Raw genomic sequence first — 71,235 nt, forward strand, 5'->3', positions numbered from 1 at the left:
ACGCTTGGGTTACGAACATGATCCGTGCAGGCGGCACATTCGCAACCCACAGTGATCGCAACCCGCAGCGCACACCTGCACACGCACGGGTTGCGATTTGGCACTTCTGCACATGCACAAAGCGCGATTCAGCGCTTCTGTGCATGTGGGATCGCCAAAACCCGGAAGTAACCCGTTCCCGTACTTCCCGTTTTCGGCACGTTCGTAACCCGAAGAAATGCAACCTGAAGTGTTTGTAACCCGAGGTATGACTGTAAAAGGGCACATTCTAGTCATGTAAAAACACCCTGATTCCTGGACCATCCACAGGCCGGATTGAGAAGGCGATTGGGCCAGATCCGGCCCCTGGGCCTTAGTTTGCCTACCCATGTTCCAAGTTAACATTTTCTCTTACTACGTGCTCGGTCCGGTGTTTACCCTGTCATTGGCAAACCTCCTTGTGCTCAGCAGTGTACACAATTTATTGTGCCCAACAGGAAACATTCATTCGAGATGACGTTTTGAGGTCCCCTCCCAGACTTTTAATGCACCTGTGCACTTCTAACCTGTCCAGGTAGCTTTGTGTCTCTAACATAAAGGAACAGTACGTTAAGCACCAAGGATCATAGAACCAAAGAATTGTAGAGTCAGAAGAGGCCCCCAGATGCCATCTAGTCCAGCCCCCTGAAATAAAAGAAATGTGTGCATTTCTTAACGTACAAGAATGGGTGCACTTCTTAATGTACAAGGATAAGTTTGGCTTGGAATGAGGTTCTGTGTCTATAGTATCCATGCTTATTTCAATGTTTGTGTGTGCACACACTTTTTAAAAAGAGATTTTCCACTGTGAGCAAATTCACATGCTTGTAACATCTGTTGCTCAAAAATGCTGGAGAAGCATCAATGACTAGAAACTACAGTGGTACCTCGGGTTAAGTACTTAATTCGTTCCGGAGGTCCGTACTTAACCTGAAACTGTTCTTAACCTGAAGCACCACTTTAGCTAATGGGGCCTCCTGCTGCTGCCGCACCGCCAGAGCACGATTTCTGTTCTCATCTTGAAGCAAAGTTCTTAACCCGAGGTACTATTTCTGGGTTAGCGGAGTCTGTAACCTGAAGCATCTGTAACCTGAAGCATATGTAACCCGAGGTACCACTGTACAGGGAAACAGATTACTGGTAAATTAGAAAGAAAAACCTTCCCAATGGTAACACTGCTCTTGTTTAACTTATTTTCTATATCAGCAATCATAAGTAAAAAATATCAAAAAAGATAGTATATAAATAGAATTTTGATTGTTTTTAAAAGCTCACAGAGAGTCTTGGTGTTTGGATGAAGCTTTTGTTCTGAGCAGGCTGCGCTCAGCCGAATGAATGTTTTTATTCTTAAAATGAGTCAAGTGAGGAGGAAAAATGTCACCCCGAAGTTACAGGAGGAGCCAGTGTTGCAATGCCTCATTTCAATCATTCCTCCTTTTGCTGTGCTCTGTCCTTTCTAGTTTTAAAGCACACAAATATTTCTGTGCTGTGTAATTTAGGTGTGTGACTTTCTGTTCAGTTTCAATGAAGGTCAGTCTCGACTCAAGCAGAAAGGGGCAAAAGTTCCTTTTTGCTGTCTGCTGATAAGGAAATGCCTTTGCTGAGAAAAAACGGTGATGATTCTACGTCGTGCGTCCCCAATCTGACGCCTTCCAGATATTTTGAACCACAAACCCGTACCCTTCAACATTTGTCCCATGGGTAGGCAAACTAAGGCCCGGGGGGTCGGATCCGGCCCAATCGCCTTCTCAATCCGGCCCGCGGACGGTCTGGGAATCAGCGTGTTTTTACATGAGTAGAATGTGTCCTTTTATTTAAAATGCATCTCTGGGTTATTAGTGGGGCATAGGAATTCATTCTTCTTCTTCTTTTCAAAATACAGTCATACCTCGGGTTACAGATGCTTCAGCTTGCATTTTTTCGGGTTACGGATCCGCCGAAACCCGGAAGTACCAGAATGGGTTACTTCCGGGTTTCAGCAGTTGCACATGCACAGAAGTGCTAAATCATGCTTTGCGCATGTGCAGAAATGCCAAATCGCAGCCCGTGTGTGCACTGACACGCCGATGCGGGTTGCGAACGTGCATCCCGCACGGATCACGTTTGCGACCCGAGGGTCCACTGTATTGTCCAGCCCCCCACAAGGTCTGAGAGACAGTGGACCGGCCCCCTGCTGAAAAAGTTTGCTGGCCCCTGATTTATCCGATTAAACCCCTCTTACCTTTTCAGCTTCTGAACCTCCTCCTCCCTGTCTTCTGCCTCTTCTCCCTCTGACCATTCATTGTCATCCCACCACCAGTCCCCGGGCTCTGAGCCTTCTTCCTTTGGGGGTTCCCCAGCTGCTGCCCCCCACCATTCCTCTGCAACCAGTCCGTGACAGTTACATCCAGTGCTTTTTTATTTTTGGTCTGTACACATCAGTACGGCGTACTGCTACCTCTTCTCCCCACTGCCACCATCTCACTGACACCACTTGCCTGCCCCCCCCCCACTCGCTTGCCCCTTCCCACCTTTGCCGCTTCCTCTTCCTCCATCGCTGCTGCTTCCCATGGAAGGCACAGTCTCCCAGAGATGGACCCCTTACAATTGGCAAAGCGCCTTTTGGGAAGGTGGCAGTGGGGGCATGGTGCGTACTGGCACCTATTTTCCTTCTAAAAATACACCACTGGTTAGGTACATTTATAACATTCTGGACAAATGACCCAATACTTCAGATCCAAGGGGGACCGTGGCTGAAGCAAAAAGGCTGAGGTAAAGGACCACTGGACAGTTAAGTCCAGTCAATGGCGACTATGGGGTTGCGGCACGCACTGAGGGAGCCGGTGTTTGTCCACAGACAGCTTTCCAGGTCATGTGGCCAGCAGGACTAAACCGCTTCTGGCGCAACAGGACACTGTGACGGAAGCCAGAGCACACAGAAACAGTCTTGAAAGATCTACATTGGCTCCCAGTACGTTTCCGGGGGCAATTCAAAGTGTTGGTGCTGACCTTTCAAGCCCTAAACGGCCTCGGTCCAGTATACCTGAAGGAGCATCTCCACCCCCATCGTTCTGCCCGGACACTGAGGTCCAGCGCCAAGGGCCTTCTGGCAGTTCCCTCACTGTGAGAAGCCAAGTTACAGGGGCCAGGCAGAGGGCCTTCTCGGTAGTGGCGCCCTCCCACCAGAAGTCAAAGAGAAGAACAACTACCAGACTTTTAGAACAGTGTTTCCCAACCTTTTTTGGGCAAAGGCACACTTGTTTCATGAAAAAAATCTCGAGGCACACCACCATTACAGCGCCGTGACGTCAGCGTGCAGCGTCACGCCGGGAGGCCTTGCCTTCCTTCTGTGCCAACCGCCAAAAAGCCAAGAATCGCGGGACCGCCGGCGGAGGGGGGGAGGGCGAGCGGAGGCAGCGGCGAGCCCCGTTCCTCCCCATCTGCCCCATTCCGTGCAAGGAGCGCGAACAGGTGTGAGAAGGGGGTCAAACCTGCGGGTCGGTGCCGGGGAACCTCCAAGCTTTGGGGGTGGGGGGGAGGAGGCAGCAAAGCGAGGCAGGAAGGAGAGCGCGGCTTGGCGAAGTACTCGGCGGCGAAGGCCAGCAGGTCCGGCGGCCGGTGCCACAGCACCTCCACCGTGTAGCCCTGCAGCAGCTCAGTCAGACCCGGCGGGATCTCGATGCTCATCTTGTAGCCGAGGCGCGCGGGAGACTCAATGGACGGGCCCGGGGGAGAGAGAGAGAGAGAGACACGACGGAGAGAGAGCGGGAGTCCCTGCTCGCCGTCGCCACCGCTACAACTACTGTGGCGGTTGGTCGTGGTCGTCGTCGCCGCCGCCGCCGCCCACCTCTATCTATCTCTCCCCCTCAGCTTTCTACGCGGGCCTCGAGCCGGAGGTGGGGGGTGGCCGCCGCCGCTTTCTCCGCCTCCACGTCCTGCCTCCTCCTCCTCGAGCCCTCCGTCAGCCCTGAGGGAACCGCCGCGCTCGCGCCGCCACTCTCTGACACGCGAGAAAGAGAAAGGAACGGAGCGGCGGGGTAGTCGGGGGAAGGAGGGGCCGGAATGGAAGCGCGAGGTGAGCTGCGCATGCCCAGCAGGAAGCGGCGGAGAACGCCACAGAGAGAGAGAGAGAGAAGCAAGGGAGGGCGGGGAGTGGGCGGGAACACGCTTCATGCGTCACAATAACGGACAAGAGGCGCTCGAGGGATAGATTAGGACCTAATTTGACTTTTGCAAAAAAATAATAATCTTTCGAATTTTCCCCACGGCACACCAGGCAACATCTCGCGGCACACTAGTGTGCCGCGGAACAGTGGTTGGGAAACACTGTTTTAGAAGACATCTGAAGGCAGCCCTTTTAGGGAAGCTTTTAATGTTTAACAGACCACTGTATTTTAATATTTTGTTGGAAGCCGCCCAAAGTGGCTAGGGAAACCCAGCCAGATGGGTGGGGTATAAGTATATTATTATTATTATTATTATTATTATTATTATTATTATTATTATTATTATATGTACCTTCCCACCACAGCAGTACCTATTTATCTACTTGCACTGGCGTGCTTTCAAACTGCTAGGTTGGCAGGAGCAGGGACCGAGCAATGGGAGCTCACTCCGTCACAGGGATTCAAACCATCGACCTTCTGATCGGCAAGCCCAAGAGGCTCAGTGGTTTAGACCACAGCACCACTTGCGTCCCTTTTTCATGTGTCGCAGGGAGCCTGAGGCTGCTATGTGAGGTTATAGCTGAGGTTAGAGTCAAACTGCCCAGCTAATGTACTACATGAATGGCCCTCTCATTTTAGAAATTGAGCGCCGTCTCTGAGATAACAAAATGTTATTGTGTCCTTCCTCCTCCCCAAACCAGTGAAAGCCAAATTCACTATGAATGGAAAATCTGTTCAGGCCATCTTTATACTTTTATTTTCCAAAAGAAACTGTTCTACAGGTAAACTTCTTCCATTATCTTCCCATCCTGGCCTTACCTCTTGGCAGCTGATGGCCACTGATGGATTGAATCGTATCAAAGCATTCTTCCCCGTCCATTTGGGCCGAATCACAAAGAGGCCGTGTTCCTTTTCCCGAGCTGCAAAAATGCAGCGGCACAAGTTACAAAATTATTTCCCTGACACTGAATGTGTTGTTTGGTCAACAAAAGCTGGGAATGGATAGCTTCGTACGCTACGTTTGAAAATAAAATTCCTCTGTTTACCTGAGCTAACCTTGGTTGGAACATCTCATCAGGCTGATCGAAATGTGAACACAGCTATAAAAAAAAGTGTTTAGCCATGGAGGTGCTTCACCTGGGCAGCACCTATCAGCTGTGCAAATGCAGGTATTTGCTCTTGTAGGAAGAAAGAAAGGGTGTATTGAGTATTAGGGGATGGGTTGTTCCTTTGGTGGGGGACACGTCGTGCTCCTTCTCAGGCAGTTTTGTCCACTTTTGGTCCCCACCCTGCACTCACATTTCACCTGTGGATCCTAGACGCGGCCACACCCGGGGAACGATTTAGACTGGCTGGTTAAACCAGGTGAGGGAAGCTGATGGGTCTCAAAACAGTGAGTTAGGGACTTCTGTCCAGCTTGTGAAGACAGGCTCTGGCGGCTTGAGTGGATGAGAACAATTGTAGCTCCAATGGTCAAGAAGGTAGTTTCTGCACATGCTGTAGAGGGAAATGAGGGGCAAATAGGGCCCATCAACCTGAGAAGGGAGCCCAACCAGGAGAAAGAAAATTCTGATCTTAAACCTCCACTGCCTTACCGGATAACTCCGGGAGAAGAAAAGGCTCAGGAGTAAACACAAATCTGGAAGAAGAGGAGTTTGGATTTAATATCCCGCTTTATCACTACCCTAAGGTGTCTCAAAGCGGCTCACAATCTCCTTTCCCTTCCTCCCCTACAACAAACACTCTGTGAGGTGAGTGAGGCTGAGAGACTTCAGAGAAGTGTGACTGGCCCAAGGTCACCCAGCAGCTGCATGTGGAGGAGCGGGGAATCAAACCTGGTTCACCAGATTACAAGTCCACTGCTCTTAACCACTACACCACACTGGCTCTCTGGAGAGGAGACCCCAATAAAACCCCCTTTTTTATGAGGAATGTTGGGGCTGAGGAACAAGGGCTGTTTAGGCTCAGTGCCCTTGGCCTGTTGTTTATGGCACCAGCCTAGGAGAAGGAAGCATCTGGGTGTTTTGGATGCACACTGGGAGCCCAGTATCTCCAGAGGAGCTATTTAATCATTGTGGGATATAATTAAATCACTAATTCTATAAACTGGAAGAGCACACAGGAAAGCCTGTGCTTCACAGGCATCGGGCTTGGCAAAAAGGAGATTACAAGGTCATATAGAAAGCTTCATTAGGAGGAAATGGTTTTGAGTGGGCTTTGAATTCCGGCTCAAGTACTGCTTGAAAATTGGCCCCATCAATACACCTTACTGCACAGCCGCTCATTAATCCTCATTAGCATTTCCTATTGTCTAACTAAGCTTTGTCAATGAGGTTTAGTTTTTCATTTTTTGCTTCAGCTGTGTTTATCCAGAGAGTCAGGGCTAGGGCAAGAACTGGTCCTCCTGTCATATGGGTTGCCAAACAGTCGCTGTCACCAAGTCTCTAGTAGCAAATTGAAGTGCAAATGTTAGCAAGTGGCAATATTTATCTCCATGCTATCAGCAGCTCATTATTCCAACCCACACTAGCTCCTGATAAAGCCAGGATTAGAGGTCTATGAACAAGAGATGTGCTTGTTTTCCTCTTTCCTCCCCATACCTCTTTCCTTTTGTGCCTTGTCTCTTTAGGTTGCGTGAGCATAGATTGTGTTACTTTTATTGATATGTATAAGCTGCTCTAGGAGCCGTCCTGCTTGAAAAGTGGGATACAGTATTGTCAGGAGCCAGGGTCAGGAGTAGGTCAGCAATAAAAACACCAGTGTCAGTTATGTTAACTTTTTATTCAGAGAAACCAAAACAGGGCAGGCCTAGTGGTCACAGCAGCTCTTCCTTGTAGGTCTTGCCCCAGTGAGGGAGCTGTGAGGACTGAAGGTCCCCGCCTTCCCACCACGCTGTAAGGCTCCTCTCCTGGTTCCTTCCCCAGCAGCCCTGTAGCTATCTCATTGCTCTGGTCTCCTCATTCCTCTAAGTCAGCCATGGCCAAACTCAGCCCTCCAGATGTTTTGGGACTACGGTTCCCATCATCCCTGACCACTGGTCCTGTTAGCTACGGGTGATGGGAGTTGTAGTCCCAAAACAGCTGGAGGGCCAAGTTTGGCCATGCCTGCTCTAAGTGTTTGGAGAGACCAGGAGGGGAGAAGAGTTGGTTGCAGCAGGAGGGGGAGACTCCCTGGAATCTTCAACTGCCTGCCTCATCTCTGTCTCCTGGCCTTCTTCCTCTCCTGCCTCTCAATCTGGACTGCTCTCTGCCACAGCCTCTCCCTGCTCACTAAACCCCATTGCCTCTTCAGCTTCCAACATCTCCTCTTCCCAGTCTTCTCCCTCTGACCACACATTGCCATCCCACCACCAATCCCTGGGCTCAAAGCCTCCTTCCCTTGCTGGTTCCCCAGCTGGTTCCTCCCACCAGTGAATCCAACCAGTCCAAGGCAAATGTAACCATACTTGACCACCCAAGTTGAGTCTTTGGAATTCTGAATATTTTTGCTATTCGGTTAGATGATTCTATATATACTTGTACTTGAAATCTCTGGTATAAATGTTGGTTGCCTGTCCCGCTGAAAGACCAGTGTTAATCGTCAGGTGTCCGGGTAAGAGAAGGTAAAATCCTGGATTAATACGAGCGAGTGGGAGGGTAGGCTGCTTACCTTATGTGTCCTGAGAACAACAACCTATGGAGCTTAAACCTTGTGACAATCAGAAAGCAACCTTCTCCAGGAGTATTTATTGCAGCAATGCAAAGAACCAATAATCTTAGGTAGCTGCCAAATTATCCCTTTTACCACTGCCCATGACCTTGTTTTCCCCACTGCTTCAAAAATCCTTGCCCCGCAAACAATGCATATTTTGTGGCATTAACGCATGCCATTCTGGAGATCTACCTTAAGATTCCAAAAATCACAATGGACACTGGCTTAAAAGAGAAGCCACGAAGTTGTGGTCCAGTAGCATCTGAACTGAGGACAGCAGTGAGATAATATGAACCGATGGTCTTATACATGGGTAGGCAAACTAAGGCCTAATCGCCTTCTAAATCCGACCCGCAGACAGTCTGGGAATCAGTAGAATGTGTACTTTTATTTAAAGTGCATCTCTGGGTTATTTGTGGGGCATAGGAATTCGTTCATATTTTTTTCCAAAATATAGTCCGCCCCCCCACAAGGTCTGAGGGACAGTGGACCGGCCCCCTGCTGAAAATGTTTGCTGACCCTTGGTCTTATACAGTGGTACCTCGGGTTACATAAGCTTCAGGTTACATACGCTTCAGGTTACAGACTCCGCTAACCAAGAAATAGTGCTTTAGGTTAAGAACTTTGCTTCAGGATGAGAACAGAAATCGTGTTCCAGCGGTGCGGCGGCAGCAGGAGGCCCCATTAGCTAAAGTGGTGCTTCAGGTTAAGAACAGTTTCAGCTTAAGTACGGACCTCTGGAACGAATTAAGTACTTAACCCGAGGTACCACTGTATTGTGAGTGCTGTAATGACAGTCAAAGCAGGACCCTGGAGTTCAGACAAAAGCCCTGAGGAGTGGCTATCTAACAAAGCTAATAAACTCCATCCCTTTAAGAGGTTCCACCATTTCTGCCTGTTTCTTTTTGCAAGGCTGTTTCCCTCCCAAGACTATTGGCTCATTCTGACCACCCAAATGACGGGGGCCCCCGTTTCAATTTATCACGACCTGCTTTTTGAAAAGTGTTATGTCAGAAGCAGACTGTAGCTTAATGGCAGTGGGGAATTGGCAACCTTTCTCTGGGTGGGCTTTGCTATGTTGCCACACCTAACTTTTTATTCTCCAGAGACAGACCAAGCCCCCTCCAACCTAATGCCTTCCAGATGTTCTGGACTACAAATCCCATCACACACACCCCGGGACTGACGGGAGAGCTTCATTAGCTTGCAACCCCAAAATTTTGGATCCCTTCCAAACTGATGCCAAATTCCTGTGCTGCGATCCCCAAGCTGAGTAATACAACTTCAAAAACACCGTTGTCTTACTTACTCCAAATCAACGTCAAAGTTCTACATAACTTTTAATTTTTTTAAAGCAGGAGTTCTCTCTACTTTTTGCATCGGGCTGCCTTAAGTCCAAAAACATCTGGAGCAGGTTGGGGAAAGCTGTTCCAGGTGGAGCGGGGCATCATCAAGGAGATGGTTTAGTCCTGGTGGGGAATCTGAAGTCCCGTGTCCAAGAATTGCTTCCCCCTCCAGGTCCCTAGAAGTGAAGGGGAAGCACAGCAGACAATTCACGAAGTGTCTGAGGCAGAGCCACGCCAGCTGTTAGGGCAGGAGCTTCCGAATTTGGGAGGGGTTCCCCTGGCGACTTGGAAAAAACAGGAGAGCCTAAGAGACGCTGTACGTGTTCCAGGGAGGGATGGAAATTCTACAGAAGCGAGTGAGCTGCTGCTCTGTCTCCCATTTTCCTCAAACAGAAGGAAGTTTCCTTCTAAGGAGAGAGAGAGTGTGTGTGTTGTGGAGATTCACAGTGCCCCTTTATTTGCAAAGGGCAGTTTCCAAAACGTGCAGGTATCAGAGCCAGTTTTAGAGCATTACCTTGCCCCCCCCCCCGGTCTCCATCGGGACCGCCTCACCTGGTATGTCCCACGGAGTACAGGATCAGGTTTAAGGTGCTGGCTTTAACCTTTAAAGCCCTATATGGCCTAGGACCCTCATACCTACAGGACCACCTCTCCTGGTATATCCCATGGAGGATCTTACAGTCTTCAAACAAAAACATCTTGGAGGTCCCGGGCCACAGGGAGGTTAGGCTGGCCTCAACCAGAGCCAGGGCTTTTTGGGCTGTGGCCCTGATCTGGTGGAAGGCTCTGTCACAAGAGACTAGGGCCCTGAGGGACTTGATATCTTTCCGCAGGGCCTGCAAGACAGAGCTCTTCCGCCTGGCCTTTGGCCAAGGCACAGTCTGACCCCCCTCCTTTGGTAATCCTCATGGAACTCTGGCCCAATGGTTGCCATTAATTTGATTTTGAATTTATTTTAGAATGCTGTGTTACTTTTAATGTTGTTAGCCGCTCTGAGCTCAGCTTCAGCTGGGGAGGTAAAGGTAAAGGTACCCCTGCCCGTACGGGCCTGTCTTGACAGACTCTAGGGTTGTGCGCCCATCTCACTCTATAGGCCAGGGGCCAGTGCTGTCCGCAGACACTTCCGGGTCACGTGGCCAGCGTGACATCGCTGCTCTGGCGAGCCAGAGCCGCACACGGAAACGCCGTTTACCTTCCCGCTAGTAAGCGGTCCCTATTTATCTACTTGCACCTGGGGGTACTTTCGAACTGCTAGGTTGGCAGGCGCTGGGACCGAACAACGGGAGCGCACCCCGCCGCGGGGATTCGAACCGCTGACCTTTCGATCGGCAAGCCCTAGGCACTGAGGCTTTTACCCACAGCGCCACCCGCGTCCCTGGGGAGGGTGGGATATAAATCAGCTGGGGAGGGTGGGATAAAAATTATTATTATTATTATTAAGACCATCTTTGTCAGTGAAGCCTGCTCCAAGCCTGTTCAGGGCTGTCTTAAGCATATGCGGCGTCGGGGTGCAAAGATCTGCCCCACCCCCAGGTTGCCCAGTCCCAGATGTGCAGGAGGGCAGAGCCGGCCAGCCAGCCGCCTCAGCGTCTCGCTGGCTTGGTTGCCCCCGAACTTGCAATGCACAGCCGCCCGCAGCAGAAGAGCCCTCCATGGCACTCCAACCAACAGACGGGCTCTTCCTAGGACTCAACTCTCGGGCCCCGTACTCTCGGCCTGGCACCCCTGAGAGCCCGGCGCCCTGGTGCCCCACACCCCTAGCGCCTATGGGTAAGACGGCCCTGGGGTTGTTGGCAACTGTCTGTCTCAAGAGACAATGGAGTGTGCCTCCGAAGGTGAAGTCAAGCTGCTGCATTAGCAGCATCAAAGTTACCTCCCCGGGGTGCAAGCCTGGGCAAAGTGTGTGGCATGTGTGTCACTGTTTTACTGGGAAAGGCTTTCCTCTTACACTAAAAGGCTTTCCTCTTACACTGACCCTGATAAAGGGCTGATTACCGGGTTTTTTCGCTCCATAAAACGCACCTGACCATAAGACACACCCAGTTTATAGAGGAGGAAAACAAGAAAAAAAAATATTCTGAATGAAACAGTGGATGGATGGTTTTTGTGGCTCATGCTGTGGCCACAGACATGTGATTTGATGGTGAGTTTGGGGTAGCCCAATGCAAAAATCCTGAGAATCCATGTGGATTTGTGCTTTGTAACCACGTTTTTGCACCATTGTGGCCCACGAAACAGTGGATGTGTGTGTTTTTTTGGTGCAGGCTGTAGCCATGGACATGCTATGTGATCCTATGGTGGATTTGGGGTGACCCAATGTAAAAATCCTGAGGATCCATGGGCCTTTACCTCCCCCCTCCCAGGCAGCCTCAGCTAGGGTCCCTTATCTCACTGATAAGGGATCCCACCGATCAGCTATTTCCTTTCAACACTCCCTTCCCTCTTGTTTGCCTTAATGTCTTTTCCTTAGCTGGAGCAGTTTTTTGCTCCTCCTTTTCTTCTAATTTCTCTCCTTGTTGCTTTAGTCTTCCTGTTTCCCCCCTTTGCAAGTTTGCAGTCTTTACCACCCCCTCCCAGGCAGCCTCCTTTATCTCTAGCATCCCTTATCTCTCTCCCCAATCTGCAAATGATCAGCGGCTTTGTTTCAACACCCACTTCCCTCTTTCAAAAAAAAAGCATGATCTGCTTTTTGCCCCTGGGCAATTCGGCTCCAGGGACCACACATTCACTCCATAAGACGCACAGACATTTCCCCTTACTTTTTAAGAAGAAAAAAGTGCATCTTATGGAGTGAAAAATACGCTAGGTGCGTATTAGCCCCTAGATTTGTGGCACCCATAGAAAAATCTATTATCTCTGTATATTCAACCTACATGCAATGTAGGCGTGTCCCATAATTAACCCTGTTTGTATGTGCAGTCAGTATCAATTACAGCAGGGGTGGGGAATCTCTAGCCTACAGGCCGGTCTTGAACTACCGGGGGCTCGTTTGGCTCACAAGACTCTTTTCCGCCCCTCTCCCCCAAAGCCCCATACCCACCTGTCAATCAACTGACATCAGTTGTGATGTCTGTGGGAGGGTGGGGTTTAATTCTGGCCTGGCCACATGACCTGTACCCAGCCAAATGGATGCCACCACATGGGAACCCAGTGCAAGGGATTTTGGCAGGTGCTGAGGACAAGCCACCTGCCAATTCTTCGATGCCATAGCAATGCCCTGTGATTGGCAAGTGGGTTGCCCCGCCCATCTGTCGAAGTTGACCTGCAGGGTGGGTCCAGGTGAGCACCTGTCCTCCTGAACCAAAAGTGACTGAGATAGCTCAGTTGGATAGAGCGTGGTGCTGATAACGCCAAGGTTGCAGGTTCGATCCCTGCATTGCAAGGGGTTGGGTTAGATGATCCTCAGGGTCCCTTCCAATTCTATGATCTCTGTTTTGTCCGCTCCCTGATATTCTGGGTTCAGTTTATGGCAAAGTGCTGCATATACTGGCTGCTAACTGAAGGTTGTGAACTGGTGCATGAAAGCTAAGCTGCGCAGCTCAGCTCCAAACATCATTTCCCTATTTCTGTATTCCTACAACTAAGAAACTGTGACAGGACGCGGGTGGCGCTGTGGGTTAAACCACTGAGCCTAGGACTTGCCGATCAGAAGGTCGGCAGTTTGAATCCCCGCGACGGGGTGAGCTCCCATTGCTTGGTCCCCACTCCTGCCAACCTAGCAGTTCGAAATCACATCAAAGTGCAAGTAGATAAATAGGTACCTCTCTGGCGGGAAGGTAAATGGTATTTCCGTGCACTGCTCTGGTTCGCCAGAAGCGGCTTAGTCATGCTGGCCACATGACCTGGAAGCTGTACGCCGGCTCCCTTGGTCAATAAAGCGAGATGAGCGCCGCAACCCCAGAGTCGGCCACAACCGGACCTAAAGGTCAGGGGTCCCTTTACCTTTACCTTTTTACAACTAAGAAATGGTTCTGTGTCACCCAAGAGTCTGCACAGTTCACATTTTACAGACTAGCTGATCCACTCAAGATTCATGGTGCTTGCCAGAAGCATCATAGCCAGACACTGGAGAGACCTGTCAGGAGTAAGCATGGACCAATGGTACCAAATAGTATGGGAAACAGCCCTACTAGAAAAATTAACCAATAAATGGAAACTGACTCGGGGACAAATAGAAGAAGACGCTTTTATCCCGGTATGGCTCCCCTTTATCACATACACAACCCAACAAGACATTGACAAAAATCCACCAACAGCATACAAATCAATATGGCTAACCTGATCCAAAACACCCACCCACCCCACTCACACATGAAAACAAAGACCACCACAGCCAACCACAAATGAATAACCACACCCTAGGCCAACCCCAACCTCTCTCACCACCAAAGGAACACAAGTGAACAACAAAGACCCTGCACAAGCAATGCTGACACCAAACTCTACATATAGTAAGTAAAATAGAAACATCGCCACCCCATCCCACCCCCCACTCATCTTCACCCGCCTCCACCTCTTTCCCCCTTTTCTTCCTAATGTCTCAACAAATGAAACTGATTTGTAAAAATGTTACATGGGGGGGGGGGGGGAAATACGAGAGAGAGAGATATTGCACACACTTTTGTAAATCAAGGAAAGCTTTAATAATAATAATAAAAAGATTCATGGTGCTTGCTGTGTGTCTTTAGGATAGAATGGAAGGTTGTAAGCCGTTAGTCCTAACCCAAGCAATCATTCAGAAGAACCAAAGCAAGCACATGGCCTTGTTTAGAACATCAGATTCTTTAAAAGGGCGAGAGAGAACGGGTTATATCCCTAACTCCCTTGGTTGCTATTACAGTACCAGCGGATCTGGCACCAGAGCTATAAAAGCATCGGTGGCAAAGGTTGTTTATGATGCTAAATTGTTTAGAACACTGAAAATATCTTCCCTCTCTCCAGGTTTTCTCCCAGGACTCTGAAGGAGGAAGGAGGGAGTTTCAGGTGCTGCCGCTAAACACAGACAGATATGCTCTGCAGGCTCTTCCGTGAAGAGATAAACAAATCAAAGTTTGGGGCTGACGTGACCCATAATTCTGTGTCTGCAAAACATGTCTGCACGTTGTCTGCTTTTATTTCAAAGGAAAACAGCATGTACAGTGGTACATCAGGTTAAGAACTTAATTTGTTCTGGAGGTCCGTTCTTAACCCAAAACGGTTCTTAACCTGAGGTACCACTTTAGCTAATGGGGCCTCCCGCTGCCGCCGCGCCGCCGGAGCACGATTTCTGTTCTCACCCTGAAGCAAAGTTCTTAACCTGAGGTACTATTTCTGGGTTAGCGGAGTCTGTAACCTGAAGTGTCTGAAACCTGAAGCGTCTGTAACCCGAGGTACCACTGTATTTGAATATGCATCCATTTGACCCATGGGGTGGGACACATCAGTCACTAAACCCCCAATACTTAAATCAAAGAAGAAGAAGAAGAAGAAGAAGAAGAAGAAGAAGAAGAAGAAGAAGAAGAAGAAGAAGAAGAAGAAGAAGAAGAAGAAACAATAACAACTAGCAGGGGAAAGGTCTCTCCTGGCTCTTTCCTCTTGAGTCCCCAGATGTCCCCCTGTTTTGGACAACAGATATGGGCACCATTCTGACCTTAGGCCAGTCCTGACTAGGAAATTGGTGGCACATGAATGTATCCTTGCTGATGTCCACCCCATGCCCTTATTTTTCCATGTTCTCCTTTATTTCTGGTCTTCGGAGTTCTGCAGGAAGGAAAAGAGGTTTCAGAAAATTAATTGCAAGGGGCATTTAAATGGAAGAGTAAATTTGTTTGGGGCAGCGGAGAGTGAAAGCACCCATCTCCCAGTCCTCTCCTCACAAGCCCGTCTGAAATTTGCTGCTCTTTGCTTGATCTGTAGGAAGCTCAAGGTTTTCCACAATACCTCAGTTCCCTGTTCTGCCAACAGCAATGATGGATTTGAAGGCCGCAGCCAAGGAATGTGTTTTGCGGTTTCCACCTGGGCGACTTCAGCTCCAAAGCATCCCGAGTTCATCTGGGAGCACTGGAGGGAGTGTTTTTTCGCTTCCCGGCCAAGTTATCTCAGCCGGGAAAGAGTTTGGTCGCTAGGGTGAGCCAGGCATGATGTTTGTAGGCCTAATCCACAATGTACCTCTGCTTGAAGAGGAGATGGACGTCACACAGCTGCCCTGTTTCCTTCCTCAAAAAAGCAACCGACAAAAATGAGACAGGGACAAGGGACCATCTGGGCCACATTCACACCATGTTTACAAAGTGGTACCTTGTTGCTTTAAAAACACTGGCTCCCCCCAAAACAATTCTGAGAGCTGTAGTTTGCTGTGGGTGCTCAGCGTTGATGGGAGACCCCTATTCTCCTCACAGAGCTCCAGTTCTCAGACCTCCTTGGAAAGAGGGATTGTTAAACTGTTAAGTTGTGCTTCAGCTCAGCTCAGAGGGTGGCCGCATCTGGCTGTGCTCTGATGTCCATCGATCCCATCCTCGTCGCTAGTGTTAAGTTGTGGGTGAACATCAGACACAGCGATTCTTCAAACAGCTCTTCTTTATTCACAGGCCAGAACAGAACTCAACTGAAGGGTTCAGCCAGCCTGCTTATATAGAGCTCCAGTACAACCTTACTGTAACAACTTTCTGTAACTATCCAATCCCTGAACGTCACTTTCGATCCCTTATTTGCATACGTGGACCTGAACTATCTACAGTATCCCCCTGCTGGCCCAGGGTGAGAACTTCAGTACATAACATAAACCACTCTGGGAACCGCTCTGTCTTTGCTTAAGAAGCAGCAGCAGCAGCACCCCATAAACCAGGGGTCACTAACCTGCAGCCCACGGAGGTCGTTTGACCGGCCCCCAAGCCACCCCTGAACCGAGCTGCCTGCTTGTGCACAGCGCTAACTCACTTCCGTGATGCTGGAAATCGCGTCCGCGTATGTGCAGACACCGAAAATCGCGGGGATCCAGCCCACGGAGGGATCTCCAGGGGACCAATCCAGCCCAGGCAAGATAAACCGTGCTGACCCCTGCTAATAAACCCTCCTGTGCTGTTCTGCCTGGCCTTTGGTTTGGACTCAGTGTGACCCTTATGTTTCCCTCCCCTTATGGTTTTGACCTATGGGCTACTTTTAAAATGAGGCTGCATTTTAAATTGCATTTTAACCTGTATTTTAAATTGGTTTTTTCCCCCCTATTATGTTTTTACTGTAATTTTATTGGTGTTAGCCGACCTGAGCCCGGCTCTGGCCGGGGAGGGCAGGATATAAATAAAATTTTTATTTTTATTATGGCTTGAGATAAGCTTTCTGCTTGGGGGCTTCAAACCACAGAATCTGCCCAGACTCACCTTCATTCTTCTTTTCTCCTTGCTCAGTTAGACGAAAAGAACTGGCAGTGATCTACCCATTGTTGGGCAGGTTTTTAAAGGGAGTTTTAGGGGTTTAATACAGTGGTGCCTCACAAGACGAAAATAATCCGTTCTGCGATTCTCTTCGTCTAGCGGTTTTTTCGTCTTGCGAAGCAACCCTATTAGCGGATTAGCGCTATTAGCGGCTTAGCGGCTATTAAAGGCTTAGCGGCTAAAAGGCTATTAGCGGCTTAGCGGTGTAGAAAAAGGGGGGGGAGCGAAAAAAATCGCAAGACTTGCAAGACGTTTTCGTCTTGCAAAGCAAGCCCATAGGGAAAATCGTCTTGCGAAGCGCATCGAAAAATGGAAAACCCTTTCGTCTAGCGGGTTTTTCGTCTTGCGAGGCATTCGTCTTGCGGGGCACCACTGTACTCTGAAGAAATAAAGGAGGGGAGACCATTTCAGTTCCAGAACGTTTCTAGAATGTTTCAGTCCTCCGCACCTTCGTTCCACTTTCAAAAGCACATCGTTACAAGCCATAAAAGCATATATACCTATAAAAAGATAGCAAGCTGAATTTGGCAAGCTGCCACCATATTTCCTTCGCTCCCATGCAACAACAGCACAGACAGAGCCCTACTTAAAAATTAGGACAAAGTCTTAAGACGAGAGGCCCACGTTTATTTCAACTGACAGATGTAACAGCATTGTGGGTCATCAGTGGGGAAGTGTGAAAATTGGCATATAAATAGCTTTAGCACTCTGGAAGGATCCCTTCATGTATATAAAACCAAGTTTACGCCATTTTTAAAGAGGTAAGCAGATTAAATGCTATTCTTAACAACAAAAAATTATGAGACACGTTTAACAACCGTGAGAGATTTAAGTTCCTTCTCAACAGCTTTCATGTATAAGATCGACCTGCAATGGTTTAAGCAATGCATCTAATAGAAAACATATGATAATTCACAATTGCAACGTTTTCCATGCACAATATAGATGCCCTTATAACTACATACATAAGAAAGACATCCTCCCTTATATTCAGGCTGTTTAGAACATGAACCTGCTTCTATTGCACTTAAATCCTGCACAAATGAGCTATTGGGCCTATCTACATGGTCAACATGTAGATATGATCTACATGGGACGCGGGTGGCGCTGTGGGTTAAACCACAGAGCCTAAGGCTTGCCAATCCGAAGGTCGGCGGTTCGAATCCCCGCGACGGGGTGAGCTCCCGTTGCTCGGTCCCTGCTCCTGCCAACCTAGCAGTTCGAAAGCACGTCAAAGTGCAAGTAGATAAATAGGTACCGCTCCGGCGGGAAGGTAAACGGCGTTTCCGTGCGCTGCTCTGGTTCGCCAGAAGCGGCTTAGTCATGCTGGCCACATGACCCGGAAGCTGTACGCTGGCTCCCTTGGCCAATAAAGCGAGATGAGCACCGCAACCCCAGAGTCGGTCATGACTGGACCTAATGGTCAGGGGTCCCTTTACCTTTTTACATGGTCAACCCTATGCCAGTTTCATAGCAGAGTAACTGTCATGGCTTCCCCTCTCAAAGGATCCTGAGAAATGGCAGTCAGGAGTAGAGGTGAATGTTCTGTTAATAAGTCCCTTCCCCTCCCAACCTTGTATAAAACCTCAGCTCTCAGGAGAACATGTTAAACCAGTCTAAGTACACAGCAGAAATATAGCCCTGAGTAGAAAAAGCGGCTGAAATTTGTCGAGAGAAAATGCAAACCTAATCACAGATGGGGCTAATTTCTAGTATTCCAAGAACACCGAAGTTGCTTATCTTTCAGGTTCCAAATTGGTTTATAATTACCTACAGAATGATTTAAATCAAGGAAGGGGAAATTATTTTTTAGGGAAACGCTAGCTTATGCTATATACTTATTTCAGCCTATGATTTCTAAAAAGAGTAATTGCCAGGATAAGCACACAGCTGCAGGTTTCGTTTTGGTGGTTTTTTTCACAAGAAAATCTGTGCCTAGTTCTAAGCAGCCTTAGAATCATAGAATCATAGAGTTGGAAGAGACCACAAGGGCCATCAAGTCCAACCCCCTGCCAAGCAGGAAACACCATCAGAGCACTCCTGACATATGGTTGTCAAGCCTCTGCTTAAAGACCTCCAATGAAGGAGACTCCACCACACTCCTTGGCAGCAAATTCCACTGTCGAACAGCTCTTACTGTCAGGAAGTTCTTCCTAATGTTTAGGTGGAATCTTCTTTCTTGTAGTTTGGATCCATTGCTCCGTGTCCGCTTCTCTGGAGCAGCAGAAAACAACCTTTCTCCCTCCTCTATATGACATCCTTTTATATATTTGAACATGGCTATCATATCACCCCTTAACCTCCTCTTCTCCAGGCTAAACATGCCCAGCTCCATTAGCCGTTCCTCATAGGGCATCGTTTCCAGGCCTTTGACCATTTTGGTTGCCCTCCTCTGGACACGCTCCAGTTTGTCAGTGTCCTTCTTGAACTGTGGTGCCCAGAACTGGACACAGTACTCCAGGTGAGGTCTGACCAGAGCAGAATACAGTGGCACTATTACTTCCCTTGATCTAGATGCTATACTCCTATTGATGCAGCCCAGAATTGCATTGGCTTTTTTAGCTGCCACGTCACACTGTTGGCTCATGTCAAGTTTGTGGTCAACCAAGACTCCTAGATAATCAGTAGCCTTAGTGATGAGGAAACTGCAACTTTTCCCAGGTGCTGTTGAACTCCAACTCCCATCATCTCTTGCTTGTGCTGGCAGGGGCTGATGGGAGTTGGAGTCCAGCAATGTCCAGAGTGCCACAGGTCCCGGTCCCGTCCCCCTCATCCATCTCTGTCTTCAGTTGCAATAGACGATTATTTTGCATATGCTCACCAGGAGCGATGCAAGATACAGAAGACTCACATCAGGAGGCCAATGAAAATATATATATGTATATGACACGTGGCAGGCACAGGAAAAAAATAACTTCCCTAATGGCTCATCTAGCCCATGACTGAGGGATCTTTTTGTATGTGGCATTTGAGTTCATGGCCAATGTAGCAGTGAAGTCCCAACTACTGGTGATAGTGGTAGTACATAGGAAGCTCCCTTATACTGTATCAAACCACTGGTATTGTCTACACTGACTGGCAGCCGCTCTCCAGGGTTTAAGGCAGGAAGTCTTCCCAGCCCTACCTGGAGATGCGAGGGATCGAACCTGCAAGGCAGGTGCTCTATCATATAGCTGCCCTTCCCACAAGAGTAGCAGGCTTTGCAAAGACCTAAGCCAGAGAACCTGGTGAGATGCTAGAACGGCTGGCATAGGACCACTCCATATGTCATGTTCCCCAGGTATCATACAAAAACCCGCCTAATATTCTCAACAACAGGTGTTCTGTAGAGCAGTTGGTTTTAATGCTTTCAAGTGCAGTAACGTACCATAAGGCTCCCCTGCAGTTTGAAGTTAATCTGTTCCTGCGGTTCCTGCTGATCCAGACAAATTTAATCATGCCAAACGACAGTCTGTTTCTGGTCAAATTCATGAAGGGGACTATTGCGGGACAAGGCTAAGATGCTGTCCCCAGCAACAGAAGCAGGGTGTGGCCTGCACAGCGCAGCAAACCTAGAGCTGCAATTGTTGTTCTGACGCAACAGTAGCTTTGATACTGGCCCATTCCGAATTAGCATCAATCAGCAAACAGAATAGGTGGGTCAACAATGTTTCAGTTTACACCTTCCTGCAAGGAAGGTACTTTTTTTACCTAAAGCATCCAAAAGTGCTAGCTACATCATCCAGTTTTCGGGAAGCATATACTTCTTCCGCTGCAAGGTGACATCCTACTTACAATACCAGTTTTTCCATACTAAGGTGAGGAGACGTCCTGCGAATTTCAAAGCTCCAAGGGCCTTCTGGCAGTTCCCTCACTGAGAGAAGCAAAGCTACAGGGAACTAGGCAGAGGGCCTTCTCGGTGGTGGCGCCTGCCCTGTGGAACGCCCTCCCATCAGATGTCAAAGAAATAAACAACTACCTGACTTTTAGAAGACATCTGAATACAGCCCTCTTAGGGAATCAGATGGGCAGGGTATTAATCATAATCATAATTAAAGGCATAGGCTGAACTGCAATCTTGCCCCCTTTGGCCAGGCAGGATATGAAGCAGCTGGGCTGGATTGGAGTCCCTTATAAACTCTCTCTCTCTCTCTCTTCACCCTCAATATATCCTCTGCAGCAGAAGCAACGCTGCTCTGCCAGGAACCCTGTGTTGCTTCTAGAGCAAGACTTGCCAGGCTTCTGACTTCTCTAATAATAATAATTTATTATTTATCTGCCACCCATCTGACCTGCCACCCCAGCCTGCAGAATATTACTAGAACCTCCATTATCCACCAACCAAAGCCTGGTGCAGAACTGGAGAATTCCGAGCCCAGAAATTCCTTCCGAGTTCCAGAACTCAGCTTCATGCAACAACCCATTTAACAAAAACTTGCATTTACTGACAATGCAAAATTCCTTGCCAACCTTCCCAGCTTACTCAGGTTTTTCTTCAATATAATATAGGGCAGGATAGTTGAGCGGGCGAGAAGACGTTTTGTTGCTGCTCTCTGGGCATTGGAAATCTTTGTCAGTCTGTTGCAAATCCCCTATATTGTCTCCAGAAATACAAGGTTTCCCCAGACCAGTGTTTCCCAAACTTGGGTCTCCAGCTGTTTTTGGACTACAATTCACATCATCCCTGACCACTGGTCTTGCAGGCTGGGGATGATGGGAGTTGTAGTCCAAAAACAGCCAGAGACCCAAGTTTAGGAAACCCTGCCCCAGACAAATCAAAATGGAAAAGGGGTGAATTACTGCCAAAAATTACTTAGGGATTATTATGCATGATTTAAACTCCTGACAATTAGTCTACAGACAAATACATGCATGTGAGAGAAAAAGAAAGAAAGAAAGAAAGAAAGAAAGCGTGACAGAGAGAAATGTGACAATCAGAAATAGCAGCTTTATTGTATATTTGACCTCTCCAGTACATTACATTATAAATATATATCCATCCCTATATAGTAATTCAACAGATACATTCCCCCCCCCCTTATTTTTGGCTTCATTAACGTAGGAGTCCAAGGAAAACCCATTGCACTCGTGACATACTTGACAGCTACTCACATACACACACACAAATACTGCACCATTAAAACTTCATTTAGTACGACGCCCCTTTTTTTTGCATCTAGGTCTCCTGTTAATAAAATGCCTTTTTAAAATCCCGCAGAAGACCTCAGAAAGCCATATGACTGGGCACTGTTAAGGAAGCCCATGACAAGGAAAAGTCCCGTTCTGATATATTTAATCTCTCCTTAGACTGCAGGGGCAAGAGAACAGTCCATTTGATCTCTTCAGAAACCGAGTCCGCCGGGGGCGCGATGCCCCCACCATCGTAGAAACCGTCCTTCAACTAGTCTTTGAGAAGCCCAAGTTTCCGCAGCGCCTCTCTCCTAGCCTCTTCCGTAGACCCGCGGCCAGAGAACTGTACAGTTACGCCTTGCGGTCTCAAACCGGACGGTCTGGGCAGCGACCCAGACCTCCTCCTCATTTCCAGGCTGAGGTCCGGCAGCCGGTGGTCGCAAAAGCTCTTGGCGGCGTTTTGCCGAGCGGGCTTGCCATCGGGGAGATCAGCATCCGGTTTGACTGTCACCGTTTTGCTCACACTGGGGAAGTGGCTGGTTTCCCTTCTCAAGACGTCGTGGATGTTTCGGTAGCCGTTCGACAAGGGCTGCTCTGGCCTTTTGTCTGTCGGCGCGGGAGGATCTGATGACTGGTCCAGCAAGGCTGGTCCAAGATTTCTGTCCACCAAGCTAAGCCTGCTCAGGGCCTCGTGTCTCGCTTGCTCCGACGGCAAATCCCGTAAGGATGAGCTTCTGCTCTGTCCTGACAGGTCGTGTTTCTGAAGTCTCTCTTCCAGCTCGCTTATGAAGTAGGGCGAGCCGTTGACGTTGGCCAACACCCTGGCTTTGCGCTCTTGCACATTGACGGCAGCCCGGGAGATAGTTTTGCTGAACTCTCTCTCGCCAACGTTGGTGATGCTGATGTTGCTGGGGAACCTTTGGGGCTTGGGGGCGGTTGGGGGCGGCAGAGCTTGCTTGAAGGCGGAGAAACGCTCTCTGTTGCGCAGCGGGGAAGATGAGGGTGTGGTCTTCCCTTCCTTTGGAGAGGCGGGAGAGAAGGGGGTTCCCTCAGCCTGCTTCTCGGATATTTTCTGAGCGATGACGAGCGGGGTTGGGATACAGCGGACGAGTTTTGGGTGCTGAACTGCGGGTGCGGCAGGAAACACGTCGTAGATGGGCAGTGGTGGAGCCGACGGCAACACAGGGAGAGGGATGGCAGCCTCAGCGCAGGTGTCCTCAACGTTATATTTTGGCTTCAGTGTATCCAGTTTCCCAGCCTCCTCTGGGGCTAGAAAAGAAAGGAGAAGGTAGCAGATTATTAGAACCATTCCCCAGATATCTGGAACCATAGAAGTGACAGCGTTTGTCGGATAATTTGTACCCTGTCAGAAGCTTCCATAGAGGGTGGCTAGCAATATTGATCAGTGGTTCCCAAACCTTTTTCGGCCACCGTCCCCTTGGTTCCCTGAACTCACCCACAGCGCCCCCTACCCAATAAAAAGCATTACAGTGGTACCTTGGTTCTCAAACGCCTTGGTACTCAAAGGCCAAAAACCCGGAAGTAAGCATTACAGTTTTCGAAAGTTTTTTGGAAGCCAAACGTCCGATGTGGCTGTCGGCTATTGTTTCCTGGGCGCCTGCACCAATCAGAAGCCGTGTCTTGGTTTTTGAACATTTCAGAAGTCAAATGGACTTCCGGAACGGATTAGGTTTGGTGCTTTTGTTTTTGCTATTGTGTTTTTGTTTTTGAAGCTTTTTCGTTTAATTTGCTTTTGTGACCATGACAAACCCAGTTCAGCTACTGATTGATTGACTGTGTGACTGTGGAAATGGATAAAAGCCCCCCATCCAAACAATGACTATCATCAGTGCAGGTAAGAAAAGAATTTAATTTTTATTTTTATCATCTACAATACTGTCTTATTTATTTTATAGTACAGTACATTGATTATTGCTTTCATTTTATGGATCAATGGTCTCGTTAGATAGTAAAATTCATGTTAAATTGCTGATTTAGGTGTTGTTTTTTAAAAGTCTGGAACGGATTAATCCATCTTGCATTACTTTCTATGGGAAAGTGCACCTCGGTTTTGGAATGCTTTGGTTTTGGAACGGACTTCTAGAACGGATTAAGTTTGAGAACCAAGGTGCCACTGTATTCAGAATAGTGGTTTGCACAGCCCTCTAAGAAAGATAACAACACAATAAAATTCAAAACCGTAACAATTAATTTCACATTTATTCAAAATCCAGTTACTCATAGAAATGTAGAGTTGGAAAGGACCTCAAGGGTCATCTAGTGCAATGCCTTGCAATGCAGGAATCTCAACTAAAGCATCCATGACAGATGGCCATCCAACCTCTGCCTTACATAAAGGTAAAGGGACCCCTGACCATTAGGTCCAGTCGTGGACAACTCTGGGGTTGCGGAGCTCTTCTCGTTCTATAGGCCGAGGGAGCTGGCGTTTGTCCGCAGACAGCTTCCAGGTCATGTGGCCAGCATGACTAAGCCGCTTCTGGTGAACCAGAGCAGCGCACAGAAACGCTGTTTACCTTCCCGCCAGAGCGGTACCTATTTATCTACTTGCACTTTGACGTGCTTTCGAACTGCTAGGTTGGCAGGAGCTGGGACCGAAGGCCCAAGGTTGGGAAACACTGACCTAGACCTTACTTTGCTTCACAAGAAGGTCACCTCTAGAAGGAGGAATGCAGAAGCCTCTCTTTCTCCATCTCCAAGAGAAGGTCCACTTTGCTCACTGAGAGCAGACTCACATGACTATCAACACACTAAACCAGGCCCTGCGCCCATCCAGTTTTTACCTGGTTCCATGTCTCCGCTAGGATCACAGTCCTGAATGCTGCTTTCCAGCACTGATTGGACCAGATCTATGATGTCTTCGGACTCCGACTGGCTGGACATGTTTTCTTCCATTGACCTCGGAGAGTGGCAGTGGATGCCGCTGTCATGGAGAGCTTGTTCCTCCAAGTCATCTTCCAAGGCATCGATGGTTTCTTCAAAGAAGAGGAGGACGTCTTTTTCCTCGTGAGTGAGGTATTTCAGGGTCTCATCGTCGTCCTGAGGGTCAACAACAGAGAGCGAGGGTTTGTGTATATATATATCTATATGTTAAGACACATGTTTCCAGCCAGTCTTCAAACTCGAATCCTGAGCGATTCTTGAAGTAACCAAGAATCAGACACAACTCTGCTTCCTTGAAAAGGCAACATCTCACCTTCTTCCAACCAAGATAATACTCATCTGATTATGGAACCAATGCAATTGATAGTCTCTGGTCTCAGGCTCCAGTTGCAACCATGTAGAGATTTTTGGATGTCATACATGGTTCACACCCTCCTCAGTTAATCCATACAACAACCCTATGAGGTAGGTTAAGAAGCTGTATCTGGCTCAAGGTCACGCAGTAAGCTTCACGACTGAATGGGGATTTGAACCCCTGATCTCTCAGGCTCTAGTCCAGCCCTCTAACCACTACACTACCCTGGCTTCCCAGAGTCCTTCTGCGATGGGGCAGCTTTATAAATTAAGTAGGTATGGGGAAAGCAAAATGTCACTTAGAGAAGGATCTGAAATATTTTCCTTGAAGCTTGAATTTGTTTTATTCTGGGTTGTTTCATTTGACGTTTTAACGTATTTTCAACGGCTTTGAGATTTGTTCTTTAAAATATAGAGCGGTATAGAAATGAAAGGAAATACTGACAATAACAGTGAATTTCATAGTGGGGTATGGCGACATTTGGCGATTGGCGCATGTATCTGAGTTTCTAACACTGCCTGGTCCAACCCTTCTCCAAGAAGCTGGACACAAAAGGCAACATTACAAAAGGCAACATTACACATTAAATACTGGTGTGCTAAGCCCTGAATTTTATTCATTCCTTTCAAAATTTACATCCAGTTATAAGAGATAAAGAACTACAGTTGTATTAATAACTAACTGAAGTTAAATATATGAAATATAATGAAGTTTATTATCAAAGGGTTGCTGAAAAATCTTGAAACAAGAATGCAGAAAAGGGGTGGTATGGGGAAGTCGATTTTCTGTTTGTTTATGTTTATGTTTTTGCTTTGTTTTTTCTTTACTTATGGAAAACTAATAAAAATTTATTATAAAAAAACAAAAACAAAATTTACATCCAGCAACTGGAGAAATACCAACCAAAGAACAATGGCAAGAGAAGCTGATGAACTATGCTTAGCTGGCAAAAATGACAGACAGACTAAGAAAAATACAAGAGTGACTTTGAAAGAGAATGGGAACCATTTATATTATACTTGCAGAAACAAATAAAGTCGATAGACTTGAAGGCAGGATTTAAATAAACATTCACACTATTAGTATTAGAAAATGTTTACAAGATAGAGAAATATTATGATGAATTTACTTTTATGTTTTTAGGTTTGATGTTATGTTATTAATAACTCTTTCTGTTAGGAGGTAGCAAAGTGGGTGAAAGGAGAAACAAACAAGAAGCGGAAGTTGGGGAAGCCTAGGAGGGGAGGGAGGGAGGAATATATAGTAAATGTTAAGAATTTGAGATGTATGTAATGAATGAAAAAGAAAAATGAATAATTTTTTAAATAATAAATAAATAAATTTACATCCAGACTTTCTTCCCAAGAAAGCCCCAAGCACAGAATAAGATTGAAAAAATATTAACAACAATTCTAACACAGACTTTTGCCAGCTGCATTAAACACAGAGGTTTCTACCCTTCTTCACCACATCTTGCAACCAGGCAAACCAGAGCTATTATTATGGTCAAGGACACATGTAAGTCAGGCAAAAGCACCCAATGGTAGTACTGGGTGGGGCTGGTGAGGGGTGTGGCCAGGGGAGGGTGTGTGGCCCAGATAGAGAGGTCTAGAGGCCATAGGAGGGTCAGTGTGGTGTAGTGGTTAGAGTGTTGTACTAGGACCTGGGAGACCAGGGTTCAAATCGCCACTTGGCCCTTGGTCCAGTCACTCGCTCTCAGCCCAACCAACCTCACAGGAAAGTTGCCCAAATATAAAGTTAACTTATTAAATCTCACAATAATTCCATAATTATCTGTGCATTTTTAATAGTACAGTGGTACCTCGGGTTAAGTACTTAATTCGTTCTGGAGATCCGTTCTTAACCTGAAACTGTTAACCTGAAGCACCACTTTAGCTAATGAGGCCTCCTGCTGTCGCCGTGCTGCCAGAGCACAATTTCTGTTCTCATCCTGAAGCAAAGTTCTTAACCTGAAGCACTATTTCTGGGTTAGCGGAGCCTGTAACCTGAAGCGTATGTAACCTGAAGCGTATGTAACCTGAGGTACCACTGTATAACCAAATCAGTAATTTTTTATATTACTGTAAAAACTACTCTGAAAATTTATTATTCCAAAAATGGAACCTTCATCTGGTTGTAAATATTAACCTTATACCAGCAAGAATGAGTCTTTCTCTTTAAAAAATGGTTCAAATCGAGTCTTACTGACTAGTGATTTAAATCGATTTGATTTAAATCAAATCCACCCTGCTTCCAGCGCTACAATTCTACAATCTCAACCACACTGCTTGACTGTAGCTTACTCTGGCAGCAATTCACTTGTCCCAGGATGCAAGAAGGATAAACACACACAATGGAAATGCAAATAGTATGGACTAAGGCAGAGCCTTTTAAACTGCGGTCACCAACCTGCGCCCAGAAATCTCCACGCAGTTGCAATTGGACCCACGCCATTAGCAAAACGCTCCTGGCGCCTGGCTAATTTCTAACACTGGTAGGGATGTAAGAAGATCCCTGATGGATCCTGCCCATGGCCCCTCTGGGCCAGCAACCCATTCTCACCGTGAGCAACCAGACGTTTATACAGATTGCCAGGAGTTCTCCAGGATTTTAGGCACACGGCATTCCCAGAAAGAGGCTACACCTGAAGCTCTCTGTCATTCATGTGGTTGGATAACATGTGGTTGGATAACAATATCTTTCTATCTATCTATCCTTGACTTAGACAGAACAAAGGGAAACCCCAAGGTTGCTCTCCTTGGAATATATCCTGAAGACGTTGGGGGGGGGGGGAGAGACTATTATTAGCAGGAGGACCTGCTGTTATCTGGAGTTGTAAAACAATCTTCGCTGCCATTAAGTCTCAAACACCAGCAGGTTCTGAAGAAACCTCCTTCTGAGTCACCACTCGCTTTCCAAAACTGCTTTAGGCCCGAAACCCGTGCACAGCAGATCCGTCTCGAATTTTTAGGACAAAAAAATTAATAAATGTCTGCTTGGAACAGAAACAAACAAACAAACAAACAAACAAACAAACAGGGGTTGGACTATATGGTCCTTGGGGGTCCCCGCATCTCTACAATTCCATGATTCTATGAAAATATCTCTGTTTACCCAGGCATTTCATTGCTGAAGGATACAGTTCCTGGCCATCCTGAAATTATCAGCTGTAAGAGCAGGCGATTGTTTTTAGAAGGTTTTAAAAAAAGACATTTCAACTGTGTTGTTCTGTTACTGACATGTTTGCCACCCTGTGTTCCCTTCAAAGGGAAACAAATAAATACTCTTTTTACATTGTGAGTTGAGTGCTGGGACCATATTAGAACCAATCTTTGTAAGCCACTCTTGTTGGCTAGAGAGCAGTTTATTTATGCTCTAAACTATTTTTTAAATAAATAATAATAATAATAATAATGTGTGTGTGTGTATTATTATATGTATATAATAGCCCTGGCGTGCTGTGGTCCATGGGGTCACGAAGAGTCGGACAAGACTAAACGACTAAACAACAATACACACACACACACACACACACACACACACACACACACACACACATCTCCTTACTAAGAAGTATAGTCTCATTTCAAGAGAAGGCAACTTGCCCCATGCATTTCAGACAGAATTCTGCTGAAACAATTTGCCACCGGAAATCTCTTAATTCCAGGTGAGACTTTAAAACCACTACCATCCATCACTGCAGCACAATTAAGTTGTTCCCACCCACATAAACACTACCTCAAAAAAAAAAAAAGCATGGCTTACCAAAAAAACAAAACACAAAATCTGGGGCTGCAGCCTAATTAAAGGATTAGAAAAAACGGGAAGAGCAACCTTCCTCACCTCAGCCAAAGACAGCTTTTCCTTACGCATCAGGTGTTTAAGACAAATCACTCAGAAACGGCCAACAATTGTCCCAGGTACAACTCAATTGTGGTTTTAAGTTGCACATTCAGACTTTTAATAGCTGCTCTTAAAGGTATTTTACAAAAGGCAAGGCAGCTGGGTGGAAACTTGCCCTGAGGTAAGTTCAGCTGTGGAATCCTGGCTCACAAATCCCTGTGGATTTGCGTCTTTCGAAGGCGCTGCCCAGCATCTGCCTTATGGCCCACGCATTTATTTAGCTGCATGTCTCAACCCTGCTGAAAAAAGATTTTGCGTTTACACACTAGACATTTTCTTTGGAACAGGGCTGGGTATCTATGCCGTCAATTATTTTTTAAAGCCTATGTTTCGTTAAAGGCAGAAGAGGCATATTGAACAACAAACCCGATGTGATAATGACAAAACACAAATCAAATTTAAGTGGTATCGAGAAACAATGGCATTTACCGTATTTTCCGGCATATAAGACGACTGGGCATATAAGACGACCCCCCAACTTTTCCAGTTAAAATATAGAGTTTGGGATATACTCGCCGTATAAGACTACCCCTCTTCCAACGCACACCAAATAAAAATTAAAAAAAAAGGCTCCAGTCCGGCTCAGAAATCCGCTCCACTTCCCAGTGGCCGGGGGCTTCTGGGGCCAATTTTCAAGCGTATTCCTGCTTCATCTAGAGAGCTTGGTGTCCTCTGATTTAATTTGCTGTCGTTTTATCCTTTGGTGGGGAGTTGCTGCAGGAGTTGCTGCTGTAGCTGGCGTATAAGACGTCCCCCAACTTTTGAGAAGATTTTCCTGGGTTAAAAAGTAGTCTTATACGCCAGAAAATACAGTATTTTTCAAGTGTGCTGTGACCACAACTGTAATGGTCTCCAGCCCACAGCAGCCTTCCTCAGCTCTGCTCACAGAGTTACGTTTGTGCAGGTGAGGTATTTGAAAAAAGCCACGTAGCCAGTAAATAAATGAACTAAGTCTTTAAAGCAGCACCGTGGCACTTTAAACAGTCATGGCTTCCCCCAAAGAATCCTGGGAAGAACCCTAGTCTCAACCTAACCTACCTCACAGGGTTGTTGTTTTCCTTGGAGGAAAAGTTGGGATAGAAGTGCCATCAATGGATAAGAGAGGCAACAACCAGGATGGAAACCAGGCTACCTACCAGTGTCGAACATCTTCTCCTTGGGCGACTCTTTCCGCTCTCCAGGTGATGCTTTTTTCCAAAGCTACCGAACTGGCACTGGGGAGGGATCTCGCAGACCATTCCCGAGTAATCCGACATCACGCTCCTCGGCATCCCACCCAAAAAGGGGGACAGCGCGCTCCTTGAAATTGGGGGGGGGGGTGTTTCTCTCGTCAAGCGGCGTGGAGAGATGAGAAACCGCTCACACAAGAAGACTCTTGGGCATCTCTGCACAGGATCGAGAAGGAAGAAAGAGGTGGCTGGTTACGAAAGCCGGACGTCTGGTGGCTCCAATGCTGAAATGAGATTACAAATGATTTCAGTCGGTGACTCTGGGAGTTTCTGCTAGGCTTCTGCCCAGCTGATGTTCCTGTGAACCCTCCCACCCCGAAGATCACACAGAAGAGGCATCCCTCTAGCCATTGCTTCTCATCAATTTCCCCTAACAACTCTGTACCCTACAGAGGTTCCCCACCCCTCATACAAAACCCACAGACCACCCCAGCATCGGTTTAATGTTGCCAGCCCCCCTGGGCAGTGGTATATTCAAAGGCAGGGTAGGAACGCTTCGGATAAATTGTTGGGTTGGCCTCGATCTCAAGAGACAATGGAGTGAGCCTCCAGGGGTCAGTCAGTCAGTTTTATGGCACATTGCCAAAGGCTGCCGCAGTGTACACAGAATCATTCAACGATTAAAAGAAAATATACTGGACTGATACAAAAAACTTTAAAAAAATATATTATCAAGACATTACCTACTCTAAACAGAGCTATAAAAGTACCTTAATATACAAATTAAGACATTCAACAATAAAGTTTATGAGCTAAAATTATCACATGGCCACCAATATAGTAAAAAATATAGGGGGCCGCCCCGGGGCACAAGGCCAGGCCGTGTGTATGGAGGTCCTGGGTAAGGTAAAGGACCCCTGAATGGTTAAGTCCAGTCAAAGGCAACTATGGGGTGCAGCGCTCATGTCCGCTTTCAGGCCGAGGGAGCCGGCGTTTGTCCACAGACAGCTTTCCGGGTCATGTGGCCAGCATGACTAAACTGCTTCTGGCGCAACGGGACACCGTGACGGAAACCAGAGTGCACGGAAACGCCATTTACCTGGGATGCCCAGATGACAAGAACCCCTCGCAGCCTCACTGATGTGGAAGGCAGAGCAAAATGTTTGGCACCAGCTTGGCTGTAGAAGTTGCCGGAAGGAGGCATACAAGGCCCCACCCAACCGTCTTAGAGACTCCACTTTGGTTTTTGCATAGAGTTTATTCCTTAGCCTTTTCTTCTCCCGAAGATAGACTCCTTTCTCACAACATCTAATCTTTGGTACTTGGGCTCGCTTGCTTTCCTCTCCCCTCCTCATCCCTTTTTTCCTTTTGTGTCGTATCTTTTGGGATTGTTTTAAGCCCAAGGGCAGGGACTACACTGTTTTTTTTATTGATTTGTAAGCTGCTCTGACAATGACAAACCTAGACAGCATCTTAAAAAGCAGAGACACCACCTTGCCAACAAAGTCCTGTATAGTTAAAGCTATGGTTTTCCCAGTAGTGATGCGTGGAAGTGAGAGCTGGACTACAAAGAAGGCTGATCGCTGAAGAATTGATGCTTTTGAATTATGGTGCTGGAGGAGACTCTTGAGGGTCCCATGGACTGCAAGAAGATCAAATCTATCCATTCTGAAGGAAATCAGCCCTGAGTGCTCACTGGAAGGACAGATCCTGAAGCTGAGGCTCCAAGACTTTGGCCACCTCAAGAGAAGAGAAGACTCCCTGGAAAAGACCCTGATGTTGGGAAAGATGGAGGGCACAAGGAGAAGGGGACGACAGAGGACAAGATGGTTGGACAGTGTTCTCGAAGCTACCAGCATGAGTTTGACCAAACTGTGGGAGGCAGTGGAAGACAGGAGTGCCTGGCGTGCTCTGGTCCAGGGGGTCACGAAGATTCGGACACAACTAAATGACTAAACAACAACAACAACAAAGCTGCTCTGGGAGCCTTCCTGGCTGAGAGCAGGGTGCAGAGCTTTTAACAAAATAAACCAACACACACCCAGTTGCCTCCCCAAGCCTTTCAACGCAGCTCCCCAGCAGATGGGGCAACACGCCCCCTCCAACGGCTCACCCAGGGAGTGCCATTCCCACAGGTCTCGAGACCTAGGTCTGAACATTCCCACATTACGGCAATGTGCGATTCCACCCGTTCCCTGCATTTGCTCTTTAAAAGTGTCGAAGCAGGGAAGATTTCGCAGGGGAAGGAACCCACAACTCCTCCTACAATCTATTTCCCCCACGGGATGCCAAGACGATTGCCTAGGTAACCAGCCGGGGCTCATATTAAAGAGCATCCCTCCGAGATGGAACAGCAGGCTTGCAGGAAAGCTCTCTTCTCGACCTTCAGTCGCATTAAAAATTAAAGTTATTCGCAACAGGGCTTAAGCAGTGGGTCGCCGCTGAACTATTATGGAGGTATTAGAAGTGTCTGCGTACAAGGACCAGGATGGGGGAAGACAGGGGCCCTGCTGTGAGGTTTGTGGGGCAGGGGAAGTGGGTCACTTTGCCCCACACTAACCCAGCACTTGAAGCAACAGGCTTTGCTTCGGCACTCCAACCACCCACCCTGTAAAGGTAAAGGGACCCCTGACCATTAGGTCCAGTCGTGGCCGACTCTGGGGTTGCGCGCTCATCTCGCTCTATAGGCCGAGGGACCTGGCGTTTGTCCGCAGACAGCTTCCAGGTCATGTGGCCAGCATGACTAAGCTGCTTCTGGTGAACCAGAGCAGCGCATGGAAACGCCGTTTACCTTCCCGCCAGAGTGGTACCTATTTATCTACTTGCACTTTGACGTGCTTTCGAACTGCTAGGTTGGCAGGAGCCGGGACCGAGCAACGGGAGCTCACACCGTCGCGGGGATTCGAACCGCCGACCTTCTGATAGGCAAGTCCTAGGCTCTGTGGTTTAACCCACAGCGCCACCCGCATCCATCCACCCTGTAGCTACTCACAAGTCAGCCATGCTCACTCCACCGTGCCATTCACGGCTAAGAGGGTTCGGGATCTTAAGCCCATTTACAGCCACATTCAAGGGCCATACCCAAGGGATGGCTCAGTCAGTAGAGCACGAGGCTCTTCATGTCAAGGCTGTGGGTTCGAGCCCCACGTTGGGCTAAAGATGCCTACGTGGCTCCCTACCAGAGAAGAATGGCAGATTAAACTGATTGGACTATGATGAAATGGCAAAAAATGACCGGAAGAATTAGGAATTAGGAAGACCAAAAGTTTTAAGAAGGAATGGGGAAGATATGTAATTTCCCTTAAAAATCATTGCAAGCAATTAAAATTATTAGTAGGATTGGAATGGTACTTGTAGTTGAATGTTGGACTATGGTTGTAATGGTGATTTAATAGAACTGGATTAATAGAGTAGATGCAAGAGGAAAAAAGTTAACATAAGGACCCACAAAGGGGAGGAGGGAAGTCAATGGGAGTTTATGGAATTCTCTTTTTGTTTTGATTGTTTGACGATTGTAAATTTCAAAATCTGAAAATTATTTTTTTTTTAAAAAAGACACCTGCATGCCAAGGGGTTGGACTAGAAGACCTTTGTGGGTCCCTTCCTCCAACTCTACGATTCTAAGATTCAAGGCCATCTTTTCTCTCGCACAGACACAAAATTAATTCCTGGCTAGGAGAATGCATTACCTGTGAAACGATACAATTTTGTAAAAAGTACAAGAAGCTACATGAAGCAGAAATCACCTAAGCCGGTAGAGCACAAGACTCTTTAATCTCAAGGGTCCTGGGTTCGAGTTCAGCCATGAAACTCAACTGGTGGCCTCGGGCCAATCACTCACTCTCAGCCTCGCCTACCTCTCCCAGGGGTGTTGTGAGGTTAAAATGGAGAGGGGAAGAGAAGAAGGTACACCCGGCTCTTGAGCTCCTTGCAGGTAAGGCAAAGTGTGGATGTATTAAATAAATGAAAGATTACTGTTCAGCTCCTTTTAACCTTCCATTTACGTATTTCACATCCCGCTCTTCCCCATGGGCTCAGGACAGCCAAGAGGATTTCCCACACCCCCTAGATGTTGATTGTTCTGTCCCCAAAGGGCCTGCCATCCAAGGCAAGCAAATCTAGCAATAAATGACATTTTGCTCCGGCCAAGATGCAATCTCTCATAAAACAGCTTGTTGCGCCTTCCAGGAAACTGGGATTAAGAGCTTTGCTGAATCAGCAAGTTACTCCCTAGCCTATTTTAAGATGATGCAAGGCAACACTGAATGTTGAAGCTGGAAAAAAGGCAAAATCGGAAGGTGGTCAGCTGAGCATTGTGCTTATTGAAAGGACATGGACTCCCCACCCACCCACCCCCTTTTTCCTTTTTTTTTTGGAGGGGGACCCTTTTGATTCAAGCACTGGCTTTAACAGCAGCGAGATCGGTTCTTCCAAACGGGAACTCATCCAAAGATTTAAGATAAGCAACATGGGCTTCAGTGTAACAAATATCGCTGAGTACATTTAAAAATAGATTCTAGTTTGGTGGGAAATGTTTTTGGGTGTGTTTTTGTTTTTAAGAAAGAAAGAAATCGATCAACATTACAAGGACAGGACTATTCCAGAATGACAGCGGTACACACAGAAAGATGTCAGCAAAAATGAACGTTTTATAACTGTGGGAAGCAGGATTCTAGACTAGAAAGACCTTTTGGTCTAATCCTGCACGTTATGTCACTTGGAACAGGGAACAGGGCCACCATCTTGTCTTTCATTGTGGCCCAATATTCATTATTGGGGCCTCATCTGCCCCAACAATTGTTGTTGTGGCTTATCCCAAAAAAATGTTGGGAATTATAGCTTGGGGAATGCACCAAGGATAAGGGATCCAAAGCACGCCTCATGGAACTACAGTTTCTCTCTCTAGTGAGAGAGAATAATTGTTAAACCAGGCAGGTCCTTAAGGTGTGGTGGCTACACCTTAAGATGTGGGGAGGCATCTTAACCCAAGACCCTCCAGATGTTAGGTGAAGGTAAAGGGACCCCTGACCATTAGGTCCAGGCGTGACCGACTCTGGGGTTGCGGCGCTCATCTCGCTTTACTGGCCGAGGGAGCCGGCATACAGCTTCCGGGTCATGTGGCCAGCAGGACTAAGCCGCTTTTGGCGAACCAGTGCAGTGCACGGAAACGGCGTTTACCCTCCCACTGGAGTGGTACATATTTATCTACTTGCACTTTGACGTGCTTTCAAACTGCTAGGTTGGCAGGAGCTGGGACCGAGCCACGGAAGCTCACCCCGTTGCGGGGATTCGAACCGCCAACCTTCTGATCAGCAAGTCCTAGGCTCTGTGGTTTAACCCACAGCACCACCCGCGTCCCCTCCAGATGTTGCTGGACTCCAACTCCCATCAGCCCCAGCCAGGATGACCAATGGTCAGGGACGATGGGAGTTGAAGTTCAGCAATATCTGGGTGGCTGCAGACTCATCTTTAAAGCTATAGGGGAAAAACAATGTACAGGTGTCCACAATTGATGTGCAACAGCAACAGATTGCATCGCAGCGACCTGGCAGTGGCCGGAAAGGGGGGCAGGTGCGTAATGGGTTTATGCGCACTCTGCCATTGCATGCAATTATCCATGGTTTCATGTATCTTTTCAGCATCATGCTGCCGTGCAGACCATACGACCTATTTTCTCTCCAGCCTAAGATCTGACTCAGTTCCACGAGTGCGATTATTGACAGGCAAGGCCTATCGAGTTATTTGGGGTTTACTCCCCAAGTGTGCCATGGGATGCGGGTGGCGCTGTAGTCTAAACCACTGAGCCTCTGGGCTTGCCGATCGGAAGGTCGGTGGTTCGAATCCCCGCAACGGAGTGAGCTCCCGTTGCTCAGTCCCTGCTCCTGCCAACCTAGAAGTTCGAAAGCATGTCAAAGTGCAAGTAGATCAATAGGTACCGCTCCAGCGGGAAGGTAAACGGCATTTCCGTGTGCTGCTCTGGTTCACCACAAGTGGCTTAGTCATGCTGGCCACATGACCCGGAAAAACTGTCTGCGGACAAACGCCGGCTCTCTCGGCCAGTAAAGCGAGATGAGTGCTGCAACCGCAGAGTCGTTCGTGATTGGATTTAACTGTTAGGGGTCCTTTATCTTTACCCCCAATTGTGCCAGTCCAGGAAATCAGACAGCAGTCTGGAAAATGCTCACAACACTAGTTATGATGACCAAATTCAATTTGCTCTGGTTTCTGGTCTTTCTGGATTTCCAGGCATAGCTTAGTGTTGAGAGAAGCACTCTTGAGTAAGCAAGCTGTACACAGGCCTGTAGCTAGCTACACATTGCTACACAATGTCATACTGCTTTTATTTTGTAGGATCATAGAACGATAGAGTTGGAAGGAACCCCAAAGGCCATCTAGTCCAGAAATGCAGGGGTCACAGCTAAAGCTTTCCGGCCTTCGTGTGACCAGTGATGGAAATTCCCCAGGTGCATTTCCCGCCTGGCGTGGTCCAACTGCGACCACGTGGCGATCTCTGGATGCCAGGATAGTGACTTGGGAAAGCAAAAGGTCACTTAGAGAAGGATCTGAAATATTTTCCTTGAAGCCTAAATTTGTTTTTATTCTGGATTGGTTTATTTGATGTTTTAATCAAACATTATCACATATCAGACATATACACCCCTGCTATAGCATAAGAGTGTCCATCAGAACAGCAATAATATGGCAGCATTATTATTATTATTATTATTATTATTATTATTATTATTATTATTAGAACAGCTAATAATGCAGAATCATGTGTAGATAGCCCATTTTGGATCCACCACTGAAACTATTATTGGGTCAGTTACAGGATGCAGAATATACCTGTCAAAAACAAACCATCCATCTGAAGGAACACTTAATTCTTAAAGGGAATCGCAGTTGTCCTTTGGTCGTCTCTGCCAGTCATAATATGCAGTAGAGCTGCCATATGTCCGGGAATCGGGCAGCAGAATGACGTTGGGGCGGATTTTTGCTAAATTGGCAAAATGTCCGGGGGAAACACGTGCACATGGCACTGGATTTTCACTTTGGGGAATATGGCAACCCTAGGTAACTGAGAGCCAGCAGCAAGGCCCCATCTTTAAAAATAAATAAATCATATTTTCCACGTGTGCTCTGAGAGCTAACACACCGTCTTGTGTATTTGGGGCTAATTGTTCTAAACATACACAAACACACAGTCGCAGGACAACATCTCTAGCTTAACATCCACCAGGCTCATACCTGTGGCATGCATAGTATGTTAATTACAGGTGAGCTGCCAACTCACTCAGGCCTTCAGGCTGTGGACCAGCTGCCAATGTAGCCTTCGGTGTGAAACTGGGGGGTTCACCCCTCCCCGAGTCAGTCAAAGGTCAAAGCTTGGCACAGGCTGCAATTTTGCACCTTGTTAGTTCATCTTGTTTATCCTCTCGACAGGTGTTTTACCTGGCAGAAATTATTTCAGGAACTAAGCTCAACTCCTTCACCTTAGGTGGGACAGAGATCTCTGAGCGATGTTTCTCAATACGGTAAATTTCCTACAACTAACTGGAGTTGTAGTTCCTCAGAAAGGCACAAAGTGGCTTTCCTGTAATGTCTTGCTCTAACATGTATACAGTGGTACCTCAGGTTAAGTACTTAATTCATTCTGGAGGTCCGTTCTTAACCTGAAACTGTTAATTAACTGTTCTTAACCTGAAGCACCACTTTAGCTGATGGGGCCTCCTGCTGCTGCCACGCCGCAGGAGCACGATTTCTGTTCTCATCCTGAAGTTCTTAACCTGAAGCACTATTTCTGGGTTAGCGGAGTCTGTAACCTGAAGCGTATGTAACCTGAAGCGTATGTAACCCGAGGTACCACTGTATTGGCTTCCTTTTGGGATACCAATATCTTTGGGAGAAGAAAAGGCTAAGGAGTATAAACCCTACACAAATCTGGAGCGGAGTTCCTAAGACGGTTGGATGGTGCCTTGCACGCCTCCTTCCATCAACTCCTGCGCCAATCTGGTGCCAAATATCAGAGGCATCTTTCAGAGGCATGGCTCAGTCAGGACGGCAGCACTTAGTTAGGATGGATCTACACACAGGGGTAAAAAACCCACTATGAATAAATCAGAAATTAAGTTGTTATAACAAAATAAAAAAAAACGCTATGGAAAACCACTTAGATTTTTTTTTGCTCCCCAGCGCCATCTGGTGTTGCATTTGTATAAAACACACTTTCTTGACTAATGTAGCTGAGTCCCCTGTGTACGGTCCAAAGATGCAAGCAGTTCAAGAGAGCAGCCCATGGGGAAAACAAATCGAGGAAGAGGTAAATTCTGAGGTGCTGAGAAGCAGAATGACCCAGGCAGGCACAGGCAAACAGTCAGCAGGAGGCTGGCAGGTAAGAACCGGACAGCAGAGAGTGTCACAGATACTACAGAAATCCTGGAATCTTAAGGAGACTGGCAATAGGCTTGGAGAAGCAAATCTTGTCCAACGAGCTCGCGAAACACATTTTCCAGAGGCAAGTCCAGTGTATTTACAGGGACAAGGACCAATGGAATGGCTGCCCGTAGCTGCCCAATTCCAGGCCCCGCAATCTCTGGGTTGGGAAGGAGTTTTTAAAAATCCTGGAGGAATTACTGCCCTGTGACTGAGGGTCACTTTGCCAGCTAAGGACTCCGACAAACACATCCACTTGGGAGCATCGCAAATGGTACGCTTTAAGCCCGTTCTCCCTCCTTCCTAAAAATATTCCATTCCATGACACCATTTCTTCTTGCTGAATTTAATATTCACTCTGAAGGTTCCAAAAAAAAGTTTGGTGGCAATTAAAGGCAGGCTTTTCAAGAACTTAGTTAGGCACCAGGAAACTCGGCTAAACACCGCTGTACGCTCCTGACTCCTTTGCTCGTTAAGGTAATGTGTTTTGATTGCTCAGATCTATGGTCTGGGAAGCAGACAGGACCTATGCTTCCTTCACTGAGGTCTTCCGGACCTGGCAGCTATGCCCCATTTGTGCTGAACAAATCCCCTATTTAATTGTTTATACATTATCTAGCCTTTTAATTTTCATTCTCATCCCACTGCCAGCTAATTAAACCAGATTCTGCATGGCCTGTCATCTTAGGATTTTAACGGCGATCAGATAATTCCATTTGATTCGAAAATATCTCCATTTACATTGATTTTCAGCTGGACACAGACCAAGGAAGGTTACAGTGTAATCGCCTTGAAAACCTCCACGGTTGAGAGGCAATGCTTTCTAACAGCATCAGAAATTCAGACATATAAACTAACTGCCTTAAAACTGGTACAGTGGTGCCTCGCAAGACGAAATTAATCCATTCCGCGAGTCTCTTCATCTTGCGGTTTTTTCGTCTTGCGAAGCACGGCTATTAGCGGCTTAGTGGCTTAGCGGCTATTAGCGGCTTAGCGGCTATTAACGGCTTAGCAGCTTAAAGAAAAAGGAAACAAACTCGCAAGACGTTTCGTCTTGCGAAGCAAGCCAATAGGGAAATTCGTCTTGCAATATAAAAAATTAGAAATTACTTGAAAGAAACAAATAGGCCTAGGGTTAAATTAAGTTATAATCAAATAAATGGGATTTAGAATGTGAAGAAAAGTGAATAAAATGGACTATGATTGGAAATTGTTTTAGTTTAATAATGATATTGGAAAGCTGTTCCTTTTAATTACAAGGAAACTCAGAAGGGAGGGATTTGAGGAAGTCAGCCAAGATGTTTAAAAGGTTGGATTTGTGAAGAATTAAGTTTGTTGTTATTGTTTATCTGTTTATTGTCCCCCCCCTTCCCCCTTCCTTTCTTCCTTTTTCTGTTTTTGTGTATCATTTTGCTTTGTGGTTTGTGTTATCACTGTGGAAAATCTAATAAAAAAATTATTTTAAAAAAAGGAACGAAACATGCCATTATCCACCCTACTTTTCAGAACACGGTTAACAATTGCATTGCCTGCTTTAACCTTCGCAGGGGGGAAATCTTAGCTGAACAAGTGCCAGCTTTTGATAGAATATGGATACAAGGCATTCTAGGAAGCTGGCAGTCTTAAGGCAGCTTAGCGGTACCAAGAAGCCAAAGGAGGCCTGAGCGACCTCAAACCACCTGCCTGTTTCGTTCAAGAGAGGAGCAGCCGTTTTGCAAATGCTTTCATACTGCCACTCCAGGAGCTGGGTTCCCCAGGCGAGGAACAACCGCAAACAGATCAAAACTTACAGAGCCGATAAAACAAGCAACACAAAAATCCCCAGAAACAGGAACAACCTTATCGGAGCAGCAGTGCACACAAGTTCGGCCGCAGTCGTGCAATTAGAGTGTGCCACAAAAAGTGTCTTCGTGGAGATACAAACCACATCCTAGAAATCACAGCAAAATGCAGTGAAGAAGAACGCCAAGAGAAATTATTTTGTTTTATTTTTTCAGGGGGAGTTTTTAAAAAGGCTTCATATGGTCTAGAAAGACAATGGATTAAATATCAGGGGGCTTTCTTGGGGGGGGGGGTGTTTCACAGCCACTGGAAGGGTGGTGGCTATTATTGAAAATATTGCTGAACTCCTTTTCATAGAATCATAGAACTGCAGAGTTGGAAGGGACACTAAGAGTTATCTAGTCTAACCCCCTGCAGTGCAGTAGGGGCAGATAAAGGTAAAGGGAACCCTGACTATTAGGTCCAGTCGCGGACAACTCTGGGATTGCGGCGCTCATCTCGCTTTACTGGCCGAGGGAGCCGGCGTACAGCTTCCGGGTCATGTGGCCAGCATGACAGAGCTCTGGCAAACCAGAGCAGCACACGGAAACACCGTTTACCTTCCCACCGGAGCAGTACCCATTTATCTACTTGCACAAGTGTGCTTTCGAACTGCTAGGTTGGCAGGAGCTGGGACCAAACAACGGGAGCTCGCCCCGTCGCAGGGATCTGAACTGTCAACCTTCTAATTGGCAAGCCCAAGATACTCCTGCTGAATTCACAAGACCTATGTTCATGCAAATCAGGAATGGAGGAACTGTGGCCCTCCAGATTTTGCTCGACTCCAACTCCCATCAGCAACAACCAGCATGGTGAACAGCCAGCATGATGGGAGTTGTAGTCCAACAACAACTGGAAGGCCACTGTAGCTGTACTTGCATATAGGAAAATCCCCCCCCCCATGGTATCTGCTACAGTTGCTAGAATAGTGATTGCTGCTAGGTGGAAGTCACAAACTATACCCACAAAGGAGGAATGGATTTGTAAACTTTTTTTTTTTTTTGGTAAAAATTAACCGCTATAATAAGAAATCAGTCGAATCAAAAATCGAAAAAAGGAGTGGAAATGTTTTGATGAATATACGGCAAAATATTTCTCAAAAAAAAGATACGCTAATATGCCTAGATTAAAATGTGATGTACTGGATGGAAGAAAAATTAGTAAGGAAAGATAATAAGAATATATAGATGACTAGAGAAGACTGTAGAATGCAAAGATTATTGTAAATTGTATTATGTGGGGGAAATAGAGTGGGGACGGAGGGAAAAAAGAATAATATGATGGATTGAGGAGATATAAATGTAAATGGATGGGGAGGAAATGGTGTTGGCTTTGGTACATATGTATTGCAATGTAATATGTGAAAACCAATAAATAAATAAATAAATAAGAAAGTAAACAACAACAACAACTGGAAGGCCACAGGTTGCTCATCCTGACTGGGAAAAACACAAACAGCTTACCATTTCATAGACTGACAGAGTTGGAAGGGACCCTGAGTTTCATCTAGCTCAACCCGCTGCAATGAAGGAACATTTTGCCCAAGGTGGGGCTCGAACCCACAATCCTGAGATTAAGAGTCTCATGCTCTACCAACTGAGCTATGGAGGTCTTAAATGAGGGGTGGGTAATATCAGGCCCAGGGCCCAAATCCAGAGCTCTCTAAGCACTTTGAAGTCTCTGCACCATCCTTGCCTGGCTGAAAGGTGCCTTTGAACTCTCGCAAGTCTTCCTTGCTTGCTTGGGTAGAGGGAGTGTGTAGAATTCACATTTGTCACTCTGGCAGTGCCTGAAAGGCAGACAGAAAATAGCCCGGAGGGGGCCACCACCAGAAAGAACCTGCTACCATATTTTACCTTCAAGGAGATGGCGGAACCCGGAGCAGGGTCTCTATTGAAGAACTTGCAGAACCATGTTTGTAAACCTATGTATTGCAGATATCATACAGGCTATCTCAAATGTTGCCGTTTACAAGACGCAACCAAGTTTAAACGCCAGTTGCACTTGAAAGTAAGCAGACTCTTTTGATATGCATTTCGGTGACAGCATCAAGGTGGATTAGCTGCTCACATAGCATACTGAACACAGAAATATGCAAGACACCAGAAGACACTCAAGCAAACTATTCAAGGGAAGGGCTGTAAGTCAGCTGTAGAGCATCTACTTCCTGCGCAAAGGTCTCTCTCTCCACTGCCCCCCCCCAATCCTTTCATCTGCCTCCTTTCCCACCTGATACGCAGGGCAGCTGAGTCCTGCTTCCTTCAGCTGGCAGAAAATGGAGCCAAGAGATAAAAAGTACAGGCAGCAGAGCAGGATGAGATAGGAAGAAGATAGGGAAAAGAAAGGAATGCCATAGGTGCCTCATCTCTGAATTTACAAGCAATTTTAAAATAAGTGCCAAAGTCTCCAAACTGCAGCCTGGCAACCTTATCCCGAAGCAAGCAATGTCTGGGTGTGACCGCACCAGGAGTAACAGACACCTGCGTGAGATAAACTCTCCAAACAAACCGATTTAAACCTTCTCATGCAGCTGCCTTTAGTGTTGTGCACACTAAACTACAATGATGCCTATTTTTAAAATTGAGGAACTATTCGAATCAGTTTAAATCAAAACATGGTTTTAAAAGGGGGGTGGGGAGAGTTGGGAATGCGCTGAGATAATAGTTTTTACCAACACAAAAATGCTGGCAAGGGAGCAAACTTCTAAGCAGCACAGAATTCCTCGTCTGGCAGGAGACTTGTTAGGGAATGGAAAGCCAGCAACCCTGTCCGCATCAGGGATTTGTGGCCCCAACCTTGTTGCAGTTTTATTGGGAAGGCTGAGAAATAATTCCTAGCACCATCCCTTGCCCCCACCAAAAAAACCCCCACAAACCTTTACCTAAACTCTCAGCACTTGGAATATTCCTAGTTCTGCTCAGCAGACTGCATCCCTTTTGGTTCCTTACGCTTCTACATCCATTCCATCAGTTAAAATAAAATAAAAAATTCTGAATTGCTGGGGGGGGGGTTAAAAAGGAGAGAGGGGGAGACAATAGGTAAAGATTTTCCACACTTCACTCCTCCCCTAGCTTAAATGGGAGCAAGAAACCACAATCCTTGGTTTAGCATTACATCTGAAAAAGAGGATCCTGGTTTGTGTCACTCAAGCAAACTCTGATAAGCCAAGAATAAACCTTGGCTTCACATTGTGGTTTGTTTGGAGCATAAAACAATTATCGGTCCCCTGAGCAGACACAAAACTGCTAAGTCAGGGGTTGCGATCTGTTACTCACACCAGAGAGGAGCCACCTGAACATTCATAGCAAACTATTAACGGTGGTTTACTGCGATGTGTAAACACAGGCAGTTTTGACTGTTCACCAGAGATGCAATCCTATCCAACACACACACACACAAGCAGGAGGAAAGAGACCTGCACAGGATTGTGCCAAATTTATTTATTTTTTAAAAAATTGGCACTAACCCAAAACACTCCCCACCACCACCACCCAAAACATTAGCCTACAGAATAGAAACAAACAGTCCACTGCAAATGGCTATCAGGATAAAGTGAAATCTTTGATAAACAGCAGCATTTAAAATGGCAATGTTTTATATTTAAAAATAAAAGAGAGAGCATTGGGGTGGGGAGAAGATTAAAAGGGCAAGACACAGGTTTCAGCAAAACAAACTCAGATAAGAAAGTGAGCCATGTCACCTTAGGGAGGGGACAGAGAAGATTTAGAGCTACAGATCAGATTTAGTGACAAACCTACTCTAAAGTAGGCTGCCTCTGTAAAGCTGTAGGGACCCAAGGGTTAGATCTATATATAGCTGGTGCTCTATGTTATCTTACATCCAAGCTCATTTAGAGGCAAAATGCCAAATGTAGGAAGCATTGCAGGGTATGGTGTTAAACCAGGGGCGAGGAAGCTGTGGCCCTCCAGAAGGAATTGTAGAGATGGAAGGGACCCTGGGGTCATCTAGTCCAACCCCCTGCTGGACTCCGATTCCCATCAGCCTCAGCTAGCATGGTCAAAGATGACTCGAATCCAGCAATGAATGGAAAGCCACAGGTTCCCCACTGGTGCACTAAAGCTTTCACACTGTGTCCCATGAAGCAAGAGCGATTGCCACTCAGAAACAAACAGACAAGAACAGAGAAATCAACAAAGGGATAAATAAGGGGAACTGTCTTCCTTCAACCCCAGGCAACTTCCTAACATCACTGCAGTTGTCATTTTAGCAACATTCACCTCCTGAAAGCATCCTAAAATCAAAACTACCTGCTTATGAAGTGAGGTTCCCAACTTTTAGGAAGTAAGAGTCCCCAATCCTGGCCATTTGTAGCCCATTTGTCTCAGTGGGGCTCCGACACCAGAAGCAAAAGGAAAAACTCACCTTAGGGAGCAGTTTTGGAGGGGAACTTTTTGCAGGAGCGACTTTGCAGGCACAGGAAGGGTTAAGCACCCCTCTGCCTACAGGTGCTCCCCCATACATCCCCCACCCCCAATTTCCCATTATCTCAGGTTTGGAAACACATGTCTGCTAAGGTTAAGAGGTATGCTCATTGTTGCTCATTCGCTGGTGAGCACTAGACCTTTTCCGGGATGCCAGGAGTTAAGCATTTCTCTCTCCAAAGCCGTGGTCTGTGAAATTCCAAGAGAGGGGTTGGGCCCAGAGGGTAAACAGGGCTGGACGGCTGGGCTCTGCCCAAAAGAGCCACCAGCAGCATGAAAAGAGCCTTAAATGATAGGCGGAGGTGGCGAACAAGGATAACAGTTTGCCAGCTGGGGGTGGGGGCTACTGGAAATTTAGGCTTGCAAAGGCTTCCTTTGTCCAAAATCTCCCGAACGTACCAAGGGACGAGGCAGACACCTCGCAGAGTTAAATATTAAATCAGCGGCTGAATGACAAACAAACCGGGGCTTGTTTTGCCAAAAGTACCAGCGAGCACCCACAACAGAGGATTGTAACCACTGTCTGAGCAACCTTGGAAGCGCAGATTTGGGAATTCAAGAGGGATTCTGAAAAGGACAGGGTGAGATTTTCTAAGCCAGGCCAATAAAGCAGTGAGAAAGCACACAAGCTTGCTGCATTTCACCGAACTTTTCACCAGGAAAGGGAACTTCCATTCTGTCTCAGGAGTTTCCACGAAACTCAAAACGTTCCCAGCCCGAGGGACGCATTTCCTGGTGCCAGGGGCCACATGCCATTGACCAGCAAGGCAAGAACCAAGGATAGATATGGCCAGGAGCTAAACTGCAAAGAGCAACTTGACGCGAATCTCAGCTTTGCACAGCAAGACCAAATCCCAGCCATGCAAAAGCCAATGATTTCTACACGCAAACCCCTCTCTTTGCAAGGGCAAGCAAGAGGCATTATCCTGGCTCGAGAGCACATTCTGGCAAGACAATGGAGGAGGAGGGCAAGGGGCAGGGCTTCGAGGCAGCTCTGGGGGGGCCACACAGAGAGGTCTGGAGGGCCACATCTGCGCCAAGGGCCGAAGGTTCCCTCGCACCTGCTCTACACCAACTCCCACAGGCTCAGGAGTAAATCTCGCGTTACCTCCTTGCATCTCCATCTTGGAATAACATGGGGTTGGGGCAGGAGAAGGACTCTTTAGGAGAAGTGAACCCAACACAGAGCTGGTGCAGAATAATTGCTAGGGGGAAAACTCAGGTCAAAATGTCGGAACACAAGAAGTGGTCTAAGTTATACCAGGTCAGGCCATGAATCTATCTAGCTCCATAGTGTGGACAATAGGCTAGAAGCATCTCTCCGGGGTTTCGGATACAGGTCCTCTCCCAGCCCTACAAGGAGATGGTGGGGATTGAACTTGAGACCTTTGGCATGCAAGGCAGATTCTCTACCATTTAGCTACGAGGCCCTGCAGACCTAAGCGTGGGGCTCAAGTCTATTTATCCATCCAGCTGAAAGCAGCTGTCCTGGGTTTGGGGGCTGGGAAATGCCTCTGCCTACCACCCAGGCTCCATGAAAGCTGGGGATGATGCTAGGAATTAAAACTGGGAGCCTTCTTCACCCAGCAGAAGCTGTAGCAGCTGAGATGCTCTCCAGGGTAATCCCTACTGGAAAACTCACTTCAGCCAGTAACTTCAAGACTACCTTTCAGTTGCTCAGCCTGCCCAACCATCTCATTTGCATTACGTGGTTTGTTTTTGTTTTTAGTTACTTATAAGAATATTTATTTTAAAAAGCCAGCAAATCTGCATTATGGCGTGACCATTTCTAAGAATGCATATGAACTACCAACTCAAAGGAAATTTCACAGCAGCATACAGGAAAATGGTTAAAACGTCAAACAAATGCGGACACACAATCAAATTCATTTTGTAAAGGCACCTGGCGAAACATCAGTTGCTGGGCCTGCCTTATAAGAATATTGTATGGGCCACAGATACATTTGAACCACTCAGAGAGCTGCAAAATTCTAACTATTGGTGAATAGCAGAATAATGTATGTGCTGAATTTTGCCCCGTTACCCATAAGGTGTCAAGCAATCCAAACAAGGTCAACTGGCAAAGCTGGCAAGGATGTCCCCCCAATTGCAAAAAAAAGGTGAGGCAAAGCAAAAGGCTGGTCTACGCAGCAAGACCAGAACATGTTGTACAGTAGGAATATTATTGCAAAGCCTCCCCAGCTATTCTCTCACATTCAGCAAAGATGATTTGCTGTAGAATTTCAAGGTTGCCATTTGAACCACAAGTGAAATCAACTGAGGGTATAAAGAAATAATTGTTTTTAAGAGCAGAACACCAGGGTGGAAATGCAGTTTCCTTGTCTGCCTAAATGGCCCCCTGTGGCAAGGAAAGATAAGATGGGGGGGAGGGAGGGGAGGGGAGAAAGAGGCAAATAAATTCAGGGTTCAACAGCATCCATTTTCAGGCCTCGTTTGCACAACAATGGCACATCTCAGTACTACAATTCACAAACTCAAGTGTCCTCATGGTCATCATCATTACATTTAATACAACACCCTCAATGTGCATAGAGCTCTGCAAGGTCTTAAGAGGGTAGGTACCTGCCCCAAGGAACATACAATCAAAGGTTTGATACAGGGAAGGGAACAGAGGCAACTGCACCAGGGAGCATGGAGTGAGATTTGTCTGTATGACCCCTTCCCTTGGAAACAGCAGTGTGATTCTTTGGGTGCTGGCCACACTGTCACTCAGCAAATTTGATCCTACAAACTGGCATAATTCCACCAAAGTTGTTGCCCTAATCCCAAAGTCATTTGCTCAGAAGAAAACTCCACCAGATTCACTGGGCCTTATTCCCAAGCAGACATGACCAGGACTGCAAAGCCTGCCCAACACACACACTTGGGAGTAAGCCCCACGGAACTCATGCTTACTTCTGAGTAAAGAAGCATAGAATCAAACTCGTAATGACCCGGCACAAGGAATACGGAAACCTGAAATCACTTGAACCTACCTACTCAGGTAGATTTAATCCAAAGGGGGCTGGAATTATTATTTCAATATTTCAGCATGCTGGGACGATGCTATTGGTTCTCCCCCTTCACCTTTTAAAGAAAGGTGGCTTGTTAAAGACCAATAGGTTTATCCTGCCACAAGCCTTTTGAGGACAGAATTTCATCCTATACATCTTCAGTTGGCGGATTATGTATAAAGACACAGGCAGATGCTCACCCACTGAACTGGGAAGACTAAATAAACAGTGGAGCCCAAAGTATCGAATACAAATGCGTGTTGGACTGCCAAATTTGCAGCCCGAGACAGACAAGAAATTAGTAGAAAAAAATCGTTCGGGAGCTAAATAAACATAGATGGGGAGTTAAAAACAGCGCCGAGCAACGCAGGGAAGAAGTTTTGCTAAAATAGTTTCCAAACGTACCCAACCTCCAGTCTAACCCGCTTGCGGACCCGTCTCCACGTTCCTGAAGCTGTGACCCACGCCCTCGGAATCCGAAAGCCGCTTAAGCCCCCGTGCGCTCGGCACCCCAACAGGGCGAGCTAACGTGGGAAAGCCTGGAGCGCGCGTTCCAGCCGCCGTGCGCCCTCCGGCTTAAGCCACTCGCGGATGGATCGCTCGCCAGGAGGAAAAGGAGCGCGGGGAGATCAGGCGTCGGGATCCGGCGAGGCTCCTCGGAAGCAAGCAGCTCCAAAGCGGCGCGCGTCGTTTCCAAGCCCGCGCCAAACCTCTCCGCGCCACGGCGAATACGCGCCGGACCTGGAGAGCCACGGATCCAAACTTTGGTGAAATAAAGATGCCCAAAGCCAAGCGCTTAGCACTTACCCGCTCGGTTGCTCGCTCGCTCTCGCCGCGCAGCCGGGACGGGGCGTCCGCGGGACTCCGCCAAGGGAGGTGCGCTCGCTCGCGTCGCGGGGCGCCCCGCCCGGGTGGGTGGGGACAGGTGCGCGCAGCAAACAGGCGGCGAGGCAACAATGCGGGGCGGGCGGGCGCTGCGCTGACTCAGCCCGCCCCGCAGGCGCTGACATCACGCCCGCCCGGCGCGTAAAGGCGCACGCGCGCCCAGCCGCTGCCAACCCCCGTCGCGGGTTCGAGTTCTGCTGGACCCTTATAGGAATCCGAGAGTAGGAAGGGACCGTTGATTGGCGTAGCCAGGAGGGCCAAGGGGACAGGGAGGCAGTTGTCCTCCTAAATCAAGTAAATAAAAATACTAAACTAAAAGTAGAAACTGTAGAAAGCGATTGTTCTGAGCACTTGGGGTCCAAAGAAAGTAATTTAAAACAACTGCTGTTGAAACATTTCATTCCGAATCTACTAGTGTTTCTCAACCTTGGGTCGCCAGATGCTGTTGGACTACAACTCCCATCATCCCTGAGCTCTGGCTTGCTAGCTAGGGGTGATGGGAGTTGTAGTTCAACAGCATCTGGGGACCCAAGGTTGAGAAAGGCTGTACTCCAGACAGAGGATGGTGACAGGTGGGTGTCCTGCCCCTCCCCAAAATAAATCCTGGCTGCACCTATGGAAGGGACTCCCCAAGGTCATTTAGTCCATCAGGATGGGTGGGCTTCAACCACCAACTTTCTGGTTAACAGCCAGACACTTACTGTGCCACAGGAGCTCTCCCCTCTTTTATTATGCAGTTATAATAACAACAACAATAAAAAATTTTAATTTTTTTTTATTTTCAATGCATAATCATAACAAAAATTACAAACATTGAATCCAAAATAATACTATACAAACAAAAAAGAACGGAACATAAAAAAACAGAAAAAAGCAAAGGAAACAAAATAACACTAAACAAAAACGAAAAAGCACACATCTACAGAAAAAAACCATATCATTACGTACATATACACATATTGACTTCCTTCCTTTGTTCTAAGACCTCAGAAATTTTACTCTTACTATATTGTTGTGTCTGGTTAGATTACATCCATCTTTGTACTTTTTTTTTTTAAACACCATTTCCCCCCCCCTTTAACCCTGTAAAGCATCATTCATTACATGCCAATATACCGTACTTACTCCAGAACAATGTTTTTTCATATATTCTTTAGCACAACCCCATTCTTTTAATAATTTCTGGTCCAATTGTCCCCTTATGAATGCTGTGAGTCTTGCCAGATTTATGTATTCACAAAATTTAATTTCCCAATCTTTCATTGATGGAATTTTTCTCCCTTTCCAGTTTTTTAATAATTTTATTATTTATACGCCGCCCATCTGGCTGGGTTTCCCCAGTTATTCGTCGCCTGGGCTTTTAGTTTGATTTATTGGCTTTCTGTGCCAATTCTGTGCCCAATTACATTTATTGAATTTCAAATGAATCCCAAAGCGGCTTACAAACAGTATTCTATTTTATTTTTGTTTATTTGTTTGTTGTGCCTATAGCCCACCTTTCGATCCATGGAGCTCAAGGTGGCTTTTGCATAGTTCTCCCACTCCTCATCTAATCAACACAACAACCCTGTGAGGTAGGGCAGTTGGGAGAGGCAGCGACTGAGTCAAGTAGGAAGTCAAACCCGGGTCTATCAGGTCCTGGCCCAACACTCTAAGCACAGCACCTCCACTGGCTAACGATAACATAGTAGAGCGGTGTCTCCAAAAATGTTTACACATCACTTGGGAAGACAGGCGAACTAATGCCAGTGTACTGGAAGAAGCAAAGATCACCAGTGTCAAAGCAATGATTCTTCAACATCAACTTTGTTGAACTGGTCATGTTGTGCGGATGCCTGATTATCGTCTTCCAAAGCAACTACTCTATTCTGAACTTGGAAATGGAAAGTGTAATGCTGGTGGTCAACAAAAGAGGTTTAAATTCTCTCTCAAGGCAAATCTTAAAAAATGTAGTATAAACACCAACAAACTGGGAAACACTGGCCTGCGAGCACTCCAGTTGGAGAACAGTCTTTACCAAAGGTGTCATGGGCTTTGAAGATGCTCAAACTCAGGATGAAAGGGAGAAACGTGCTAAGAGGAAGGCATGCTTGGCAAATCCACACCGTGATCAACTCCCGCCCGGAAACCAATGTCCCCACTGTGGAAGGACATGTGGATCCAGAATTGGCCTCCACAGTCAGTTACAGACTCACTGTTAAGACCATTTTCATGGAAGACAATCTTACTCGGCTATGAGTGATTGCCAAAGAAGTAGAGCATCACAGATGCAGCATAAATTGCATAAAATTATCAGCGAAACAATTACCATCTGTAAAGCACTATTAACAAAGCAGCAACTGAAAAATAAGCTAAACATCACAATTTCAGCAAAAGACCTGTTTTGTGATGAACACATCAATATGGCCTTTATAATCTGTAAATCAATATTAAGAGAATAGCAACTAAAATAAACAAATTAAGCACTGTTAAATTCATACACACAATCTCCACGCCCCCCTGACTCAAATTCTTTCTATTCGGTTCATTGAAATACACATAAAAGACACATGGTGTCTGTTCATCGACTTGTTTAATGCAAGGCATTCCAGTTATTTGGCTTAGTTTCTTGTTTTAATGAAGTTAAAGTTAGCTACCTGACTAAATGATTTAATGTGTGGCTGATCGACTTAATTAATTGGTGGACGTTTTTGTCCCATTGTTCCTCCAGCTGACTGAGGAGACCCATTTCCTGCCTCGGTTTTCACCCTCCTCTCATTCTGAGCCAGTTCTGAGTTGCTGGTATGTTTCGTATGTGTGCCTGAGCATGTGTGTGCATGCAATCAGATGCTGAGCACATGTGCGCCCGAGTGCATCCAGCGAGGGCAGAGGACTGGAGACACTCATGAACCGAGAATGCACTAGCCTCCTGAACCCTCAGTGACACATGTTTCATTTCACATAATGAAAGACACGAGGGTTCAGTTCACCACTGTGCTCTCAAGCTTGGTTCTGCCACCGTGAGTCACCGCAGTGCCATTTGTGGGCAGGTGTCGCTGTCACATGCTGGTTATTCAACAGCGTTACAGAAACCTGGTGCTGAGTCAACTCTCATGGGAAGGAGCGATGATGTACACCTAGCTTGTAGGTAATTGGAGATAACACGCCAGCAAGCGCCAATTCTTTGGTTGATGCTGCTTACGAATAAAAGCCAATGTTAACTTGCAACCTGTACGAGGCTCCTGCCTCTCCGTGATGCTCTTCCAAAGTGACCAGCTTTTGACGCTCAGAGAGAAAAAACAAATGGAAAACCCCAAATTTTGCAGAATAGTAAGCCCCATCACAAAGGCTCCATAGAGAACGTAAAAATGGTTTCACAAAATCAGGTGAAAGACTGAAATGCGTTCTCAGCATGTGATTTCAACATGCATGGGGATCAAATCAGCGTGGGGAAGGTTGAGAAGCCTTTCATGAAATCCACAAGCCCTGGCCACTGATCCCTAGCAATCTTAGAAAATGCATGCCCAAAATCCCTTCTAAAAAAAACAGGAGAAAGACAGCCTTATGTAGAATCAGTGTATTGGTATTGCCATAAGGACATAAGAAGAGGTTGCTGGATCAGGCCAAAGAGGTTGCTGGATCAGGCCAATGGCTCTCATCTAGTCCTGCCAGCGGGAAACCCGTGATCAGGATTTGACCGCAAGAGCACTCTCCCCTTCTCAAGGAGAAGCCCTTTCAAAGCCTCACTGCCAGGCAGAATGTCTATCCAGCTCAGAAACAAAGCTCCCTTACTCCCAGACCCGTGAAATTCTTCTTCATCAGCTTCATTCTGTTAAACTAGGCCCACTTCTGCAATCGGGCCAAACTGGAATACCCAAACACCTCTCTCTCTCTCTCTCTTTCTCCCTCCCTCTCTGGAACTGTTCCACCTACTCATAATTACACGCCAAATCCATAACGAGTGGTTAAGTAACAACCAGCTGCTGCTGCTGCTGCTGCTCACGGCCTCTTGGCAATCTGCAGGACAGGAAAGAGCGGCATACCTGACATGCTTCTAAAAAGAGGCCAAACCGGTTGTTCAGAGGACTGTGTGAAGATTTCATTTCATTTTTGTACCACGGTGTATGAATACAGACGCAACATTTGCGGCCTGGATCCAAAGAGTGAGCAAATAACACACCTTCACAAAACTTGTTTCCTTGAACAACATCCACCCCCTCTGGATCTGGAAACAGTAATTGAGATTACTAATTACTACTCTCTGAAAAAAGAAATGAATGAAATATGGACAGAATGGAGCAACAAATTGTGTATTTTCTCTCTCTAAAATCCTCCCCTTTGCATCTGCGGCTACAAGGGGGGAAGAGATGCCTGAGGTAGAGGACAAAAGCACCGCCATGCAGTGGCGTAGCGTGGGTTGTCAGCACCCGGGGCAAGGCAAGTAATTTGCGCCCCCTAACCTGTGGATTTGCGCCCCCTAACCCGTGGATTTGCGCCCCCTAACCTGTGGATTTGCCCTAACCCCAGATGTTGCGCCCGGTGCGGCCGGCCACCCCTGCACCCCCCACGCTACGCCACTGCCGCCATGATCCCAAAATCCTCACTTTTTTGAGTATGGAATCTGAAATTCTATCACACACCCTCCAACATTTCTTTGATGAAAATAGGGACATCCTATTCAATTATTAGGTTAAACCACAGAGCCTAGGACTTGCTGATCAGAAGGTAGGCGGTTCGAATCCCCGTGACATGGTGAGCTCCCGTTGCTCAGTCCCTGCTCCTGCCAACCTAGCAGTTCGAAAGCACGTCAAAGTGCAAGTAGATAAATAGGTACCACTCCGGCGGGAAGGTAAATGGCGTTTCCGTGTGCTACTTTGGTTCGCCAGAAGTGGCTTAGTCATGCTGACCACATGACCCAGAAGCTGTACGCCAGCTCCCTCGGCCTATAGAGCGAGATGAGCGCCGCAACCCCAGAGTCGGCCACGACTGGACCTAATGGTCAGGGGTCCCTTTACCTTTCACCCAGCTGCATAGATTGGTGGGGCAGTTGCCCTGCATCTCCCTGGATGCGGGTGGTGGTGTGGTCTAAACCACCTGACCACTGGTCCTGTTAGCTAGGGATGATGGGAATTGTAGTCCCAAACATCTGGAGGGCCGGAGTTTGCCTATGCCTGCTGTAAGGCATCTTCTTGTGTTCCTACCAGCAACAAACTATAATTTCTAACTTTCCTCCTGTCCCCAGAAGAAAGGCTAGATACCCTCCAGAGGAGAATCTAAATATAGACCCGATGCCTAAGCTTCTCATGATGAGCCAAATGGCAAAATAATTGGATTTGGCACCTCTATTAATTGATGTCAGCTTTTTCATCAGGGTAGCATTTGGGAGATCAGCTTAGCCAGCAGAGGAATGTGGAGGAACAGACCTGTTTCTGTTTTTTCTTAAAGTAATAGGCCGTTTTGGCTTCCAGGGGAAGCGGAGATCTGCTTCCCAATCTTGTATTTGAAAAAAAGTAAAGATCTAAGGCATGGCTTGGTGAGAAGGGGTGTGTGTGTGTGTGTGTGTGTGTGTGTGTGTGTGTGTGTGTGTTGGACCACCAACACTAGTAATAGTTGTGATGGGAGGGGGGTTGTTTCTCCTTCAGGGCCAGTTGCCATAAAAGCAAGCTCCCTTCCATTGTTTTGAAGCTGTAGGTCAAGTGATAAGTCAGGGATGGGGAACCTGCAGCCATCTACAGTTGTTGCACTACATCTCCCATAATTCTCAACCTTTCACCCTGCAGACTGGGGCTGATGGGAGTTGGTTTCCAACATCTAGAAGACCACGGGGTCTCCATCCCTGTTGTATGTCAAGGGCACATCCTAGCCAAAGGAACGCACATGGCAGATCGTTAGCTCTTCATTGTCAGAGATAACACTTACAGCCACTTCTACAGCTCTAGGGACCTACACACACCAATATAGCATCTAGGCAGCTATTCCCAGGTCCTTGCTCTGTGGAGCAGCTGCATCAGCAGGGGACCACTACCCCTCCACTAGTTTACGTGCCTTCCCCTGCCGGGCTGCACACACGCAGCCGGAGACTGCACCTGCATGGCAACGTCCTCTGCTCCTCCCTTTTCAATCCCCTACTGGTTCTGTGAGACAGTGGTACAGGAGAGGGCTAGGAAGCACCTGGTCCTTCGCTTTCCTTACCTGCCTCTTCCTCTAACCTATCCTGTGCTCCACCTTCCAGCGCTGAAGCTTCCCCTGCCTCTGGACTCCTGGCCAGTACAGTTCCCCACAAATCACTGACGCCCCATCTCCCGTGTCAGACTCCAGCCCCTCTTCCCCCGATGAAGAAGAGTTTGGATTTGATATCCCGCTTTATCACTACCCGAAGGAGTCTCAACATGGCTAACAATCTCCTTTCCCTTCCTCCCCCACAACAAACACTCTGTGAGGTGAGTGAGGCTGAGAGACTTCAGAGAAGTGTGACTAGCCCAAGGTCACCCAGCAGCTGCATGTGGAGGAGCGGGGAAGCGAACCCGGTTCACCAGATTACAAGTCCACTGCTCTTAACCACTACACCACACTGGCTCTCAAGTCCTGCCAGCCCCTGGCATCATATGACTTGGGTCAGGGATGGTTGTCCCAGGCCCCTTGGCTTCTTCCGGATCTGGTATGGTTTGGCAGCCCCATCAGGATGACCAGAAGCAGGAAAGAGATGAAGCAGAATAGGCTGGAGATGAAGGCTGCTCCCAGCAATGGAGGATGGAGGTTCTCCCCTTTTGACTCCAGGAGTCAGAGAGGTGATCTTCCAGCTCTGTCCACCATCCGTCTAGCAGAGTGCAGAGCCTCTTTGGGGAGGGCTCCACAACCAGCCCATGGGGTGGTTGAGCAGGGGGCAGGATGCAGTTTTGTTACCCAGAACCGGACACCACCTCCGCCATAAACACAATGGGATGCATCAACCCATCTCAATGCTCATTTGCATTCCTGTAAAGTGAGAGTGTCTCGCAAGTGATCTCACCACACCACATCTTTAAAAGCTGGGTGGAGAAAGGCGTGGCATTGGTTGGGACATCTCTGCTACTTTCATTCAGCTCTGAATCTCCTGCCTTGCTTGCATACCTGGGCCCTGTGCTTCCGCTGGGCCTCTACCCGTACCGGCATGAAGAAAGAACTCTTTCTTAACCTCTGTCACTGTGTTTTGGGCAGGCACAGGGCAGTGAACCCTCCTGTTGTTGTTGTGGACTGCAACTCCCATCGGTCCCGGCTGGTTGGGTCAAGTCAGAGATGTTGGGAGTTGTAGTCTAAAGAATTCAGTGGGCACCCCACGGGTCATCTCTGCCTTAGGCGAATGGGCAAGCTTTTGCACTGCCCCTGACCTTGTCCAGTCCTGCCAAAGGGGAAGCCATAGTCAGGTGGGGGGCAGAGGAAACAGGCAAGCAAGTTTCAGCCACAGGTCAGAGCTCCTGCATACAAGAGTGGTCTCAGGGCTGGTCTTTCAGGACCCCGGACAGAGCAAATGAGCAAGCAAGCTCTTTTATACTGTACTTCCTGGTTTGGGCAACCTCCACAAGGGGTGCTCCTTTTGGAGGAATACACAGCCTTAAAGGCTCTGGTTGGGTTCCAGCAACCTGCCACCTCTCCTTGATTGGCCCCCAGTACGTTTCTGGGCACAGTTCAAAGTGTTGGTGCTGACCTTTAAAGCCCTAAATGGCCTCGGCCCAGTATACCTGAAGGAGCATCTCCACCCCTATTGTTCACTGTGGTCCAGCGCTGAGACCCTTCTGGCGGTTCCCTCACTGTGATAAGTGAAGTTAAAGGGAACCAGGCAGAGGGCCTTCTTGGTAGTGGCGCCTGCCCTGTGGAATGCCCTCCCATCAGATGTCAAGAAAATGAATAACTATACAATTTTTATAAGACATCTGAAGGGAGCCCTGTTTAGGGAAGTTTTTAATGTTCGATGTTTTATCGCATTGTTGATATTCTGTTGGGAGCTGCCCAGAGAGGCTGGGGAAACCCAGCAAGATGGGCGGGGTATAAATAACAACAACAACAACAACAACAACAACAACAACAACAACAACAACAACAACATATTATTATTATAATTATTATAATTATTATTATTGCTGTTGCTTGCCCAGTGTGTTGCCCTTCCAGTGGAGAATGATAGTACAGTGGTACCTCGGGTTAAGAACTTAATTTGTTCTGGAGATCCATTCTTAACCTGAAACTGTTCTTAACCTGAGGTACCACTTTAGCTAATGGGACCTCCCACTGCCACCGTGCGATTTCTGTTCTCATCCTGAAGCAAAGTTCTTAACCCGAGGTACTATTTCTGCGTTAGCGGAGTCTGTAACCTGAAGCGTCTGTAACCCAAGGTACCACTGTACTGCTGGGCTGGTTCCACCATTGAACCATAGAATTAATGTCCCCATGGGTCCATTTTTGCTTGTTCCCGCCCCTTCCAACAGATGGGCAGAGAAATCAGAACCCCCTTTGTGCTGGGCTAAGGGAAGAGTTTGGACTGGGTGCAAGTGTCCCCCCCACCCATCCCTGTGAGCTGCATTCTCCTGCCTCTTCTTGCAGTGTGACGCCAGCCTCCCTCCACTGGTGCGGACCTCCCACTTTCTCTGCAGTGAGAAGGCCCCAAAACTGGGCGTTGTGGGGCAAGGCAGGGCCGTGTCAGTCCGGGATCTGCCAGATCTGGCCCTACTGCCAGCATATGACAGCACTGGGCCCAATCTGTGTGCCAGCTTCCACCCTGTTCATGGCAGGACTGCAGATATCACTCCCTAAAGCCCAGCTGGGCCATCACGGGGGAGGTTAGCATTGCTCCTTAATTGGGTATAAAGAAGACAAGGAAGCCAGATGTCCTGCAAATGTCCAGGGTTGCTGCAGGCCTGATTGTAACCAAGGGAGACTGATAATGTCTTTATCCCTGCCTGGAGGCGATAAGCAGAAAGCCCTGCCACCCCTTTCTTGCCCTGACCTCCCTCCTAGCACTTTGGGATATGACTGCAAGATTACAACATGGAAACCGCAATCTTTGTTGGTGCTTAATCGCTTAATGAACTATTCACTTTGCCTAAGTAGCTGCATTGTCAGCATCTCTTGTCATCTGTCCCGGCTCTAACAGCTGGCCTAGGCAAAGCTTGTTGTCCAACAACGAAAGGCGGACGCTGTTCGTCTTTCTGCATGGACTCCGGCCTTCGGAGAGTCAATGAAATACAGGGGCTTCTTCATTCGCTGCAAAGGGAAAGCAGAGCTTGGTACCTTTCTCTGGGCTTCTTAATGCCATGCCAGAAAGGGTTGCTCATTGATGAACAGTGTGACACCCATTCATTTCCTACTCAAATGTTTTCATGAAACTGCTCCAGCATAGAGAAAGGCACGAACACAGAGTCTCAGAATGGAAGGGGGCCTTCACGGAATCATAGAATTGTAGAGTTGGAAGAAGGGACCCTCTGACCACTCGCCGTTGTCCCACCACCAGTCTCCTGGCTCTGAGCCTTCTTCACCTGGTTGGGGGTTCCCTTGGGGGTTCCCCAGCTGCTGCCTCTCACTACTCCTCTGAATCCAACAAGTCCATGACACCATTTGACCACAGGTAGATGCCTTCGCTGTACTCTTTCCGGCACCTGCTAAAGCCATTTCTGTTTAGGCAAGCCTACCCAGCTGCAGGGATGCGGGTGGTGCTGTGGGTTAAACCACAGAGCCTAGGACTTGCCGATCAGAAGGTCGGCAGTTCGAATCCCCACGACGGGGTGACCTCCGGTTGCTCTGTCCCTGCTCCTGCCAACCTAGCAGTTCAAAAGCACGTCAAAGTGCAAGTAGATAAATAGGTACCACTCCGGCAGGAAGGTAAACGGTGTTTCCATGTGCTGCTCTGGTGCCCCAGAAGTGGTTTAGTCATGCTGGTCACATGACCAGGAAGCTGTACGCCGGCTCCCTCGGCCGATAAAGTGAGATGAGCGCCGCAACCCCAGAGTTGGCGACGACTGGACCTAATGGTCAAGGGCCCCTTTACCTTTACCTTTTACCCAGCTGCATAGATTGGTGGGGCAGTTGCCCTGCATCTCCCTGGATGCGGGTGGTGCTGTGGTCTAAACCACCGAGCCTCTTGGGCTTGCCGATCAGAAGGTCAGCGGTTCAAATCCCCTGATGGGGTGAGCTCCCATTGCTCTGTCCCAGCTTCTGCCAACATAGCAGTTTGAAAGCACATCGGTGTGAGTAGATAAATAGGTACCGCTGCAGCAGGAAGGTAAATGGCATTTTCATGTGCTCTGGTTTCCGTCACGGTGTTCCATTGTGCCAGAAGCGGTTTAGTCATGCTGGCCGCATGATCTGGAAAGCTGTCTGTGGACAAACCCCGGCTCCCTCAGCCTGAAAGCGAGATGAGCGCCGCAAGCCTATAGTCGCCTTTGACTGGACTTAACCATCCAGGAGTCCTTTACCATTCCCTTTTACCTCTCCCTAATGAGCTGGCTTTCACCAAGCAAGCCACTGCTGTGTAGAGCTGCCCCAGGAACCGCTTAGAGAGCAGGGCAGCACTGTTCTCCTCAATAGAAACCCTCAAAACATTACACGTGTACCATAACAGTCATGAGGTTAACAAAAGGAAGGCCCAGCACAAACTGAGACGGAGAAGGAGAAGCAGGAAGGAAGTAAAGCCAGAGAGAAAAACAATCTACAGGTATTTACTATTAAAAAAACAGCTTTTACTATCAAGAAGTTTCCGTTGATGTTCCGTCAAAATCTACTATCCTGTGACTTCAGTCTTCTAGAGGGAGTCCTGCCCCCTGAATCAACAGAGGACATGGCTTTGCCCTCTTATGATGATGATAGATGTTTTGCAGCTTCATAATATCCTGCACTGAGACAGGTAATTATCAAGGGCTCTCCTACACTGTTGCATATTTCTTGGATATGTTGTCCCTAAATAGGAGCAGAGGCAGGATGAGATGGAATGAGTAGCCAATGGGCACCTGGGGAGGTATGGGGCTGGGGGGCCATGTAGTCATATGGGACACTCATGATTACCATTCTTGAGGTTCCACAGCAGAGGACATGCTTTGCATGATTAAGACGCCAAGTTCAATTCCTGGCATTTCCCTTAAACCAGCTTCCATCCAATTAGAAAATGGAAGCCGTGGGTAAGCTGGGGTGTGTGCATTTGACCCTGTGATCATCATCTGAGGCCCTTCTTCGTGTGCCCCCTCCACAAGAAGTCTGGAGGGTGGCAACATGAGAACGGGGCCTTTTCTGCAGTGGCTCCCCGCTTGTGGCATGCTCTCCCCAAGGAGGCTCACCTGGCGCCTTCATTAAAAATCTTTAGGCACTAGGCAAAAACATTCCTCTTCTCCCAGGCCTTTGGCAAATTAAACAATCTACGGCCTTTTAAACTGGGGGGTACTTTGTTTGTTTGTTACTACGTTATGTTATTTTTGTGTTTTTATATTGTAAGCTGCCCTGTGATCCTGGGATGAAGGGCGGGGCAGAAATTTAATAAATAATAATAATAATTTGTGGCAGCTGTTGCACATGTGCAGATGACAGCTTCCTTGAATGGGAGTTTGCGGGGCTGCAGTTGCAGGGACACAAATCAGTAGTCCTCATTGGGTGATGAGTCCCCTGCTCCCTCTATTGTCTAGTGTCTCTCAAACTTAGGCCCCCCAGCTGTTTCTGGACTATAACTCCCATCATCCCTGACCGCTGCTTCTGCTAGCTAGAGATGAGGGGAGTTGTGGTCCGACAATCGCTGGGGACCCAAGCTTGATCTTCTCCAAAGAAAACTGGGATATAAATGGAATCATAAATAAACTCTCTCTAGATGGGCCCTTCCTTGGTGCAACATTTAGATTTCCTGGGCACAGCCCAAGGTGGTAGCCAAGGGGGATAAGCTGCCCCCAAACCAATAAAAAAATATGCATAGCTAACTGAGGTTCTGCCCCAGCAACGAAAGGCCTGCCCCCCCAACAAAAGGCCTGACTCCCCCCAACAAAAATCCTGTCTACTCCCATGGCACAGCCTTTTCCGTTTGTTATTTTTGGCAAGAAGGCGGTTCAGTGATTCAGTAAGGCCGCGATGTGCATGAGTGCTCTTCAGAGATATGTCTTACTGCCCTAAAAGTCAAGATGTTGCTTTAAGCTTCGTTTGCGCTGCTTTCCCGCCCTTTCCTCTCCTTCTAAGGATACGTAGCTGTGACGGTGATGCTAAATCCCCGGCTATTTGAAGCAAATTCTGCATCAGGCAGAGTCACTGGGATGAAGGCAAAAATCAGGTGGAGGAAATGAAGAACCTCCAATTCCTCTTTGACACTGTTGACAACTCTTCTAGCAGGCAAGCTGGATTTCTCAAGAATGCAGAAATGTGGTCTCAGCAGGGTCATCTATGGAGGGTGGGGTTTTTCTCAGAAGGGTAGTAGGAGATGGGTGATTGACTCAGTGGGTATGTTAAACCTGTTGAGGACTGTTAACGACTGCAATTAGTCCTACAGGAAAAAGCAATGGATAGTATGCAGATGACCATACACATTAGCATATGTAATGAGACAAGAATCCAATATCTCTATTCAGACCAGGTCTCTCCATAGTTTTCAGTTTAGTAATACCGGTAAGTTGTAATTCAGCAACTTCTCTTTCAAGTCTGTTTCTGAAATTCTTTTATTAATAAGACAGCTGCTTTGAGATCTTGTACTGAATGTCCTGGGAGATTGACGTGTTCTCCTACTGGCTTCTCTGTCTTGTGATTCCTGGTGTCAGATTTATGTCCATTTATCCTTTGGCGTAGGGACGCTGGTGGCGCTGTGGGTTAAACCACAGAGCCTAGGACTTGCCGATCAGAAGGTTGGTGGTTCAAATCCCCATAACGGGGTGAGCTCCTGTTGCTCGGTCCCTGCTCCTGCCAACCTAGCAGTTCGAAAGCACGTCAAAGTGCAAGTAGATAAATAGGTACCGCTCCGGCGGGAAGGTAAACGGCGTTTCCGTGCGCTGCTCTGGTTCGCCAGAAGCTTCTTAGTCATGCTGGCCACATGACCCAGAAGCTCCCTCGGCCAATAAAGCGAGATGAGCGCCGCAACCCCAGAGTCGGTTATGACTGGACCTAATGGTCAGGGGTCCCTTTACCCTTTACCTATCCTTTGGCGTAGGTCAGGCACGTCCAACAGGTAGATCGTGATCTACTGGTAGATCACTAATGTCTGTGGTAGATCACTGGTAGATCACTGGCTCCCCCCAAAGAAGCTCAACAAGTTTGCCCTGCACCCCCCAAAAACTAGGCTTTCCTCCTCCCTAAAAAAGCTCAAAAACTTTGACTTGAACCCCCAAAAAGGGGATAGATCACTGCCAGTTTTTAACTCTGTGAATAGATCGCAGTCTCTTGGGAGTTGGCCTGTTTGTCCAACAAAGAGAGCTGAAGGGCACTGCTGGCATTTGATATCAGTTTGTGGAAGAGAAAACCAGCACTTGGTTTTTGTGTGTGACACCTATAAAAGACAGGCCAATTTCCCTCGCACTCATGGAAGATGATTACCAGATTGGGGTGCTAGTCAAATCACCCCTCGTTCATATTTGAAGGACCCCAGTCAACATTTGCTTTCCTGGGGAAGTCTTACAATCATAAATGCACTCAGGTTAAGGCTCTGGTGAACCTCCACAGGAAGTAAATTTAATAATAATGGAGTAGCTGCAGAGAACAATTACACTACTGACTTTCTGTGTGTGGATCATATTGTTAGCTGGAAAAGGAGGTGGGCTATTGGAAAATATCAGACTGAAATTTTCAAATACGGCATGGAAAAACCGACCCATCACAAGTCCATGTGTCAAGTCTGTGATTCTCTGGAAGAAAACGTTTGAGTATTCTTTCTTTCTTTCTTTTTTGAGCTCTAGCTATCAGTTTCTATTTCCACAGCAAACACCACAGCGATAACAACTTTGCTAAGCCCGAAGAGCTACTGACCACACCTTTGTTTTCCAAAGGTTTGATTCTTTAAACACTTGGCATTTCAGAGTCCTTTGGAACTTCGATGCAGGAGAGAACGATGATTACAAAAACTAGTCTCTGCAACATTCTTGGTTCCCAGCAAACAGTTTTAAAGCACTTTTAAACATACTAACACACATGTCTTTTTCATAACTGAATAAAATATGTATTTTTAACAAGGATTTCCCCTTAATGTGCTTGTCACTCTTCAGGCTGCAACAAAAGGTTCGGCTTCATTTTTCTCCCGTATAAAAGGAACAGGCAAGCAAAACACAACACTAGGAGGAATGTGGAACAGAGAAACCAAAACGATCGGGGGCCTCGCTTCAGTAGCACTGCTTTGAATGCAAAAGGTCCCCGGTTCAGCTCTTGGCATCCCTAGGCAGGGCTGGGAACATCCCCAGTCTGGAATCTTGGAGAACCACTACCAGCCAGTGTAGACAAGACTGAGCCAGCAGGGCCAATGGTCTGACTCCATAGGAGGTGTCTGCCTGTGTCCCTACATTAAGAGTTGGCTAAGCTCATTTACGAGATGCGGGTGGCGCTGTGGGTAAAACCACAGAGCCTAGGACTTGCCGATCAGAAGGTCAGCGGTTCGAATCCCCACGACAGGGTGAGCTCCCATTGCTCGATCCCTGCTCCTGCCAACCTAGCAGTTTGAAAGCACATCAAAGTGCAAGTCGATAAATAGGTACCGCTCCGGCGGGAAGGTAAACGGCATTTCCGTGCGCTGCTCTGGTTTGCCAGAAGCGGCTTAGTCATGCTGGCCACATGACCCGGAAGCTGTACCCCGGCTCCCTCGGCCAATAAAGCGAGATGAGCGCCGCAACCCCAGAGTCGGTCACGACTGGACCTAATGGTCAGGGGTCCCTTTACCTTTACCTTTAAGCTCATTTTGCTTGTGAAAAAGCCATGTTGTATTACAGAAGAGCCGTAACTCAGGAGCACAGTATCTGCTTTGCATGCAGAAGGTACCATGCAAAACCTCCCTGCTTGCCAGCTGCTGCCAGTCCGTGTTGGCATTATTGAGCACACTCCGCGGACTGGATTGGGAAGGCGATTGGGCTGCATCCGGCCCCTGGGCCTTAGGTTGCCTACCCATGCCATAATATCACAGAATGATCACTTCACTTTTTAAAAACGTGTTTATTTTTTATTTCAAAGGACTTTAAACTAGCGCAATCGGACTTCTCCCCTCCTGCGCCTCCCCCCAATCTCAAAGGGGAGCTACAGTGGTACCTCAGGTTACATACGCTTCAGGTTACAGACTCTGCTAACGCAGAAATAGTACCTCGGGTTAAGAACTTTGCTTCAGGATGAGAACAGAAATCGCACGGTGGCAGCGGGAGGCCCCATTAGCTAAAGTGGTGCTTCAGGTTAAGAAGAGTTTCAGGTTAAGTATGGACCTCCGGAACGAATTAAGTACTTAACCCGAGGTACCACTGTATTTCCATCAGGGAAACATGAATGCATGCACTGACAAAGCAATGTCCTTGGTGCTAGGTTGAATTTCACCTTGCAACTGAATGTTTGAAACCAACGGCCCATGCAGCTGAACCCGTTGCATCGGCTATCACCTACCTTCACCCAAAACCATTAAGTTCACAATTGCTTTCAACGTTTTCACAGTATGGCAAAAAAATTCTGAATGGTAATCGCTGGGAATTAAACTGTGTCCTACCCCAAACACTCTAGGCTCTTCCCCTCTCTTTTCTGTTATACTAGGAGAATCCCGGCTGCAGGCCTGTGTGAGGCTGTGTGAGGGACTTGTAAATAGCCCTGTTTAATAAACTGTTACACAACCAACACCACCCGCGAAGCTTGAATTGAGTAGCCAAGGTTCAACACACAACAGAAAGACATTGTTAGTGTTTGTTTATGGAACACATTGGGGGGGGGGGGAGAGCTCTGGCTTGGAGTCAGAAAAACCTAAAGCTGGCATTGTTTTATATATCTGCATTGATCAGATGGTTGCAAATAAAAGCTGTGGCAATTCTTCTCCACCTGCCCTGAGGCATTAGGGATGACTGTGCACAAAACCTGAATTACAAATACCCCATTGTTCTTTTCCCAGATCCAATGGGAAGGGAAACCGATAAAATCAGTTCCGCTTTTCAGCTGTGTTTTTGCTATCTCCAGAAATATCTCCGGGGAACCTTTATAGGCCGCTCCCTTAGGAAGTGATTTTAACCAAGCAGTTGGTGGTATTAATCAACCAGCAAGCCGGCCCAATGCGTGTTTCATCAAGTGTTAGGGTCCAATGGGAGGAGCTTGCAAAATATGAGGCAGCCCTATGTTAGGGTGCCTCAGAAAAAAACAGTGCAAGGTTCATCAAAGACTTCATGGATTTACGACACAAGGTCTTGCAGAGCTCCCCAATAGCATTTAGGGGATTGCAGCCGAGGTCTGTAGCCCTGAGGATCCTGTGCTCCACAATATGCTGTTAGACTACAACTCCCATCATCCGACTGCTGTCCGCGCTGATGGGAGTTGGGAGCCCGATAACCTCTTTAGAGCTATAGATTCCCCATCCTTGCCATAGGCCTTAATGAACTTAATGGGGCTCACTCCTGAGCTAATATACATGTCGTTTAGTCGTGTCCGACTCTTCGTGACCCCATGGACCAGAGCACGCCAGGCACTCCTGTCTTCCACTGCCTCCCGCAGTTTTTGTCAAACTCATGCTTGTAGCTTCGAGAACACTGTCCAACCATCTCGTCCTCTGTCGTCCCCTTCTCCTTGTGCCCTCCATCTTTCCCAACATCAGGGTCTTTTCCAGGGAGTCTTCTCTTCTCATAAGTTGGCCAAAGTATTGGAGTATCAGCTTCAGGATCTGTCCTTCCAGTGAGCACTCAGGGCTGATTTCCTTCAGAATGGAGAGGTTTGATCTTCTTGCAGTCCATGGGACTCTCAAGAGTCTCCTCCAGCACCATAATTCAAAAGCATCGATTCTTCGGTGATCAGCCTTCTTTATGGTCCAGCTCTCACTTCCATACATCACTACTGGGGAAAACCATAGCTTTAACTATATGGACCTTGATGTTGTCTATAATATAATATACATAGAAGTTGGCTACTCTGGATCTCTGCTACTCCAGCCCAGCCGAGATACTTTGCAGCTGAAATGGGATTTGCCAGTGAAATATATGATCTGCTACTGAGCTACGCATGGGCTGTTAACTCAGAAGCACAGCATCGGTTTTGCACACAAACAGCCCCAAATTCAATCTCTGGCATCTCCACTTAAGGCTGTGTGAATGTCATGGAATCATAGAATTGCAGAGTTGAAAGGGACCCTGAGGAACATCTAGTCTAAGATACCAGACGTCCCCGTTTCCTGGGGACATTCCCCAGATTTACAAATCAGTCCCCTGACAAAATCCATCCATTCTGACTGAAGTTGAAAAGTGTCCCCGGACTCATTGAAAAAAACCTGGTAACCTTAATCTAGTTCAACCTCCCTGCAATGCAGCTGTCCCATATGGGGATTCAACCTGGAACCTTGGCATCATCAGAACCATGCTCTAACCAACTGAGCTATCCCAGCTGACCGCCTGGTCCTGAATGGGGTAACTGCGCCCCTGAAGAACCAGGTGCACAGCCTGGGAGTCATTCTGGACTCACAGCAGTCCATGGAGGTGCAGGTTAATTCTATGTCCAGGGCGGCTGTCTACCAGCTCCACCTGGTACGCAGGCTGAGACCCTACCTGCCTGCGGACTGTCTTGCCAGAGTGGTGCATGCTCTGGTTATCTCCTGCTTGGACTACTGCAATGCGCTCTCTGTGGGGCTACCTTTGAAGGTGACCTGGAAACTACAACTAATCCAGAATGCGGCAGCTAGACTGGTGACTGAGAGTGGCCGCCAGGACCACATAACACCAGTTCTGAGAGATCTGCATTGGCTCCCAGTACGTTTCCGAGCACAATTCACAGTGTTGGTGCTGACCTTTAAAGCCCTAAATGGCCTCAGTCCTGTATACCTGAAGGAGCGTCTCCACCCTCCATCGTTCAGCCCGGACACTGAGATCCAGCGCCGAGGGCCTTCTGGCAGTTACCTCATTGTGAGAAGTGAGGTTATAGGGAACCAGACAGAGGGCCTTCTCGGTAGTGGCGCCCGCCTTCCCTTCAGATGTGAAGGAAATAAGCAGCTATCTTATCTTTAAAAGACATCTGAAGGCAGCCCTGTTTAGGGAAGTTTTTAATATTTAATGCTGTATTGTTTTTAACACTTGATTGGAAGCCGCCCAGAGTGGCTGGAGAAACTCAGCCAGATGGGCGGGGTATAAATAAATTATTATTATTATTATTATTATTATTATTATTATTATTATTATTATTACCCCTTGCATGAAACCTTGGAGAGGCGCTGCCAGTCTGTGCAGAATAGACAATACTGAGCTAGGTGGACCAAGAGCCTGACTCAGTTCAAGGAAGTTTCCTATGGCTCCTCTTCTCCCCAGACCCCAGTGGCAAGGGATGATGGGAATTGTAGTCCAAAAACAGCTGGAGGCACAAGGTTGGGAAACACTTGCCCTGAGCATCACTGATCGCAGCTGGTTCTATTGCAAAATTCAGAGCTGTTTTTAAAGAGCTGTTTAGAACAACTCACACATTTTAGAAATCAGAAACAGCTAACGATCGAAGAACTTGATGCATGCGGAGATGACACTAAAATACTTGGCTTTTTATTGTTTCCTAGACTCGGACTAGGGAAGCTAAAAAAACCATACAGGACCGAAAAAGGCACTGTGCATTACAACATGAATGGACACCGCCCTCTGGTGACCATGCAAGGAGTAGCTCACTTCCTCCTTTCAAAATGCAAAGCAACCCAGTTTGCAAAGGTGATTCAGAGCACCCCTTCCAGCTTACAGTCAGGCAGCTGCAGGTGCAATTGCTGGGGTTTCCTGTGCGGTGCCTTGTGATAAGATCTTATCAGAAATACATCTCACCTGTGCCTTTCTGGGAAGATGGTGCAAACATCCCGGTTTTTGAAATCATAGGCTTATAGGGTTAGCTGGAGAAATAAATCACGTCCGCTCTCTATCCAGATGCAATGCAGCAGCCAGGAAGATCACGACTCTTGGTGAGAAATTGTTGTCAGCAAAACTCCTCTGCGATTCATCCAAGATCTAATAAAGATCAAGGCGAGGGGAATGGGGAGTCAGGGGCTCCTCAAAACGCCTCCCAAAAGAAAAGACCCATATGCAAAGTATTTCTGGAGCTATTCTCTCTTTTTTTTGCTGAGAAGCTCCTTGCTGAAAATGCAAACCTGGTAGCCATTTGTCGTCGTCTTTTTGATCCAGGTCCTGTTCCCCCAGGAATGCCTTTCTTCTGAGCTTCTCCAATCACCCTCCCCTCTAGTCTGGCTCCCAAGGCCCTGCCTCCACTCCTATCACCCCTGTCTGCAGGTCCTGCAGGCTAGGAATGATGGGAGCTGTAGTCCAGCAACTTCTGGAGGGCACTAGGTTGGGGAAGCCCAGGCCACACACCCCTCTCCCCCTTCCAATAATTGCCTATTGATAACCTACTATTCATCCAAGACTGGCTTCCAAAACCCGCACGAATGTGGCAGTATAATTCGGGATATAACTTTGGGACATGTGTGTAGGGGGTCTTCTGATCCACAGCAACTGGAGGTCTCAGCTCTTCTCCTCCATGGTGGAAGACAGGAGGGACTGCAGACTCAGAGCTGGCTTAGTAGCAAAGATGCCAACACATAAAACAGGGGGAGGGGCAGCTGTGGCCCTTGAGCTGTTGACAGACTACAACTCCCATCGGCCATGCCAACAGGGGCTGATGGGAGTTGTAGTCCGACAACGTCTTGGAAGGCCACAGGTCCCCCATCATCTGAATCAGATCTAACTAGCTAATAGACAACACTTCTTTAAAAGGTTCCACAGTGCTGAGTGAGTGGAACTTGGCATGCCGTTCAGAAAGCGGCTAAGGCTAGCGGCATGCTTTGCACAGGCGGCCTTGGGTTCGATTCCTGGCATCTCCAGTTAAAACAACAACAACACTCAAGGAGGAGAGTCAGAAGAAGAAAGAGGCTGCCTGTGAGAGTACTGGCTGAATGGCCTGGCTCAGTGTCAAGGCAGCTCTTTATATCCCTAAATCTACATAGCAGCGAAAGAAGCCTGAATTAAAATCCACTTTGTTTTGATATCGCAATGAGCATCACTTTCCTGTTTGGTATTGCACTTTTACAGATTAACAGATCAATGTGTATCAGACAGACCGTCATTTTCAAAGGCGGACCTGTTGCAGAATCAAGGGATCGCATTTAACAAGATGATAGTCCCTAGGATTTTCAGAGAGAGAAGGCACCAGCTACGATGATCTCAATCGATTTGGCTCTTAAGAGAGGATGGGCATCCCATGGGAGGTTTCCGTTCAGGAATGCGACCAGGCCGGCTTGCGTTTGGAGACGAAGGCCTTGATGCCCTCCTGTCCATCCTGCAGGGCCAGGTTCTCCACCATGACCCGGGAGGCCGTTCTGTAGGCAGTGCCGACGTCCTGCTCCATCTGTTTGTAAAAAGTGGCTTTGCCCAGAGCTACGACAGGCCGGCTGCTCTCGCATATCCTGCGGGCGATTCTCAGGGTCTCGTCTTCCAGCTTGTCTTCTGGGACCACCCTGCTGATGAGCCCGTGCAGAAGCGCCTCCTGAGCAGTCATGGGTTCTCCCGTCAACAGCATCTCCATCGCAACCTGGAAAGAATTGTTGAAAAACAAATAAATTAAGGGCCACGCAGGCAGAGCAGCGGATGCAAAATGTACAATGGGCCAGATTCTGCTCGCTCATCCCTCTCTAGTCTTCATCCAGGCAAGCAAGAATCATGATCAGACCTCAAGGACGCAGAGTTTCCCAAGCTTGGGTCGCCAGCTGGTTTTTTTGGACTACAATTCCCATCGTCCCTGACCACTGGCCCTGTTAGCTAGGGATGATGGGAGTTGTAGTAGGGTTTTTTCCTGAACCCCCTGGCTGTGTTCTTCTGTTGGAGGACAGAGTGGTGTATAGGGATGGAGAAATCTATCTACTTTGGTTTCTCTAAGTTTCTCATTGTTCCAGTTTTAAGTACAGTTCTCCACATTAGCTCACAATTTTCTTTTGAAGTCCTCATGAAAATTCACCAGCATTTTAATGCAAATTTCTCCAAATAAGCATGTTTGTTTGTGGTTTTGCCTAATATATGCATTTTTTTTGCAAATCCATTTCCCCTAATGTAATGCACCTTTGTATGTTACTTTCCGTAATGCATGCACATAAGTCTATTTTGGCTCAACTGGAGAAGACAAAAAAAGATGTTTCAACTGTCTAAAAACAACTGGAGACCCAAGTGTAGGAAGCTCTCTTCTAGTCCGTCAAAAGAAATTGAGGGAAGGTGTGAAGCAAGGCCAGTTAAGAGAGTGGCTGGGGGGGGGGGGAGAGTGATGAGGCCAGGCAGAGAAGTTTGGAGGGCTCCATTTGGACCTCAAGTCAGATATTCCCCATTCCTGTACTAGGAAGATCATAGTATCTGGTTGGGGGCCTTTGTACATGCATGTTGGGAAATCCCATGGAATGAAAAAAGAGGAATGAGCCCCACATGGATGACTGGCCTATGGAGACCAAGTCGCTGTGCACATACTGACAGACCACAGGCAAATTCTTACCGTTTAATAATCAGTGGGGCGAGCCCAAAACTTTGCTGCCCAAGGCAGAACAGCAAATGTCTCCCTCCCACCTTGTTCGACCGACGGCTGACCAAGTTATTTTAGTGCACGAGGCAGAACGTCCCACAAGCGTGCCTCTCCTTGGGAGTCAAAATGCACAGGATAAATAAATGAAAACTGCTGCCGTTCTCAAGACACCTTAAATCAGCTGCCTGAGGCAACAGCCTCACTCTGCCTAATGCTTTGGCCGGCCCTGACGATGGCATGCCCACAGTTCTGAAGCCCCTGTAGTTCAGGCGCCTACATGACCATCGTGTCTGGGGACTATCTGCTTGCAGCAAGTACAGCAAGTAAACCAAGTACGACAACAAAACCCTTGTTTTGAAGAGGCCCACCTTTCTCGGGAGAGATCTCCCCAGGGCCACTCCAGGCGTCGAGCAGAACAGGCCGACATTCACTCCTGGTGTGGCGAACCTGGATTTCTCGCTGGCCACAGCAATATCGCAGCTGGCCACCAACTGGCAGCCGGCGGCTGTGGCCAAGCCGTTGACTTTGGCGATTACAGGAACAGGTAGCTTGGGGAGCAATGTCATGACCTGTAAGCAAGCAGTTTTTTTAAGTGCTGGTGCTGACCTATAAAGCCTTATAGGGCTCAGGACCACAACACCTTAAGGACCGCCTCTCCCCATATGAACCGACCCAAACCCTGCATCTCAGGCCCTCCTCTGTGCCCCCATTCCCAGAGAAGTTTGGAGAGTGGCAACGCGAGCAAGGGCCTTTTCTGTGGTGGCTCCCCATTTGTAGAATGTTCTGCCCAGAGAGGCTCACCAGGAACCACCATTGCATGTCTTTAGGCAGGCCTTCAGCCATTATTAGACAATCCGGGGCCTTTTAAATGGGGGGGGGGGGAACGACTATTATTATGTGATTGTTTTATTGCCCTTACAGTGGTGCCTCGCAAGACGAAATTAATTTGTTCCGCGAGTTTT

General features: G+C 47.5%; 2 protein-coding genes across 5 annotated transcripts in view; both read right to left on the bottom strand.

Annotated features, from left to right (window-relative positions):
* Nucleotides 1–21,515: 21,515 nt before the first annotated feature.
* PROSER2 (proline and serine rich 2) lies at nt 21,516–48,724 on the bottom strand. 3 transcript variants are annotated; one of them, XM_077935319.1, is made up of 4 exons: nt 48,563–48,724; nt 30,013–30,329; nt 24,519–24,774; nt 21,516–22,986 (listed from the first exon to the last, which is right to left on the bottom strand). In XM_077935319.1, the coding sequence occupies exons 2-4, from the start codon at nt 30,145–30,147 to the stop codon at nt 21,989–21,991; spliced, it is 1,389 nt and encodes a 462-aa protein (XP_077791445.1). In that variant the 5' UTR covers nt 30,148–30,329; nt 48,563–48,724; the 3' UTR covers nt 21,516–21,988. The 3 variants fall into 3 exon arrangements, with proteins under 3 accessions (XP_077791445.1, XP_077791446.1, XP_028602902.2); XM_077935320.1 differs by lacking the exon at nt 48,563–48,724 and adding an exon at nt 48,166–48,315; XM_028747069.2 differs by lacking the exon at nt 48,563–48,724 and adding an exon at nt 44,683–44,802.
* An 18,532-nt stretch (nt 48,725–67,256) lies between these two features.
* Nucleotides 67,257–71,235, bottom strand: part of ECHDC3 (enoyl-CoA hydratase domain containing 3) — a 7,934-nt gene continuing 3,955 nt past the window's right edge. For both annotated transcript variants that reach the window (XM_028746982.2, XM_028746981.2), the window contains exons 4-5: nt 70,642–70,842; nt 67,257–69,301 (exon numbers count right to left, since the gene is read on the bottom strand). In XM_028746982.2, coding sequence (XP_028602815.2) covers nt 68,987–69,301; nt 70,642–70,842 — 516 coding nt within the window. In that variant the 3' untranslated portion in view covers nt 67,257–68,986. The remainder of the gene's footprint in view (nt 69,302–70,641; nt 70,843–71,235) is intronic.

Source organism: Podarcis muralis, chromosome 10, assembly GCF_964188315.1.
Source record: "Podarcis muralis chromosome 10, rPodMur119.hap1.1, whole genome shotgun sequence".
Lineage (NCBI taxonomy): Eukaryota > Metazoa > Chordata > Lepidosauria > Squamata > Lacertidae > Podarcis > Podarcis muralis.

Coding starts and splice junctions, on each gene's coding strand:
- PROSER2 (XM_077935319.1), bottom strand. CDS start 30,147: ATGCCGAGGAGCGTGATGTCGGATTACTCGGGAATGGTCTGCGAGATC. Junction 24,775..30,012: donor GGAGAAGATGTTCGACACTG/GTAGGTAGCCTG, acceptor GTTGACCCTCAG/GACGACGATGAGACCCTGAA. Junction 22,987..24,518: donor TAGCGGAGACATGGAACCAG/GTAAAAACTGGA, acceptor TTTCTTTTCTAG/CCCCAGAGGAGGCTGGGAAA.